At 51.9% G+C, this 64,752-nt stretch overlaps 2 protein-coding genes and 1 non-coding gene across 4 annotated transcripts; 2 read left to right on the top strand and 1 right to left on the bottom strand.

The window, feature by feature from the left end:
- Positions 1-7,500: 7,500 nt before the first annotated feature.
- DIPK1C (divergent protein kinase domain 1C) lies at positions 7,501-24,506 on the bottom strand. Its single transcript, XM_068994011.1, has 4 exons — positions 24,297-24,506; positions 14,233-14,904; positions 10,888-11,052; positions 7,501-7,803 (listed from the first exon to the last, which is right to left on the bottom strand). The coding sequence occupies exons 1-4, from the start codon at positions 24,504-24,506 to the stop codon at positions 7,501-7,503; spliced, it is 1,350 nt and encodes a 449-aa protein (XP_068850112.1).
- TRNAG-CCC (transfer RNA glycine (anticodon CCC)) lies at positions 23,021-23,093 on the top strand. Its single transcript has one exon. It is a non-coding gene; the product is annotated as a tRNA-Gly (tRNA).
- A 25,765-nt stretch (positions 24,507-50,271) lies between the features above and the next one.
- On the top strand, positions 50,272-64,517 carry CNDP2 (carnosine dipeptidase 2). 2 transcript variants are annotated; one of them, XM_068993625.1, is made up of 12 exons: positions 50,272-50,314; positions 53,448-53,538; positions 54,608-54,751; positions 56,802-56,964; positions 57,725-57,813; positions 59,326-59,526; positions 59,724-59,808; positions 60,474-60,634; positions 61,325-61,489; positions 63,174-63,315; positions 63,490-63,637; positions 63,996-64,517. In XM_068993625.1, exons 2-12 carry the CDS (start codon positions 53,479-53,481, stop codon positions 64,063-64,065), a joined length of 1,428 nt encoding a protein of 475 aa, XP_068849726.1. In that variant the 5' UTR covers positions 50,272-50,314; positions 53,448-53,478; the 3' UTR covers positions 64,066-64,517. The 2 variants fall into 2 exon arrangements, with proteins under 2 accessions (XP_068849726.1, XP_068849728.1); XM_068993627.1 differs by lacking the exon at positions 50,272-50,314 and adding an exon at positions 50,595-50,629.
- The last annotated feature ends 235 nt before the right edge of the window (positions 64,518-64,752 follow it).

Here is a 64,752-nt window from a genome sequence, read left to right as displayed (position 1 = left end):
TACGGCTGTGTGCTGTGTATGTGGCCGTGTGCTCTGTATGGGGCCGTGTGCTCTGTCCGGGGCCGTGTGCCCTGTATGGGGCCGTGTGCTCTGTATGGTGCTGTGTGCTGTGTATGGGGCCGTGTGCTCTGTCCGGGGCCGTGTGCCGTGTATGGTGCTGTGTGCTGTGTATGGGGCCGTGTGCTCTGTCCGGGGCCGTGTGCCGTGTATGGCGCTGTGTGCTGTGTACGGGGCCATGTGCCCTGTCCGGGGCCGTGTGCCCTGTATGGGGCCGTGTGCCCTGTATGGGGCCGTGTGCCCTGTATGGTGCCGTGTGCCATGTATGGGGCCGTGTGCCCTGTCCGGGGCCATGTGCTCTGTCCGGGGCCATGTGCTCTGTATGGGGCCGTGTGCTCTGTATGGGGCCGTGTGCTCTGTCCGGGGCTATGTGCTCTGTCCAGGGCCGTGTGCTCTGTATGGGGCCGTGTGCTCTGTATAGGGCCGTGTGCTCTGTCCGGGGCCGTGTGCTGTGTATGGCGCTGTGTGCTGTGTATGGGGCCGTGTGCTCTGTCCGGGGCCGTGTGCCCTGTATGGGGCCATGTGCCCTGTCCGGGGCCGTGTGCTCTGTCCGGGGCCGTGTGCCCTGTATGGTGCCGTGTGCCGTGCATGGGGCCGTGTGCCCTGTCCGGGGCTGTATGCTCTGTCCGGGGCTGTGTGCTGTGTATGGCGCTGTGTGCTCTGTATGGGGCCGTGTGCTCTGTATGGGGCCGTGTGCTCTGTATGGGGCCGTGTACTCTGTCTAGGACTGTGTGCTCTGTCCGGGGCTGTGTCCTCTGTATGGGGCCGTGTGCTCTGTATGGCGCTGTGTGCTGTGTATGGGGCTGTGTGCTGTGTATGGGGCCGTGTGCTGTGTATGGGGCTGTGTGCTCTGTCTGGGGCCATGTGCTCTGTCCAGGGCTGTGCGCTGTCCTGCAATCTGAGCTCCCAGGCTGCAGTCTTGTTGTCCTGACTTGGCATCTGGATCAGGGCACCCAACTGAGTCCTGTTCTTCCTGATCTCACTCTGGACCAGGTCGTAGGTTTGGAGGCAACTGGTCGGCGCTGGTGAGAGGGGCCGTGGCGGGCAGCAGCAACACGAGAACTCCAGCCTCCAAACAGCTCGGGGAGGCCCGAGACCCAGCCTTGGCGAGAGAGGACTCGAGCCCAAGTCTCGGGCTCCGTCAGTGCAACGTCCACTCCTCCTGGGTCCCTCCGGCCCCCTAACTCTGGGAGAGCAGGCCCCCCTCCTCAGGGAGTCCCCAGGCCTCACCCCTGCCTATCACACTCGGGCCTGTGATCCCTCCATTTTCCAATGAGAAGGCCAAACTCTGTTGTGAACTACAGCTGCTCAGTCTGAGAGCTTGGAGCTGAACAGCCCGGGGCCCAGGCACCACCCCCAGCGTGTATGAGCCGCGCTGAGTCTAGACAAGCAGTTGGCCTTTCTCTGCCCTGGGCTGCAGCTCTGCGTTACATGTGCGTTAGTCATCCCGCCCTGTTAGAATCGAGAGGATTACACGGCATAGGACTCGTGAGGTGTTCACTTAACGCCCAGACTTGCAGTTAGTGCTGAAACCATGGCAGGCACTGTCACTCCTATGACGGATCCTTCCTAAGAACCTGTGCTGCTGTGACTGAGATGCAGAAAACTTGGTAGACCAAATGGGATGAGAGGGCCGTGATTCGGCGAGGTCATACCTGGTCCTGCCTCCTACAGACACAGACTCCAGCCTCGTATGCACTGGGCTGTCCGCACAGGCCTGCTTCAAGGTCTTCACTCTTGGCCAGCCCCGCTCTCCTCACTCGAGCCTGCATCCTAGACCTCCTTGGAGATTGGGTTCATCAGCAGTCCTCCTCGCATCCTGCACCCCAAAGATCCTGGAGCTGCAGAGAGAGGTCCCCCTGTAGGAGAGGCCCCTGGAGAAGCATTGACTCACGGCCCAGATCAGGGGCACCCAGAGCTCTCTGAAGTCCTGGAATCATGGCCACCGTCAGCCCCACACAGGACGTGTGGGTGGATTCTGACGGAGCATTTTTATCTTGGTCCAGTGGAACTGAAGGTCAAGAGACCCGGGTGTTCTGCCTTGGGCAGCATTCAGATCTGACTGCACATGTTTTCTCATCTCTAACAGGAGCTCGTTCCAGCCTCAGCGTTGTGGTGAGAATTAAACAAACCCGTGTTCACAGAGCACCGGCCCTGTGCGGGAGCCTACTCTGGGGTGGCTGATCCAGAGGGTCCCAGAGTCCCCCCGGCCAGGGGCCCAGCGGCCTGGCAGCCCCAGAGCCGGCTCCAGTCTCAGTGTGCAGACCAGAAACGGGTAGCATGATGGTCATACAGCATAAAGCCCTGAACTATACACCGGAAAATGGTCAATTATTCATGTATTCTTTACCACAAGTGAAAAACGCCATGGGGTGCAAACTACATGTCCCTGCCTGCTCCACGCCTCTCTCTGTCTCGAGCATTGCTGGAGAAATCAGCCCCTTTGTAGGAAAACGCGCGGGTACAAGGCGAGGTCCCAGGTGTGCAGAACGCCACTGATCGTGTGTGAAAGAAACGCAATAAATCAGAACCGCTTATAAAAGCTTCGTAGTTTGCCTTCTTAGAACTGAAAGCCTTCAATGTTAACACCCTCAGAGCAAGATGCCGGCAAGAAAGAGGGATTGGAGGCCCCTCCGCTGCTCCCGGTGCCCTGATTCTGTGAAGCTGTGCTTGGGGGTGGGGTGCTGTCCCCCAGGGTACCTGGCCCCCATCGCCCGCAGAGAGGCCGCTCCTCACTGGGCAGTGCCCAGGTCAACCCTGGCTTATGCACAGCAGAGACATCACAGGGCCTGGGGTCCCAGTTTGCAGGTGCGTGCTCAGTCACTCAGCTGTGTCCAGCTCTTTGTTACCCACCCCACAGACTGTAACCTGCCAGGCTCCACCATCCATGGAATTTTTCAGGCAAGAAACTGAAGTGGGTGGCCATTTCCTCCTCCAAGGGACCTTCCCAACCCAGGGATCAAACCCACGTTCCCTGTGTCTCCTGCATTGGCGGATGGATTCTTTATCACTGAGCCACCTGGGAATCCCCCGGTTTGCAGAGGGTTCAGCCAAATAGTTTCAGAGGAAAGAGCAAAATTAAAGATGTGGCGGGAGAAGAGGTTAAGCAGGAAGCTTTTAACAGTAATTCAAAGTGCTGATTAGAAGCACTCGTTCATTTTGTAGCTTTCTCGGAGGGACACGACTCCTGGTGAGACCTCTCCAGTTTCATCTCCCTGCCTTCAAAGGCTGGTCAGATGCTGGATAGGAAAAGTGATTAGGGAGAAGGAACGTAGTGGCAAAGAATGAAGGTTTGAAGTGCTGAGAGTCTGGAGAAAAGAGGCTTGGGGATGATACACTGCCTCCGGCTTGGGGAAGCAGCGTGATGACGTGATAGGAAGCGGAACGAAATGACGGAGCGTCACCTGCTCTTTCCAGGCTCCAAAACGGAGCTCGGGGCCTAGAAGACACGGTGGGAAGGAAGGTGAGGATCCCAGCCAGTCAGGTCCCCCCCCAGCTAGGCAGACAGTTCTAGAAACCCCACAGGGGTGCCCTGCTCAGAAGAGAAACAGATGAGACGGGGTGGGGGTCCATTTCATCATCGCCACGGGGAAACCAGGTCCAGAGGCCTGCAGTCTTCAGGAATGCGAGGGAAGAAGCGCGCTCCTGCTGAGAAGGGGGGCAAGAGCCTCCAGGGAAGGCCTCCAGAGCTGCTGAAAATGGTCCTGCAGTTTCTTAAGACGTGTTTTCAAATGTGACGCCTGGTAAGTGGACTCTGAACTCTGCCCCAGACCAGAGATTTCTTTCAAGCTTTGGCAGTAAGCGAATTAGAACGTCCTGGTGGGGTCGGGTCACCTTCCTCACCAACAATCACACACTGCATGGGTGACTGCCTGTCTTCTGTTCTTGCCCTGGGCATTCTTGCAAAGGGCATTCTCTTAGGGCTGTGGGAAGGAGCAGCAAGGAGCCGTAGTGGGGTGGGGGGCAGTTCTCAGCGAAATGGGGACAGAGCAGCACTTTCTTTGCTAAGACAGGGGGCTGAAGGGTTGGGGCGGAGACATCCCTGGAGCACCAGTCGGAAGTTTGATAAATGGGCTGATGAGGGCTGACTCTGGCATCAGGGAACAGAAGTTGGGAGGACAGATGTCCCTCGGTTTTTACTATGCAGACGTGCTCCGTCAGCCATTCTTATGTCCTTGATGGACAAACCGACTCAGTGCCCTGCAGCTCAGAGGCGCTTGCCTGAGGAAAGACCAGCTGGAGGCCTCACACCCGCCGAGGCCCTCGGGAGCCATGTGGTAAGGGCCTTCTCTACTACAGACATAGATGCTGTCCTCCAGCTCTTGGAGTGCAGTCTCGGCCCCAGAGACTCTTGACTCCACATCCAGGAACTTCCCACTTTATAGATGCTTCCAGATGTTTCCAGGATGACCCACGGAGGAGCCCTGCTCCACCGTTTTCTGTCAACCAGTCTTCAGAGGGAGCTGCCACGATGGCAACGCTTCCAGCGTCTCTGCCAGCTCCGAGTTTGTGACTGAGACCCCTCTTTGTGCCGCACTGGGTCCGAGTAGCACTCTTCCCTCCAGGATTGTCTGGGCCCATTCTCCATATTAGCTACAGCTTTTTGTTGTTGTTTAGTTCCTTAGTCATCTTCAAATCTTTGGGATCCCATGGACTGTGGCCTTCCAGGCTCCTCTGTCCATGGGGATTCTCCAGGCAGGAATACTGGAGCGCACTGCCGTGCCCCCCTCCAGGGGACCTCCCCGCCCCGAGGACTGAACCTGTGTCTCCTGCTCTGCCGGTGGATTCTTTACCTCTGAGCCACCTGGGAAGCCCTGTTTGCTACAGTACGAGTGCCTTTTGTAGAAGTTGTAATAAAGATTGAATCGTACTTGGAAACACTACACTTTTCCGCATGTCTTCTATGAGGCAGGCCCTGACTTTGGGGAGTTTAAAAATTAGTGATAAGTAGAGCTGTTTTCATGGAATATTCATGAGCCTTTCCTAGCTCTGCTCCAGCCAGCCCCACCAAGAGCCATTCCAGAGACCCCACTGGCCCCCATCCTCTTCTGCTGTGTTCTTGATCTTTGGGGAGCCCCCTTCAATAGCATGGGCCAGAAGGGGATTGACTTAAATGGCTAAAGTGGATTAAAACACACGTATTTTAGAGAGGAATGTTTGCATCTGTGCATTCATTCTCTGGACTACTCTAGCTCATTCGATTCCCAAGGAACATTTACATCACAGATTGCAGGTGAGAAAACTGAGGCAAAGTTAATTGCCTCATCTAAAGTTACACAATTAGTTAGTGTGAGAACCAGACCCTTAGCCCCAGGCTTCTGGCTCCAAGTTTGGGAGCCTTCCATTAAGTGCATACTTACTATCGTTCAAACGCCAGGCCAATCTGTATGTCCTGACATAAAGGACAGTAAAATAAAACTGGGACCAAAGAGAGAAAATAATTTAAGTGGTTAAGAGAAAATTCACCCTTCTTGTGAAACGCTATCCAGATGACAAGCTGCTTTGGAACAACATAAAAATGAAGAGGGGAGTGTTTCTCAAGGTGCTTTTCTCCAGAAAGTTCTCTGAACATGCTGTGTCCTTGTTCTCCAGAAATGTGCTGACCAACCACCTGGCAGTCACCTAGGCAGTTGTAATTTCCAGTAAGTATATACCTTTCCATAAATGGGGGCTTCCGTGATAGCTCAGTTGGTAAAGAATCCGCCTGCAATGCAGGAGACCCTGGTTCAGTTCCTGGGTCAGGAAGATCCACTGGAGAAGGGATAGGCTACCCACTCCAGTACTCTTGGGCTTCCCTGGTGGCTCAGCTGGTAAAGAATCTGCCTGCAATGCGGGAGACCTGGGTTCAGTCCCTGAGTTGGGAAGGGTCCCTGGAGAAGGGGAAAGGCTACCCACTCCAGTATTCTGGCCTGGAGAAGTCCATGGGGGTCACAAAGAGTTGGACATGACTGAGCCACTTTCACTTTTCATAAATGACTCAGTAAATGCTTGACTTGTGTACTTTTTGTGTTAATACATTGGGAAAATTGGAACTGACCATTTGTCCTGACTCTTGCTTGGTAAGTATGGTGCATAACATTCTTCTCCTCTCTAGTCTCTGTTGGGGAAAATAAAGGACAAAGAAGTTGTGCGTGCTAAGTCGCTCAGTCATGTCAACTCTTGTGACCCATGGACTGCAGCCCACAATCCCTCTATCCATGGGATTCTCCAGGCAAGAATACTGGAGTGGGTTGCCATGCCCTCCCCCAGGGCATCTCCCCGACCCAGGAATCCAACCTGCATTACTTCTTCCTCCTGCATTAGCAGGCAGGTTCTTTATCTCAAGTGCCACTTGGGAAGCCCACAAAGAAGTCAGCCCAAAGATTCCAACTGAGTTTCTTTTTCAAAGAAAACTTTCATTGGAGTATGGGGCTTCCCTAGTGGCTCAGTGGTAAAGAATCCACCCACCAATGCAGGAGACGTGGGTTCGATCCCTGGGTCGGGAAGATCCCCTGGCAACCCACTCCAGTATTCTTGCCTGTTGAATCCCATGGACAGAGGATCCTGGCTGGCTACAGTCCATGGGGTTACAAAGAGTCGACGCGACTTAGCGACTGAACAACAGTGATCTTTTAAAACTTCAGATTAATTAGTCTTCTATTTGTAAACCTTCAACAGAATCCCTTGTCCTCTCGTGGCGTCTTTCTGGATTAATCTTGAGGGTGGCCAGTAGTTGCTTGCTGAGCTCTCATGGTCCCCATATGTGAACTAGAACTATGTCTCCCCAAGATGGACAGATGTCTGACCTGGCTTCAGCTGCCCGACTAGGGAGAGACCGGGACGTGGTTCCCTCCGTTTGGTCTCTGGCAGCAGAGCACAGTGGTCGGGAGCCCACCAGAAGCAATTCTGCGCATAGATGCCGGACGTTAGGTCTGCGGCCTGGTCTCCACTGGAGCGGGAGAGACAGCTGGCACCCACCACCTGGCCCTCCTGCCCCCGAGCACAGCGAGCCTGCAGGCCCTGCTCTGAGGGAGGACAGACTGAGATAAGAGGTGCTCCCAATTTTACAATCCAGGAAAGCCATGCATTCCTCAAAACGAAAAGTACAATAAACTGTTCCAAACGCTCAGAGTACAGAGTACAGCTCCCAGACTTGTGTATTTTATTGTTTTCAATTCCAAAACAAAGGTGACTCTGCTCAGGAGACCCAAGGCTCCAGAACCTGCCAGAGACGGCGCCTTCCACGCCCAGAGGAGCACATGCCCCAGACACTCATCTGCTCACACTCACCTACTCACACACATCCACACACCTGCACAACTCTCACGGCCATGCACCCACACACACTCGTGCACATGCATGCGCACACTCCTGTACACACTGTTGCACTGGGGGTCTGCAGGGCCTGGTGGACACTCCTGCTCCCGCACAGGGGAGACCCCGGCGCCAGACCCGTCCCTCCTGTCACTCGAAGGGGTGATTGCCGAAGATGGCTGGGGCCTTCCGAGCAGTGCCGGGGGTCCCACGGTGAGGGTCCCCGTGCAGACGGCTCCTCACCCCGGGGCGCGGCTCCTCGCCATCCCGCAGCTCCCGCAGCACAGCCTGGAGCAGGCTTCGCAGCCTCCCGAGCACGCGGGGCGCGCCCTGGGCGCCGGGGGCCGCGCACTCCTGCACTGCCGCCCGCAGCTGCCCCCGCAGTGGGCCCGACACCGCGGAGCTGCCGCGGGGCGAGGAGAACCAGTGGCGGAAGATCTTGTCGCAGACCACCTGGGGGGGGAAGGGGGGCTATCAGCGCAGGGCGTGGGGGGTCCCTCCCGCACCTGTCCCTCCCCGGGGGCCTCTCCCGGAACCCCAGCCGCGCAGCGCCACTGGAGACTAGAAGGCTATCCCGCAGGGGCGGAGATGTCGCGGGGGAAGCTGCAGGTGATGCTCAGAGACCACTGAGGAGCTTGCAGCAGGAAGTCAGAGCCGGGAACCGCTGCTTAAGGAGTAGGCCCTGGGCGGTCCTAGGCTGCCAGCCCTGCGGTCACAGGCCTCACTTTCTCATTCAAGGCTGATGACAGTGACGGTCATCACCACTTGGCAGGTGGTCCCCAAGGCCGCACGACACGCTGGTGACAAGGGGTATATGAATGCAATAGTACTTTCCGGCTCCCTGGGAAAAAGGTATATCGGAAGGGAGAGGCTAGTTCTTTAAAGGAGCCTTTGTGTGCTGTGCTGTGCTTAGTCACTCGGTCATGTCCAGACTCTTTTCCACCCCTTAGGCTGTAGCTTGTCAGGCTCCCCTGTCCATGGGGATTCTCCAGGCAAGAATACTGGAATGGGTTGCTATGCTCTCTTCCAGGGGATCTTCCCAGCCCAGGGATCAAACCCAGGTTTCCTGCATTTCAGGTGGATTCTTTACCATCTGAGCCACCAGGGAAGCCCATGAATACTGGAGTGGGTAGCCTATCCCTTCTCCAGGGGAAATTCCTGACCCAGGAAGCCCAAGAAGCCTTTAAGATGTTTTATTATAGGAGAAGTAAAAGTGAAGTCTCTCTCTCATAGTCTTTAATTCTCCTTGGGTATGAAATCTACTGAGGCTGAAGATCTCTTTAAATTCTCAATTTAAACATGCTGTTTTGCTGTTTCACAGCCTTCCTGGTTTTCTCCCTGTTGGATGGAGCACAATTCATGCATAATTAATATTCTGCTCTATTTTTCTACATCACACTTTATATTATACTCATTTAACAAATGCCTCAATTTTAGAATCTACTGTTTCATGGGAAACAAATAATTTTGACTCTCATTTACTAATCCCTGCAAGGATGAGGATTCTATTTAAAAACAAATGTTCTTATTTCTCTTTTGAATTGATAATGCATCTTCAGGTGCAAACACTGAAAATGTCCCACTAGTTAGGCTTTAATCTTAAGCTCCATCCAACTCCTAAAAACCAGACACTCAGCTCTCAGCTCTGAGAGGCACCCACTCCCTTGAATGTCCTTCTGGTGAGTTATTGTTTCATGCATTTCCTTTTTCTTTTACTTTACATGGATGGGAGTATATTACACACACTGTTCTATAGCTTCCATTTAACCAAATATCAGAGAGACCTTCCAAATCACTATAAGCGTATTCCATTTGTTTAATGACTGTACCTCAAATGCATATCATAAATTATTTAGCTTGTTCCCTACTGATGGAAATTTAGGTTGCTCACTAACTTTTGCTATTATGAAAAATGCTGTAATACATATCTTTCAGATGTCATTTTCATTTTGAATATGACTAAAACTTCTGGAAATGAAATTTATGGGCTAAGGGGCATGCACATTTTTGTTCTGACAGATATTACCAGATTGACCCCATAAAAAGTGTACCAAGTTATTACACTCTCACAGCAACATACACTAAGAACACCCTCAACAATGTGTGTTGTCTTTTATTTTTGTCAATTGAAATATTATTTGATTTGTATCACACGTCTTATCAGTCAGGTTGAAAGTATTTGTTCTTCCTTTCCAGTGACTGGTCAAGTTGATATACTTTGCCCACATTTCTGTTAGGTTGTTGGCTTCTTCCTATTGATTTGTAAATGCTCTTTATATATTAAGGACACTGGCCCCTTGCTTAGGTTGGTTTCCTTCGGAGCAGACTGTAGGATGGAGGTCTGCATGCAGGGATTTATTGAGGGGCGTTCTCAGGAACCATATTTCCATGAAACTGAGGGAGAAGGTGAACTTCTGATGCTGGGATGACCTATAGAGTTGTTCCTTATAGAGGCCAAAGGGGCTGGGTTTTGCATTTCCCCCCTCCCGCTCTGACCAGTCACTAGACTGATCCTGGGACGTGGGGTAACCACAGTGGAGAATGTCTGGTGGGCCAAGGATGATCCTGGGGGACACTGAATCTCTGCAGCTGGGGGTAAAGGCCACCTCTGTCCTCTAGGCTCATCTGTGAGAGCAGCTGCAGACAGTTTGCCAGTTTTCTCATTTAACTTTTAAATTTCTCAAATTTTTTGTAATTTTGTTTTGCTTTTGCCATGGGGATTTTTGTAAGATGGTTAAATGTGTCAGTTGTTCCTCTTAGAGCCTCTGAGCTTTGTTCTGTGCTTAGAAAGGCCTTCCAAACTCTAGGGTATCTTCAATTTTCCTAGTTTTTTCTGGAACAGTTAGGGTCTCATTTTTTAGGTGTAAGTATCTGAGCCATCTGGAGTTTAGTTTGATATAAGAAATGCTTATTGATTGTGTGTGTGTGTGTGTGTGTGTGTGTTGTGTGTGTGTGTGTATGTAGATGTAGAAATTAGACCCAGAGAGAACAGACACCCCCATGGTAGTGGGGGACCCAGTAATGGCCATGCTGGGAGTACCATCCACTAGCCCCCTGGGGTCACTTGGCCCACAGCCCCAGGTAGATGACAAAGAACAAACAATCCCCATCTCCCCCATCCCTGCCCTCACTGGACGCGCTGAGCCCAGGTGGTGGAGAGAGGGTGACGACCTCCAGGTACATCGGCAGGAGCCACGGAGTGGGGGGCAGAGGACCCGATGAGATGGGCCCCCCAAGAGGGACAGGGGCCATCAGAGAGAACACGGTCCCCTCCCCAAGAGAGGACAGGATCCCTCAGAGAGGATAGGGTCCCCCCCAGATGACAGGGCCCCCCAGAGGACAAGGTCCCCCCAGAGAGGACAGGGCCCCCTGAGAGGACAGGCCCTCCCGAGGGGATGGCCCCCCAGAGAGGACGGCCCCCTGAGAGGACAGGGTCCCCCCAGAGAGGACAGGCCCCCTCAGAGAGGACAAGGCCCCCCAAGAGGATGCCCCCCCCAGAGGACAGGACCTCCCCCTTGGAGAGGACGGCCCCCTCACCTGCAGGTTGCTGTTGGCTCTCTGGGCCCCGCACCTGTGCACTCGCAGATCACACTTTGAAAAACAATCAAAGAAATTGCAGTCTTCATCCCTCGTGCAGTTCTGCTCGAGAATTTCCCTCATTTTAGGTTCGAAAAAAGCCATGTCCACATCGATAGCCACCACCTGCGAGAGAAACAGCACACGGCTATCAGGAGGAATGGGGGCACGGGATTCTGGCCGCAGGGAGGAGGGCCGGGCTGGGGATGCACGGCCGCTGACCCAGGCTGGGCTGCAGACTTTAACTGCAGAAGGACCGCTGTGGTCACAAAGTCGGGAACATGGGACCAGGATCGCTCTGCAGCTTTGAAAGTTTTCTCAGATCTTAATGTTGAATCTCTGAAAGTTCTTACAAATGAATTGACTTCCCCCTCCACTGCTTTACCACTTTGGCTTCTGACATTCAAGGCTCAGGAATATAAAAGCTATGAGACACAGGTCATTTATTCCTATGAATATAAGCAACAAACGAAAACTACATTCAAGGGGCAAGTCGAGGGTGTGATGGGGAGAATGAGGTGGGCAATGCAGACCTCGTCTATTTATGACCTGTTATTGAGTTGACTGGTTTCCAGCTGACAGGGGCAAGTGGCAGGGCCAAAATGGTCGAATTAGGATCAATACCTATGGACCCAGATGCGACAGCATCAAAAACTAAGTCCCACTATCAGCATGAAAATGTGATGACCCCCTGGAATTTCAGATTTATCTGCCTGGCTTCAACCCAAAAGGCTTCAAAACCAGAAGAAAAAAAAAAGTCTAAATTATGCAGATTTTCCTCCACCACCTGAATTAGGAAAAAAAACAAAAAGATGAGCTCAAACCTGAGAAAACCTGGACTCTGCCCAAATCAGGCAATGTATAGCTTCAAGGCATTAAGGAGCTATTAGAAGACTGGATGAGTTTGATGGAGTCTGTGGCATTTCACAAGCCTTCACAGGTCAGCCTCAACATACCAGCTTTCTCCCTTTGGTAGCATCTCAAAAAAGGGTTCATTTTCTCCTCAAATCTATGAGAAGTCAGGAGGCACATTCCCAGCCTGTTTGCTTCTGTTCTTCCTTCAAGATTGATGCCAGAAGGCAGTAAAGTTTCGTGGGGATTATTCAGTAAAACAGAGGAGGGAAAATAATTTATTTCAAGATATGTGGAGAATCAGGGAAAAAATGAACAGGGAACTTTTCCCTATTTGAGAGATTTGCCTCATTACTAATTCAGGCACTGCAAACAGAAATTATCATTTTAATTGATTTTCTCTATCTCTTTATTTAGCCAAAAGAACAGTTCCTTTCATTATTTATCCTGGTTAATACACTAAAAATATGTCAGTGGTGGTTTAGTCACTAAGTTGTGTCCGACTCTTTGTGACCTCATGGACTGCATCCCTCTAGGCTCCTCTGTCCATGGAATTCTCCAGGCAAGAATCCTAGAGTGGGACGTCACTTCCTTCTCCAGGGGATCTGCCTGACCCAGGGACTGAACCCAGGTCTCCTGCGCTGCAGGCAGATTCTTTATCAATAATGAGTCTACTGTCTTTCATAATTTATTTTTGGAGCTGCAAGACCCTTCTCTTCTTTTGATAATCCCTGGTCATCTCCCCAGCTTCCTCTGGGACCCTGGTGGAATTTCCACTCTCTGATACTTCTCTCTTTCAGCTCTGATTCTGTCTCATCTCCCAACAAGAGCAGGATTTATTTTCTAATTTTTAGTGTAGTTGTAGAACGGATTACAGCTATTGGAAGCATAACTATGCACCTACAATAAGAACAGTAACAAAATGAGCAGAAAAACCTGTGTGAGGCTTCTTAGGTCACATCAGAATGAATCTTAAAGTTCTTCCTGCACAAAGTTACCTAACTTGCATCATCATCAAACTCCATCCTAGCATCAGACTGGAAAGGACTGGTGAGAATTATTTCCTTCTCTACTTAAGACTGTGCCTCTCGAGTAGGAAATCTGTTTGAGAAGCGTGCTTTCTGGCAGCAGTTTGAGAGCAAGAAGTAAAGAGGGGTTCCTAGTTCATTTGCAACCACTGGACAAATTCTCAAGACCCGCAAGGGAGGACCTGAAAAAAGTGAATGGCTGCGGGTCATCAGTTCTTACAGGTTACCTGGGAGACACACCCTCCATCCACCCGGGCAACACTGCAACATGGGCCAAAGGGGGGCCCATCTGCTGGTCCCCTAGCTCTCTAGTTCCCACACCGAGCACATCAGTAATCGCTTGGAGGGCTTGGCTTCCAAACTCAGATGGCTACATCCCACCCCCGGAGTCCGAGTCTTCCTGCTGCTTCCGCACCTTCGTTAATCCTTTGCACAGCTGCCCTGCCTGGAGTGGGGGCATCCCTGGAGGCTCAGTGATAAAGAATCCGCCTGCCAATGCAGGAGCTCGGGTTCGGTTCTGGCTTGGGAAGATGCCCTGGGGAAGAGCAGGCAACGCACTCCAGTATTTTTGCCTGGGAAACCCCATGGACAGAGGAGCCTGGAAGGTACAGTCCACGAGGTTGCAAGAGAGTCTGACACGACTTAGTGACTAAACTGCACAGCCTGGAGTGGGACATAAAATTCACCTGCCACTTGCAGAGCAGCACGGAGGCTGATGTGTCCACCGGGGGGACGAATCTTCTCTTGCGTAAAGCAGCATTCAGCTGTCCCTCTAGAAGAAGTTTACCCAGGGAAGGGGAACAGACTAGAACCTCTCCAGAAGAAAGAATTAGAGACCGTGCCCTGTGGAGACGGAGTGTGGGCGGCTGGAAACCGGTGTTTCTGCCCCCTGGACCTTCGTACCGAAGCCCCCAAAGGCCGGCCTTCCCTCATCTCCTCAAAGCGCAGTTGCTCAGTCGTGTCCGATTCTTTTGCGACCCCATGGACTGTAGCCCTCCAGGCTCCTCTGTCCATGGGATTTCCCAGCCGAGAACACTGGACTGGGTTGCTATTTCCTTGTCCCGGGGATTTTCCCGACCCAGGGATCGAACCTGGGTCTCCCGCATTGTAGGCGGATTCTTCACCGCCTGAAGCCGCATTAGCCCCACGAAGGAAGGGAGAAACCAGGGCGGCAGTGGAGGAAGGCGCACTGAGCCTCTGCTGTGGCGGCTTGCCCTACCATTCCCTTCCCAGGTGCCAGGCGCCTTCCTCCTTTAAATGCGCTCATTCCCACCCTCAACGGTCCGGCAGGTCGGAGCTGTCCAGGCCAGAAGGTGGCATCACGCCGCAGGGTTTCCCGGGGGCTTCAGATCCCTCTGGCCTAGGACCCCCAGGACAGAAGTCCGCCCCCCGCGGACCCCACAGCCGCCCCCCGGCCGCCCCTCACCGTGAAGTCGCTCCGGATGGCGAAGTTCTCGGGCTTGACGTCGCAGAGGTGCAGGCGGTGGGCGAAGTCGTGGTCGAAGTGGCGGACCATGTCCAGGAAGCTGAGCGCCACGCCGCTGACCGCGCGCGCCTGGCCGCGGCGCCCGCCGTCCGGGCCGAGCGGGAAGAGGGCGCGGTGGCCGGGGCTGCCGGCCGCCAGGTGCTCCACGGCGTAGAAGTGGCCGCAGGAGCCCAGCACGGGCGGGGCGTGCGGGCTGCGGCCGCGGAGCAGGCTGAGCAGCACGAACTCCTCCTGCCGCAGCAGCGCCCACAGGCTGGCCAGCTGGCCCCGCCGCCGGGGGCCCCGCCGCGCCAGCCCCAGCCGGCCCAGGCCGCCCTCGGCCGGCTCCAGGCCCAGCGCGCTCCGGGCCTCCCCGGCCGCCAGCACCAGCAGCTCAGCCTCCGGCAAGTCCTGGCCGCCGGCCTCGGGCTGCCCGTCCAGGAGGCCGAGCGGCGGGAAGCTGGAGAAGGCCTCCTCCTTGGACTTGAGGACCACGGGCCGGCCGCGCCAGTCGGCTTGCAGCACCTTCTTGCCGCGCTCGTAGTACAGGCAGCGCCGGTACCGCAGCTGCCCCGCCTCGCACAGGTCCTCGCACAGGTCTCCGCCCAGCGCGCCGCCCCGGTAGTCCTGGCACTGGAAGGAAGGGACACGGGTCAGCCCGCGGAGGCTGGGCCTCGCGCCAGGATGCTCCCGACAGTCCCGGAGAGACCCCTTGGGCATGCGGACCACAGGGCTACTCGGGGCAGAGAGGAATTATGAAGTGAAAGGTTTGTGATAGAATCTCACGTTTGTTATTTTCTCCATCAGGCCCAGGACCAGGTCTTAGGAAGCAGGTGCCCACCCCGCCCCCCACCCTCCACTGACCCGCCCCTGCCCCATCCTTCCTGCTGAGCTGGGTGATGCTGGCGAAGGCAGTTGGCCTCTCTGCTGGGTGTCCTGGACTGTCCGTGGAAGGACGGAGCCAGGCCAGTGGTTCCCTGTTCTTGGGCTCACGTAGGGGTCACCTGGAGAGCTTTTAATAGCCGCCTGCCACAAACAGCACAGCCAGCCCTGGAGAGGGACCCCAGGAACGACCCTTCAGGTGGGTCCGCTCAACAGTGCCTGCTGCAGGAAGCAGGACTTAGAACAGGCCTGGAGGCTGGCAGCATCCGCAGGCCTGCGGGGAAGGCGGCGGCGCCTTCAGAAGATGAGTCCGCAGGGTGAGTTCTGCAAGCAGAAGGTGTTGGATTCCTGGTGGTGGTGAGGAAGGCATTCAGGGGCCCTCAGGAGGGGAGTTTCTCCTAAGCTTTGGGGCTCGCAGGCCCTCCTGCCCCATGGGGGGAAGTGGTGACCCCCAATCCCACCACACTGCAAACACCTCTCCTAAGAAGATGGTCCATCCAGGCCCCGCCCTTCAGACCTAGTAGGGGAGCCGGAGACACTTCTGTGAGACTGATTCAAAGGGGGACGTGTGACTCTGTTCTCTTTCTTATCTTTTTCAGGAAACCTAAACCTCTGGACCCACTTTTATGAGGGACTGAGCATACTTTCTGAGCCCATCTGTTCCCCACAACGCATCTTCCTTCCACATGGGCAAAGGCGGGTCAGACTTTCTGGTTGTTCTGTGCTGCTTGGCTTTATTAACCCAAGTGGATTATAAATAGATCTTTCAAGTCAGATAATGCACCTCCAATAATGCCTGGATATGTAAACAATCCCAAAGTCCAAAAGACCCTGAAAACAAGTTGTTCATGACTCATTCACTCTCATGGAGTGTCAAACCCAACCCAGAAGATGAGGCTATCTATAGTCTGAATGTATTTGACATGTGACTTTGCATACACTTTGCTACAGAATTATTAATTAGTTGGATCTGTTTGATTCCTGGCATATCCTCATGTTCACCAGAAGGTATAAATATATATTGTGCATATTATCTAACACCCAAAACAGTGTGAATTCCAAAACAGGCCTGGCTGCAGAGCATTGGCCAAGGGATGGTGGATCTTTATAACTGCTCTAAGAGAACTGTTCACATGACCAAAATGTTTATTAAAAAGCTATACTCCTGGTTCTTAAAACAAGTATCTGGATTTTAGGGACCCTTTCAGGCAGTAACTGGACAACAGTCCAAAAGGCCCAAGCCACGCTATCTGACAGCTTCCTGCTGAGGGTTCTCCTGCAAGCCGGTGCTCCTTTGCCCGGCATTAGACCTCCAAACACTGTATCAGGTGGTGGGGGTGTCACACTTGCCGAACTCAAAGGTGCAAGTGATGGAGTCCTGATCCTGGAGCTTGGGAACAACGCCACCCTGTTTGCCGGCTTTTTGTCTTTGGAACACCAACAGCCGTAATGCAGCTGTATTCATAAACACCCACAAAACTGTTCTAAATATGCTTAATGCAGTGTTCGTCTTGCAATTTAATGTAACACAACTTTGGTCAAATGCCTTCCTTTTACTCTTCATCCTGGTCCCTCTTTCCAGGTTTGGGGTCCTGAGAGGAGCAGCTGAGGATCAGGACCCTATGAGTGGTGGACTCTCTCTGCTCGGAATCACTTCCATGTTGTGGTGCCCTGCAGGAAAGCACCCGCCCATTCCAGCTCCTCTGAGTCCTTTCAGGATAATCTTAGAGGGAAGGTGGGGATGGAGCTGCCCTGGTGGCTCAGCAGTAAAGAATCTGCCTGGGATACCAAAGATGCAGGAGACACGGGTCAATCTCTGGGTCAGGAAGACCCCCTGGAGAAGGGCATGGCAACCCACTCCAGTATTCTTGCCTGGAAAGGCCCATGGACAGAGGAGCCTTACAGGCTACAGTCCATGGGGTCACAAAGCATCAGACACGACTGAAGTGACTGAGAATGCATGCAAAGTGGGGGTGAAAGGTTTAAACGATGGAAGGTCTCAGGAGTAGAAAGACAGAAATAATATGGGGTGTTCATGTTACTCGTTGCAGCTTCTTCCTACTTTATCTGGTGTTTACGGTTTCGTACCTCTGTAATAAGCCTGATAAGAAAAGGCATTATTTTTTTTTCTCAATTGCCTTATAAGGCCCCCATCCCCTTCGAGTAGCTCCAAAATGGTTTAATGCAATCCCATAGTCATCTTTAGGGTGTCATCAAAGTTGTAGTGTCATCAAAGGTGCTTTTCTACGAGGGACAGAGCAGAACTGTGAAAAAGAAAGAAAAGTGGGTGATAGAAGCGAGTTGGGCAGGAGGTGGGTCCTGACTGTCAGAACCCTGCAGGGGGTGGGACCTGGGGGAGGAGACACACGTTTCCTGGCCCAGCCACAGCGCGGCGAGTGGAAGCCCGGAAGGTCAGGTGTGACCACTGGGGCCTTCACTCTGCATCTGGAACCACGAACAAAATTGTCACTGCCTGCAAGAGATACCCATGGCAGGGAGTGGGCGTGGGCAAGCTGCTTTGGCTGCCCCTGGCCACCCTCCCGTTAGCAGTGCTGTGTATGAGCTGGGCCACGATCCGGTGACAGACCTGGGCTCAGGAGTCACAGCGAGGTGACTGCCTCCAGGACTCCCGAATGACAGCAGGGTGGAGCGCAAAAGGAAGGAGGCCAGGCTCAGCTCTGGGGCAGACCAGGTTTGCCTCCAGGCTGTACCTGGGGCTGGCGTGTGGCTCATTTCCAAGTCTGTAATGTTGGGAGGATAACGCTGTGTCACGGGAGACCTGTGAAGGTCAACCAAGGTCACGGGTGCAGAGGCCCTGGCAGTTAGAGTGAAAGACTCGCTCTTGCCCTTTCTGGCCCTGGTCATTAGAAGGCAGAAGCCCGGGGATGCATCTTTCTTGGGGGGACGCACCTGAGCCCAGTGTTGAAAGGTGAGCTGCAAGTCTGCCTAGCGCACGAGGAGGGAGAGCTCTGGGAACCACCAGCACAGGGACCCAGATGTGCAAAGTTGCTCGTGTGTTCGGAGGACCAGATGGTTGGGCAAGGTTAGAGCAAGTGCCAGTGTGTGTCCTGCCAAAAGTCCACAGCTGACAAAAGGCCTCCCCCTGCAAGGGTCAACTCCGCCTTCCCCAGGCGGCCACCCCACCTGCCGCTGGGAGTCCTTCCCCACCTCCACCCCGGGTTCCATCCAGTAAGTCCCCCACCCCCTGAGTCTCTATGCCATCCTCCCCGCACTGGCTCCCCACAGCACTGTGTTTTCTACAAAACTGTACCGCGTCCATGAAACTGAATTCAAATGGAATCTGTATGAGACTCACCCCTGCACATTTAGAAGGCAATTCCACACAAGCGTTGCAGGAAATGTGGCATGTCGTCTGCCGGTCATGATGGCATCACTGACTCAAAGGGCAAGAGTTTGAGTAAACTCCGGGGGATGGTGAAGGACAGAGAGGCCTGGCATGCTGCAGTCCATGGGGTGGCAATGAGTCGCATGCAACTGAGCGACTGAACAATGATAACAGCTACTGATTTTGGGAGGGGAACATTAATTTTGGCTGGTTTTCTGAACATCAGCACGTTGAGGTATAAGCCTGCCTCCCAGATGCCTGGGGGATGCTTTGAATCAGGAAGGGAAGAGGCTGGGCTGGGTGCCTAGAACCCTGCCAGGTCCACCGGCTACTAGCGGTGATGAACTGGGTTTCCACCTCATTTGTCGTAGGAGAGAGTCTACACTGAAGCAAAGTGTACACACAAGGTGGTTAGCACAGAGCAGCTCTGTGTCTTCCTCCTTAATGATGAAGCACTTTGGGCACATCAGTCCCTGCTCTTCAGAAACAGAATGTAAGATTCATCTCTTCTGTGGCCCATGTGGTTACCAGTGTTCAGTGAGTCTGTAGCATCAGGATGCATGCCTGTGCCTACTAAACCCAGAGAAAGACTGCGCTCAGCACTTAAGAAGCAGTAAACTTACAGATTACAAGTTTATAGGCTAACTAAAAGTGGTCATCGTGTTAGAGACAAGAGAAATTACTTTCTTAGCAGCATGCCTTACTGAGATAGCTAATTTTTTAACTCAATAGATGTATTTTATATACTTTGACTCCATTAAAAAAAAAAATCACTTTCCTCTGAATAGATGGAGGCCCTAAGAACCAGCTTGAACAGGTACACTTCTGTACCCAAATGTGTGTGCACACAAAATCTGCAGGTATCAGATTTTAAGATAAGCTAGGGAAAAAACAAGTTAATAAAGTCTCATTGTAGTTAACTGGCATTTTTTTAAAAAAATTAATGAAACAGTGAATTCATATTTCTTATAGTGTTAGTCACTCAGTCATGTCCAACTCTTTGTGGCCCCATGGACTGTAGCCTGCCAGGCTCCTCTGTTCATGGAATTCTCCAGGTAAGAATACTGGAGAGGGTAGCCATTCCCTTCTCCAGGGGATATTCCTGACCCAGGGATCAAACGTGGGTGTCCTAGGTTGCAGGCAGATTCTTTACTATCTGAACCGCCAGGGAAGCCCACATTTCTTATAGACTGTGTGCAACTGTGAGAACGCACACTCCTAACAGCCCCGGTTGTAGGAAGCGTTGTTTTGGTGGTGGATGGTAATGTCTACCCACTCCAGTGTTCTTGCCTGGAGAATCCCAGGGATGGGGGAGTCTGGTGGGCTGCAGTCAAAAGGGGTCGCACAGAGTCGGACACGACTGAAGCAACTTAGCAGCAGCAGCAGCAGTAGAATCTCTCCAGCTTGTATCACGGCTCTCAGGCAAAAACAAACCCTTTCCTCTCTAGTCTGAGAAACCGGTGACAGGGTATCAGAAGTCACGCCTAAGGGCTGGGTTTTCTTTTGTGTGTTTGCTTTTTCGTTTTTCAGCAGCATTAAGTTCCTATGTGGTTAGCAGCATTCATATCTCACAGTGGATTTCCCCAATGGAACAGTTACACTGTGCGATTAGCCAGACCACTCTGCAACCCTTCTTGACCCCTGGACAGCTTAGAAGACAGACGTCACAGACATGGCCAGGGTGCTCAGGGAAGCAGGCTCAGTCCCTGCGATACAATCTTTCTCGGCGAGTGCCCTGGATGCCGCAGTCCCGCTGGGCCAGGGTTTCTCTCAGAGCAAAGACAGATAAGCCAGTCCTGTTGAAAAGAAATCCCATGCAGGCAACTAAATGAAAGCACATCAAGACCTAACTAGCCGAAAGGGGCATAAAACCTTCTGAATAGCAGAGTCTGTGGGAAACTTTCTGAGATGCTTTGAAAGTGACGTGCTGTGGGAGGGTTGTTGTTGCTGCTTGGCCGCTATGTAGCGTCCATCTCTTCTGCGACCCCATGGACTATAACCTGCCAGGCTCCTCTGTGCATGGGATTCTCCAGGCAAGAATACTGGAGTGGGTTGCCCTTCCCTTCTCCAGGGGATCTTCCCAACCCAGGGATCAAACCCAGCTCTCCTGCATTGACAGGCAGACTCTTTACCACTGAGCTGCTGGGGAAGCTCAGGCCCAGCTGTTCGTTAGGGTTTTCAGTGCTGGAGAAGCCAATGGTGTCACTGTGTCTCTACTATCAGCGTCATGTACTGGCTCCACGGCACAGTCACTGTGTGACTCAGGACAAGTTAGTTCACCTCTCTGGGGCTTGATTTCACCATCTGTGAAATGGGGAAATAAAAGCACTTGCTCCCAGGGGTTGAGATTAGACGAAATATTACGTGAGAGGACTGAGCACAAAGCCCGGCCCCTGTGAGCATCCGTGGCTCCCACACCTCCCATCCCCACCTCCCCAGGGAGTGCTCCACCCGCAGAACCGGAAGCCAGGCCTATCAGTGGTCAGACCCAACGCTCTGGCACAGCCTCCTGACACAGTTCCCTGGGAAAGCAGGGCTCTAGAAACCTCACAGAAATGTTTTGATTATGCGATGTGCTGAAAAGCCACAGTAAAAAGAAGGGCTGCCCTCTGCCTAGAAAATTCCAAAGCTGGAGGACCCAAGATCAGCTCTGGAAGCACTCCAGTTGGCTCTTCCAAAACTCCCTCTTGAGAGTGGTGTGTGGGGGCCCCCCCTCCAGAGATGGGGTGCGGCTCAGGGGCACAAGCACCTCAGCTTCATCCACAGCCTCCAACCTGCCACAGGCCAGCAGTGTCACCTGCCTGGCCAGGGGGCCCAGGAACTGCTCAGGGGTTCACAAGGCCCTTGGCTCCACCCCAGAAAAGGGGGCTCCCACTGGCTCAGCTGCAGCCATTCCTTTGGTGTCCTGGGACTCAGAGTGAAAGCTAATGAGAGTCTGGAGGGCCGTGAGAAAAATAACAGCCAGTTTATTATGAAGGATAAAAGGCAGGCAGGGTGAATTGAAAGGGCTGGGGGAACCGAGAGACAGAGGCTCAATTCAGTCCTGGAAGAGCTCGGTGCCACAATGCCTGCCTCTGCATGGCAGCCAGGGCCTGGCGTAGTCTACAACGTGGAGAGCGGGGTCCTGTCCAAACCTCAGCATCCTGGGCCAAAGGGAGCCCCGGTGCTCCGCTCAGCAAACCCAGGATGGAGAGGGGAGAGGGCAAGTTGGATCCTGAGAACAGCAGCCTCAAAGGGGGCCTCCCGGTGAGGGGGCCCTCAAATCAGGCCCCTGATTTGAGAGCAGGGTGGGTGAACTTTAATCAGACAGCCAGACACACTACTTCAATTTGTTTTTTTGGCAGCTGGAAAGATTGCCAGCCTTCAGAGGCAGAGATGAGAGTTTGCTACTGCAAGCCATGTGTTCATGACCTCAGGAGGAGAGGATTTCCATCCAGGGTCAGAGGTGAGGCTTGAATACTTGGAACTTTTTGTGTAGCCAAGTTTTATGGAAGTACAATAGAGTTAGGGAAAGCTTCCACCGTAGACATCAGAAGTGGACAGAAAGAGTACCCTCCTGCTAGTTTTTAGCAAGGCATTTTATCTCTGTCAGTGAGCTTTTAATCAGATAAAAGAAACACCTCAAGGCTGAAGGAGTTTCACCAGGCCCCTCTCCCACAATGTGCGTTTTTGAGATAGAATGGCACAACGTGTGTCATCCCTGGCCTTAAAACAATTGACATGATGTTTGTTGAGCCATTATCAGCCCAAAGTTTGCGAAAATAAAATAAAAGGTTAGTGTTAGGTAGAATGGGTTTCTCAACAGAGAAGGGAAAAAAACGTCTGCCACTTGCAGTTATTTCTTCCTACTGCTTAGGACCCTCTGGCCTTCCTACCTGCTCCCCTCTCCTTACCCATCTCTTGGGAATAAAAAAGACCCATCTGGCTGCCACGGGAGATATACTGGTTCAGTGTCCAAACAGAACTGGTTTTAATTTATGAGCTGAAATGCTGGGAAAGTTATGATCAGTGATTACTAAAGTTATAGTAGGCTATTTAATTTCCATTAGGCCTTCTCTCACTTACCCAAACATAAAGAAATGAAAAGACTGTTTGCTTTTTATTTTAACCTGAAAAGACTGTTGTGAATGAAGTCGCTCAGTCGTGTTCGACTCTTTGAGATCCCATGGACTGTAGCCCACCAGGCTCCTCCATCCATGGAATTTTCTCAGCAAGAGTACTGGAGTGGGTTGCCATTTCCTTCTGCAGGGGATCTTCTTGAGCTGGTGATCAAACCTGGGTCTCCCGCACCTGGGTCTCCCGCATTGCAGGCAGACGCTTTATGGTCTGAGCTACCAGGGAATCCCATTGATAGGATGGAGGGAATCAGTGAGTATCTCACCTCTCACCAACGTGAGATGATCCATTCATGACGACACGTCAGACTCAATCAGGGAAAATGATTCGGTGCAGCCTGCCCATTTCACCTCATTTCTTTAGTTTTTACAATTTCACTTTTAAAACGTCATTTACTTCAGGACTTCCCTGGTGGTCCAGTGGCTAAGACGCTGCACTCCCGATGCAGGGGACCTGGGTTTGATCCCTGGTCAGGGAACTATATCCCACAAGCCTCAACTAGGAGTTCACCTGCCAAGCAACTAAAGATCCTGCATAGCAGGTGATTATTTCCTGAAATAAAGCTGCTGCTGTTTTCTAAAAGAAAGAAAAACAATCCTGCATGCCCCAACTAAGACCTGGCAAAACCATAAATAAAATAAATTTTAAAAATTATTTCAAAGCCTTTATGCTATCACGTTCTGAAATCCTACGGTCCCCAAAAGCTCACCCATACTACACAACTGGGCTGGAAGCTTCCCATGCGTTTCTTGAAATTTTCTTAGAAAATAGCTCCCCTTTCCCACCAGATACTTAGATGGTCACTGTTCTGGGAAGTGAATAATCAATCAAGACAACCATAGTTGCCCGCTACCTTCACCTTTTTTGGCTTTCCGTCTAGGGATTCGTAGTTTTATCCAAGTCTCCTAATGCGCTTAATCTTCCCAACCAGAGACCATTGAGGAGCCAACGTTTGGAATCAACCAAGAGGGCAACCCGGGCCGGGTGAGCGCTGGGGCCCGCCAGCGGGGGTGTTTCTTTCTCTCTAATTGCGAGTCTCATCTAAAGGGCGCCCCCGCCCTCACCTCTTAGTAGACGGCAGGCAGGACCCCAGCACCGAGGTCTACCGGGGTCCGAGCCGCCTCCCTCGCGCTCCCGATCGCCGGACCGCTCTCTGCCTTGGGTCCCGCAGATCGCACCGGGGAGAGCCTTGGCTCTGGGGCGCGCGGAGGAAGGGGCCCCACTGGCCGTCTGCAGGGGGCTCGGCGAGGTGCAGCCCAGGTCAGAATCACAGAACGGCAGCTGAGCGAGAGAACCGGGACCCCAGGGGCCGAGGCGTGGTCCCCGCCCGACCCAAGCGCCGCGGTCCGAGTCGGAAGGCTGGGAACGGACCCGTAAACTTCGCTTAGGAGCGGGGTCTCGGGGCCGGCGGGAGAACAGTCGGGCAGGAAGAGCATCTTTGGACAAAGGACCAGTTGGGCGACATCGGGGAAGACGTCCCCCCAGGCGCTCAGAGGACTCCCGGACGGAGTCCCGGGCTGGAGACCGGGTGGGGCGCTTCGGGCATTCCACGCCCGATGTCCGGACCCCCTCCCAGTGGATCCACGGCCGCGCCCGAGTCCCCGGCTCCCAGGACCCTCAGAGGGCGTCCCACCCCGGCCCCGGGGCGCGCGGCGCGGGGCAGTGCGGCCGCGGCACCTACCAGCGCGGCCAGGATGCGCCGGCTCTTCTCGTCGGTGCAGCGCTCGGAGGGGACGCCCGGGTGCGCGCGGAGCAGCAGCGCGGCCGCCAGCACCCAGCCCGCGGTCCACGCGGCGCAGGCCAGCAGCGCGCGGCGCCCGCAGCGCCCGCCCAGCCCGCAGCGCCCGGGCCGGCCCCGCGCGCCCGTCGCCCGCGCCCGCGCCCGCGCCATGGCCCGCCCGCCGCGCCCGCCCCGCGCCGCCTGCGCCCCGCGCCGCCTGCGCCCCGCGCCGCCTGCGCCCCGCGCCGCCTGCGCCCCGCGCCGCCTGCGCCCCGCGCTCGCGTCCCGGCTCCGCGGCTCCACCGCCCGGCGAGGGAGGGGGCGCGGGGGAGAGGCAGCGCGAGGGGAGGGAGGGGAGGCCGCCGGGTGGCCGGCGCCCGGCCCGTCAGGGGGTGGGTGGGGTGGGGAGCCCCGCCAGCACAAGCCGCGCTGCCCGGAGCGCCAGGGGGCCACAGGGTGTCCGCGCGCCCTGCGCCGCACCCCGCCACCATTTCCACTTTTTCTTTCTTTGCACCTTTTCCCCAAGAAGACCAGTCCCTTCTTGAGCAGAACTCAGGCTCTCCCGGGTTCAGACTCCCGGCTCCTCTTGTCCACACGCGCGACTGTTCTTTTCACGGATTCCCCCACCGCTTCGACCCCGGTTGCTGGGGCTGCACCCACTTTTACCTCTCTCTAGACTCCTCCGTCCCCTCTACTTGGGTCTCCTCCGAGCACCCCAGGGGCGAGGTTCCGAATCGGGAGTCCAGGACAGTCGGGGAACGTCGTGGAGACCCCCGCCCACCCTTTCCAGGCAGGTCCTGAACTCCAGGACCGCCTTTCCTGGGGTGAAAAAGCACCGCACTCTCTAAACGATTCCCTTACCCCGTCGAGAAGTGTTCCCTGAATGTGTATCTACGTCTGTGTGTATGTGTATTTGCGGCGGCCTTTGGGGAGCGAGCTTCGACGTCCAGCGGCAGTGGTTTAGAGTGGGCAGGAGCCCCGGTCTGCAGAACTGTCCTTGGTTCTTGCCAGCCCGCCCCTACCCCTCCCCAGCGGCTCTGCGCTCCCTGAAAGCGTTTCTCCCCTAAAGAGACAGAGTCCTGGGCGGGTCAGCTGTCACAGCTGAAAGCCCGTGAAAGCCGCCCCGCCCCAGAAGTTCAACAAAAGCTTATGCACCGCCTGTTCTACAGGCAACGCCTCCTGGTAGGTCAGACCCCACCTGACGGTGCTGCGCCTGAATTTCATCTGTTCCCCACCCCACCCGTAGCGAGGAGCTGAGAATTGCTTTCACCCTTTTGAAAGCATCCTGTAATTACCCCTGAGAAACTGGCTTCTTAACGTAGTCTGTTCTGCAACTCTCTGGTTTCGCTCCGAGTTTCGTGGCTCACTGGTGGAGTCTCCAGGAATCATGAAACATCCAATTAAATGTTCGGCCCTAAGGAACACTTTGGGTATGCAGCAAGTATTCCCCAATGCAACAGGCACTTGGCATTTGGGTTCACTCCCCTGGTCACAGTAGTGCCTGTTCGAGTTCCTTCTTGGTTTTGTCCAGCTGTTTGTGACCCCATGGACTGTAGCCTGTCAGGCTCCTCTGTCCATGGAATTTCCGAGGCAAAAATACTGGAGTAAGTTACCATTCCCTTCTCGAGGGGATCTTCCTGACCCAGGGGTCGAACCCACATCTCCTGCATGGGCAGGCAGATTCTTCACCGTTGAGCCACCTGGGAAGCCCACCCACCAGAAGAACCCCATGGCCATATTTCTCTAGGCTGCTGGGTCAGAACTTGGTCTCTTCTTTCAAAACAGTCATGGAGCAAAGGAGGCATCCTTTAAAATCTCTTCGATGATGTAAAGCTGATTCTCTTTCCCAGGAATTTTATGGGATGCGGCAAGGATAGGAAAAAGATTCAGATAAAGAAGTGTTGACACTTATCCTTAAAAATCTAGGAATGAAAACCACGGGGAAGAGCAAAGCATGAAATCAAAACTAACATTAGGATTTTCAAGGTAAGTTCTACTTTGGTAAGTTTTTAAGATACATTTTTAATAATACTTCTTTGGGCATTTTATAAAGAAAAGTATGCCGAAAAAAGAAAAAGATAATCCCACAGTAAAGAGAGCATTTAAACATTCAGCATTCTTTAAACTGAAATATAGTTGATGTATATGAGTGTTGTTTCAATACAGAAGTGATGGTTCTCTCTAGAGCCTACAGTATAGAACCGAAGCTGGCTGCCTCTCTATTGTTCAGTCTGTGCACTGTACAAAGCCAAGGAGGGCTGGATGGGGCTGGGGTCACGAGAGCTCAGGCCACCGGGCCTGGGGGCGCCATCTGCCCAGAGTGGGTCCCTTTTTAAATGACCTGTGCAAAGAGGGATTTTCTGGGGACTCACATGACGGTGCCTTACAGGCCAGCTGTACCCTTGGCACTAGATATTCCGCTAGAACAGCAGACAACTGAAATAATTACACTAACAGCAGAACATGAAGCTTTGGCTTAACCAACAAGGAAAAGATGAGTCTGGTCTCCTCTCCCTGAGTCCTGCCTGCTGGGCGCACCAGCAGGAATTCCCAGCGCCCGGCAGCCTGGGTGGGGCCGGGCGGGGGCCCTGCAGGTCAGGATTAGATGCAGGCAGAGCCACGTTGGGAGTGGCTTGGCCCAGTGCGGGCTTCACTTCCAGTTGATCTGTATAGCGTTTGACTCCTTAAAAAAAAAAAAGAAACGATGAAATCCAAGAGCCGCTTTCCCCCACTCCCTAACCCAAACTATGAAAACTGAAGTCATAGCATTAGAACAGGCTTGAAGGCAATGGTCCCGCCAGTCACGCTCTGTTCACGGAGAAATGCACAAGGTGGTTTTCCTTTGTGAAGCATGGCTCTTTATAACCAGATGAGGCAAGAACTCCTTTGAGCCAAAGAAAGGGACCTGGGTCGCAGGGCCCTGTGCCCACACTCAGGCAGCACTAAAGCAAGCTGACAGGGTGGCACATGTAACCAGGGTGTGTCTGTTTCACCTCTGCAGTTAGACGGCACTGTATGTATTCATTTAATTTCCATTACACCAGAGGCTACTTGAGGCTAAGGACTGTGTCTCCCAGCATCTAATCGGGTACCTTAGTCACAGGAGGTGCTTAAAGAACTGCTAAAAAGTGAGTGGAATATGCATCCAAGCTTTTCCTCTGAAATATCAGAAAACTTTGAGCTCCCCATGGAATTTTTCTTGAGAAAGTGCTTTTAACACAGAAGTATATCTTTCTGATTTCCCTAGGCTAAATGGAGAGATCCAGACATGTCATGGGGTTAGGAATATGTTTGAACATATCCTCTGGGTTCTGAACTCATCTACTGACAGTTGAACTTGTCACTGAGAACAGAGTATGAATATTTTGCTTATAGGCCTTTCCTGGAAGAAAGTAAAATTCTATAGTTTTGGCTATAATTGTACTAGATACATAGGTTTATTAGTGCTCAATTCTGGAAGTTGGTGATGGACAGGGAAACCTGGCGTCCATGGGGTCGCAGAATCGGACACAACTGAGCAACAGAACTGAACTGAGCTGAGTGCTCACTTCTACTACATTTTGAGGCTTCCTTTGTGGCTCAGCTGGTAAAGAATCCTCCTGCAATACAGGAGACCTGGGTTCGATCCCTGAGTTGGGAAGATCCCCTGGAGAAGGGAAAGGCTACCCACTCCAGTATTCTGGCCTGGAGAATTCCATGGACTGTATAGTCCATGGGGCTGCAAAGAGTCAGACACGACTGAGCGACTTTCACTTTTCATAAATGACTCTGCTGAGGGCTTTCCCTACTACATTTTTATGAGTTTATTAAAGTTTTTTTTTTTTTTCCCTAAGAGGACTTTGACAACAACAAATAGACCTCAGTGTGTATAATACTTGATATGTTCCCACACATTAACTCATACAATTCTCCCAGCAACCTGGCAGTGTGTGAATGTTGTTATCTAATAGTTTACAGAAGAGAGTAATACACTTAAAAAAGACAAACAAACAACTATGATCTGTTAGTGGGAGTACCAGGGTTGGAGGCCAACTTACCTGCTTCTAGGTGTGATATTCTTTTTTTAAACAATTATTCATATTTGGCTGTTCGCTGCTGCGCGAGGCTTCCTCTAGTTGTGGCGAGCAGGCCCGCCCTGCCTTGCAGTGCACGGGCTTCTCGTGGGGGTGGCTTCTCTTATCGTGACCACGGGCTCTAGACGCGTGGGCTTCAGAGGTGGCAGCATGCAGGCTCAGTATTTGTGACGCATGGGCTTAGTTGCCCCGTGGCATGTGGAATCTGCCCAGACCAGGGACTGAACTCTGTCCCCTGCATTCGCAGGTAGATTCTTGTCCACTGTACCACTAGGTTAGTCCCTACATGTGAATTTCTAATTCCTGGTTCCATGTTGGAATTGCCCGCTTCGGGAGTAAGCAGGTGGAGTGTTCGAACTTCTCACAATCATTTATTGACGTATCCTGCCTCAGGCCAAGAACATTTCAGATATTTATCTGCTTTACCAGCCCTTTGCAAAACTATAGGAATAAGATTTTAGCTCATGCCTAGCTTGGCCTGAAATGCAGTTCTATCATTAAAAAGACCAAACTGCAGGACAGGAAAGAATTACTACAGAAACTGTGGGGCTACTTCTGGCCTTTGGAAGTGAAATGACAGCTCTTCATGAGGAAAATGCACTTTCAGGGCCCTGAGTGCGGCTCCCTGCCCTGCGGTCTGGGGCACCGGTGATGCTGGTTAAGGTCTGTGAGCTGGAGACCTTCATGCTCGCAGCACGATTTCCTGTGCGGTACTGGGCAGGGGACTCTGCAGCCACTCTCTGCAGCCACTCTCTGCAGCCTTCGCTGCGCTGGTCTCCCGATGCCTTTGCTCTGTGTTGAGTTTGGCCTGAAATCTTTGCACAGAACGCATCACCATGTTCCTTGCAGGGTTTGCCTTGGTGTATAAAGCCCCTGGGGTCTCCTGACCACCCACACACTTGCACTGCATTGTTTGAGACAAGCTTGAGGAGCTCTCCAACCATTTTTGGTCTCCTTTCTTGCATTTTCATTTTGGTTGGGGACACAGCTGCTGGTGGGGATTTCCTGCCAGTAGGAGAGGAGAGATGGGGGTGATCACAGCTCCTCCCTCTTGGCAGGCACCCCTCCTCCAGCCGGAGCCCCAGGTATGGGGCAGTCATCACGGAGCTCGGAGGAAAGAGGGGATCAAGCCCATTCCATTCCTGTGAGAGCTCTTCTCGGGGAAAGGATGCATCCTGAGATTTGGCCTTGGACTCCTACCCCAGGGCTCTTAGGAAAGGGTGATGTGCCAGAATACTTCCTTTTTGGCACATGATGAGCTGCGCTGCGTAGAGCGTGCTGAGAGAGTAAGCCGTGCCTGGAGTCGTCTGCAGCTCCAGCTGCTCAGCCAGCGTGGAGCTGCATCCTGTTGGTGGGTCTCGGTCACCAGCAGGTGAAAGGAGAAGGCCGTTGGCTCTGGGGGACCCGAGTCCCTGAAGTCAGGAGAGCTCAAAGCCTCAGCTGCTGCTGCTATGCCAAATACACGTCCTGAAAATACCGATGGTTCTGGAATCAGGGTCTTCTCAGCAGGTTATTGGGTGTCAGCCTATGAGAAACCGTGGTGTCGTCCATCACCCCGTTCCCCTCCCGCGCCGTGAACCTTGGCTCTCCAAGAGTCGATGACAGACAGGGGTGGCCTCGTGAGAGAAAAGACCGCGTGATTGCATCCAGGCGGATGTACGCCCCGAGCCCGCGGCCCAGACAGCGTCTCCCAGCCTTAACCCCCTCAGACAGCTTTCAGCTCCTTGGCGCAGCGGGCTAGATGCCGGAGGAATTCAAGAGGAGGAGACACTGCTCTTCCCAGTCAGAGAGAAGCAGGTCTGTGAGACGCGCATGTACTGCGCTCAGACACTGGCAGGTGGAGCCAGGGGAGGGGCGTCGGGTGAGACCCTGAGGGGCTGTCCTGGAGGGCAGTCTAGACGGCTGGGCAGGTGCCACCAGCAGTGAGGGGGTCTCGGGGCTCCAGGGGGAGGACTCGGAGGTGCAGACGAGGGGAGCAGGGGCCCTGTGTCAGAGGGCACAGGGCGGCCCAGCACAGAGCCATCCGGGGGCCCGGGACCCAGAGCGTGGCAGTCGGCTTCCTTGTCCAAAAAGACAGCTCTCAGCTCCGGGCGGTGGGGCTGGATGCAGCTGTGGGGGCGGATGGGCCATCGTGCTGGAAGCCTGGCTGAGGGGTCTGAAGGGCCCACTGAGGCCTGAGTGAGCGGAGACTGGAAGCAAGGTGCCCTCCCCCAGCTAAGGGAGCGTGAAGATAACCCTCAGCCCAAATTAACTGCATGGAAGCCTGAGAGATTTAGCTTTCCCAGTGATGAGTATTCCCCTGCTTCTCATGAACTAGCCAAAAGAAAATTAAATCACATTCGACAAATATCTTGAGTTTTCGTGCCATTCAAGTATGTGCTCACAAACCTCACTAAAAACTAATTCACTCAGCACCACATGTCCTCAGGGGACTGCAAGCTAAAACAACAGTGAGATACCACTGCACACCTATGAGAATGGCCAAAATCCGAACCAGACAAAGCCCAGTGCCAGTGAGGATGCGGGGCAATGGGAGCGCTCATGCCTTGCTGGCAGGGACACAAAGCGGCTCCATCCACTCGCATGGCAGTTCGGCAGTTCAGCTTCTTACAAGAGTAAACATATTCTGACCATATGACCCAGCAGTCGCACTTCTTGGTATCTACCCAAAGGATTTGTTTCCACACAGAAATCTGCACGTGGATGTTTATGGCAGCTTTATTCTTGGTGGCCAACACTTAGAAGCAACCAGTATATGAAAGGATAAATAAACTGAAACGTACATAATTCCCAATTGGAAACAAAATTTTGTGTGGTAAAATATATGTAACATTAAAATTTACCATCTTAATGGTTTAAAGGTTTTTGAGTGTTTAGTTCAGTGGCCTTAACGACATTCATTTTCTTGTGCAAATAATACCACTATCCATCTCCAGAACTTTTTATTTTCCTTAACTGAAGCTCTGTCCCCATTAAACAACAAAATACCATCCCTCCCTGTCCCCAGCCCCTGGCAACCACTGTTCTGCATTCTGTCTCTAAGAGTTTGACTACTCCAGGTGCCCTATAGATGGACTGCTGGAGCATCTTTCCTTTGGTGCCTGGCGAATTTCGCCGAGTGTAATGTCTTCAGGGATCATCCAAGCTGCGGCAGGTGTAACGACTGAGTCATGTTCTATTGGATGGCTAGACCACATTTTGCTTGTCCATTCATCTCTCCACAGACACCTGGACTGATTCCACGAATCAGCGGCTGTCTCAAATAATACTGCTGTGAACACGGGTGGACGAACGTCTGTGTGAGTCCCCGCTAAAATGCATGATTGCTAATAATGGAAAACATCAAATGACAGTGAAAGTGAGCCTGCTGATGAAGCACGGTGGCTTCTGTGAAACCAGAAAACGGATTCTCTCCAAAGCACAGTTTAGGGCTGTTCTGATTGCAGCTAACAGATACCAGCAATGTTTTTTCTTAAGTTACAAAAACTATGTTTCACATGCTTGCCAAGGTACAGGATTACTCAGAAAGAAAATCTCATACACCAAATGCCGGTTGATGCAAACAGTTGAGTGACTCCAGCCAGAGGGGGAGGAAAGCTGTCTTTCATCACACAGACCAGTCAGCTCACCTTGTTCCCTCACCAGCGGCTTCCACAGCATCCTGGCTCCCTGTTCAGTCCCACGTCAAGGTCATCTCGCTCTCTCAGGTCATTTTCTTCCCTTATTCACTCGCTCCTTCCGCCAAGGGCACTTACCCTTTTGCTTTTCCAGGTCTCGGTTTCAATGGGGAAGATCTAGGCTCTGAGACTCGCCCGCCCCTCACATCACAGTGGCCTCAGATTGTAAATTCCAAGAAGGAAGGGGAGGCACTGGTCTTCTTTACTGTGAGCTGGGAAGTTCCTGTCTCTGTCTTGGCCGGTGGACGGTGGACGTAGTGAAGGCGTCCAGGGTGGGGCGGTCTCAAGTCCTGGCCCCACGCTTTTGTTGCTTCCGCATCCCCTCACCATCTCCTCACCATAATGAATGGGCTTGTCCTGTTCAGAGCAATCAGCAAGCTGATTTCCTGGTCTTTTTTTCCCCATAACATGGTGTTTTCAATGCTTCTGGCTCCTGACGGTTGTCTGGCAGTTCTCAGAGCTTAGTCAGTTTCGGTGCTAAAACAATAACCTGTTTTCTAAGTAGTAAAGAGTCTTTCATCCTGTTCAACATGGCAGTCCAGAGGTCATCCACAGATGCCCTCCTTTCTTGGCTCAGGTCAGCCTTGGTCCAGAACATCTGCGCTGAGAAGGGGGTGCAATCCCTTTACTGTGTATTTCTTAGCCTCCCTCTCCCCACAACTTGCAAATAAAGATGATTTGCTTTCTTCCCTTCCAATCCTGTCTTCTATTTTTTGATCTTCCTGTCGATGTTGTTGAGAAGTAGTAGTAATAAGCATCCGTGTCTTGGGTTCACTCCGTTGTGTCCAATTCTTTGTCACCCACCGACTAGACCCCCAGGCTCCTCTGTCCACGGGATTCTCTAGGCAACAATTCTGGAGTTAGTAGCCATTTCCTATTCCAATCCATGTCTGACTCCTACATTATTTCTTTCCCTGTGAATAAATCAAATTTGTATAACTGAAGAAAATGGATAACTGGTCTTGGGCACTTTAAGGAATTCTGCTATAATGAGGACTTGGAAAATACTTATCATTGAAAGTACATGGGAATAATCATCGGTGCACGTTCCAACTGATCTTAGCTTCTACTGTTCGATTTTTAAACCAACATACAGTGGAACTGACTTTTACGTGGGTGTGTGTAACAGTCTGGGAACTTTCACACGTGTGTGGAGTCATGTAACTTGGTATGTGGAATAGTTCCACCACCCAACAACCCCCTCATGGCACACATCCCCTCCCTCCTCCCCTGGGAATTGCTGAACTTTATCCTTTCGCTCCAAAATCACTGCAGATAGCGATTGCAGCCATGAAATTAAAAGATGCTTGCTCCTTGGAAGGAAAGTTATGACCAATCTAGACAGCATATTAAAAAGCAGAGACATTACTTTGCCAACAAAGGTCCATCTAGTCAAGGCTATGGTTTTTCCAGTGATCATGTATGGATGTGAGAGTTGGACTGTGAAGAAAGCTGAGTGCCGAAGAATTGATGCTTTCGAACTGTGGTGTTGGAGAAGACTCTTGAGAGTCCCTTGGACTGCAAGGAGATCCAACCAGTCCATCCTAAAGTAGATCAGTCCTGGGTGTTCATTGGAGGGACTGATGTTGAAGCTGAAACTCCAATCCTTTGGCCACCTGATACGAAGAGCTGACTCATTTGAAAAGACCCTGATACTGGGAAAGATTGAGGGCAGGAAGAGAAGGGGACGACAGAGGAGGGGATGGTTGGATGGCATCACGGGCTCAATGGACATGGGTTTGGGTAAACTCTGGGAGTTGGTGATGGACAGGGAGGCCTGGCGTGCTGCCATTCATGGGGTCACAAAGAGTCGGACACGACTGAGCGACTGAACTGAACTGAACTGATCTTTTGAGACAGTCTTAGAGGTGGAACCGTGGGTTTATGAGACTAGCTTCTCCCATGCAGCATAATGCTTTCGAGGTTCATACAAGGAGTTGCTTGTATCAGTAATTTGTTCTTTTTGTTGTTGTTGTTCAACCTCATGGGGACTGAATGGATGAGCCATCTTGGCTCATCTTTCATGCTGGTGTTTATTTTATATTAAGTTTTTTATTACTTATTTATTTTTGGCTGTGCTGGGTCTTCACTGCCGTGTGGGCTCATCTCTCGTTTTGGCCATTGGGGGCTATGTCTAGTGGCTGTGCGTCGACTTCTCAGTGACGGTGAGAAGCGATGGCTTCTCTTGCTGTGGAGCACGGGCTCCAGCGTGCTCAGACTTGGGCTCAGCAGTTGCAGTTCCTGGGAATCCCAGGCGGATTCCTCACCCCTGAGTCACCAGGAAGCCCAGTAAGTTACTCCTGTATATTATATTATTAAGTCCTATTCTAGTGTGTGGATATAGCAGTGCTTATCTGTCCACCTGTGGAAGAAGATCTGAGTTGTTTCCCAGTTTGGGGTGAATATGAATAGACCTGCTGTAAATAGTCATGTCCAGGATTTTGTGTGAATGTGCATTTTATTTCTCCAGGAAAGTCATACCTAGGATTGGGATTGCTTAACTTTATAAAGTGAAGTGAAAGTCACTCAGTGGTGTCCAACTCTTTGCGACTCCATGGACTGTACGGACCATGGAATTCTCCAGGCCAGAGTACTGGAGTGGGTAGCCTTTTCCTTCTCCAGTAACTTTATAAGAAACTGTCCAAATCGTCTCCTGAGGTGGCTGCACCATTTCGCATCTCCGCCAGCAGTGCCGAGAGTTCTAGGGGCTCTGCATCCCCGCTCAGACCTGCTGTGGTAAGGATTCCCGTATTCCAGCCATTGTAGAGGGAACAAGTCCCCTGGCCTCTGGGAGTTTACAGTCTGAGATGACCTTGCTGTGAAGAGGCCTGCAAGGCTTGTAGACAACGCACAAGGCCTTGGTTTGCATGTCCCTACTATCTCGCGATGTCAAGCATGTTTTTCTGTGCTTATTTGCTGTCTGTAGATCCTCTTTAGGAACGTGTCTGCTCAGAGTCTTTTCCTAATTTTTAGAATTTTCTGACTATTGAAGTTGAGGGTTCCTTATGTATTCTGGATAAAAGTTCTTTAACAGATATGTGGCAGGTATTTTCCCGCAGTGAGGAGCTGGTCTCTCCTTCTCCTAACAGCCGATTTCAGTCTTGCAGTTAATTTTTTAATAAAGCCTTGGGATAAGGTCCCTTTTCTGCATGTGGACGTCCGATTGTTCTAACACTGGTTTTTGGAAAAGACTATCTTTGTTCCATTGATAAACTGCAGTTTTGCCATTGTCAGAAATTAACGTGACTGTATTTATGTGGGTCTAATTCTAGACTCATGCGAAGAGTTGACTCATTGGAAAAGACTCTGATGCTGGGAGGGATTGGGGGCAGGAGGAGAAGGGGACGACAGAGGATGAGATGGCTGGATGGCATCACGGACTTGATGGACGTGAGTCTGAGTGAACTCTGGGAGTTGGTGATGGACAGGGAGGCCTGCTGTGCTGCGATTCATGGGGTTGCAAAGAGTCGGACACGACTCAGCGACTGAACTGAACTGAACTCTAGACTCTGTTCTCTTCCATTGATTTATGTGCTTTTCCCTGTGCTGATATACACCAATATGATTTATTACTGTTGTCTTTACGGTAAGTCATAAAGTTGAGAAATGTGATTCCTCCAATTTTCTTCTTTTTCAAAACTGACTTTTCTAATTCTTTTGTCTGTCTATATAAATTTTGAAATTAGATTGTCTATATCCACAAAATAATCCTTCTGGGGTCTTGCTTGGAATTGCATTAAATCTGAAGACGGTTTTGGGAAGATCTGACACCTATACTATTTTCAGTCTTCCAATCCATGTACATAATGCATTTCATCGTTTATTTGGTATTCTATGATTTCTTTCATCACATGTTCAGTTTGCAGCCTACAGATTCTGTATTTTCAGCACACACATCCTGTTGTTTCTGACTTTGTTGTTTCTGCCTTTAAAAGGAATAATTCCATTAGTTTCCCGTTTATAATGACTTATGTTGTAAGGGTTTTTTTCAAGATTATGTTTTGTCTGGTGGGTGTTCGTTGCTGCACGGGGCGGCTTCTCCAGTTGTGGCGAGCGCGGGCTTCTCTCTGCAGCAGCTCCTCTTGCTGTGGAGCACAGGCTCCAGGCTCATGGGCTCAGGAGCTGTGAGGCACCGGTTTAGTTGCTCCACAGCACGTGGGATCTTCCTGGACCACGGATCGAACCGGTGTCCCTTGCTTTGCAAGACAGGTTCTTAACCACTGGACCACCATGGAAGCCCCTGTTGTATGTTTTTATACATATTCTTTATCAGGTTAAGGTGCCTTTTTATCATGAATGGATGTTGAATTTTATCATGCTCTTTTTCTGCATCTGTTGATATGATCATATATGGTTTTATATATATGTATATATAGCTATATATATATAACCACTTATGATCTGATCATTTGATCTCTTGTAATAAACCAAATGTATAGATATGAAAATATTAAAGAGCCTTTGAATTCATTTGACTCCAACTTGATCATAGCATGTTATCTTTTTTCCTGTGCAGTTAGATTCAGTTAATATTTTATTAGAACTCATCCATATTAATGAGTAAAATAAGGCTCTAATTTCTCTTTTGCATGCTATTTTTATCTGGTGTTGGTAACAAAATTATACTGGCCTCCTAGAATGATTTGGAGAGCACTTCTTCTGGGAGAGCGTCTATAAGATTGGAATGATCTGTTTCTTGAAAATTTGGCAGAATTTTTTGGATCTGCCAAAAAATTTTTGTATTCTCTTGGGGAAATTTTTTAATTACTCCTACTTTTCTATAATGGCTTTAGCATTATTTGAGCTTTCTATTTTTCTTGCCACATGTTGTAAATTTCTTTAGTTTCTAATAGCTCCTCAGTTCAGTCTTGTCCTCTTCTTCATTTACAATATATTTATTCACTATTACTTTTCTTTTTCTTTAAGGAATCCACCAGAAGTTTTAAATGACCAATGTTTGGCTTGATCTCCCTTCTTATTGCTTATGGTGATATATGGTTTTTCTTTTTTTCGCTTCCTTTTTAGATTTTTGGGGGTTCTCTTGTTCTTTTCTTGATGTCTATCTTTTTTTCAATTGATCTATAGATAATTTTTCCTAATGTCTTAAGTCTGAAACTTAGTTCACTGATTTTCTACTTTCTTCTTTTTGAAAGATGCAAGTGTTTCAGGCAATAAATATTTGTATAAATTCATATTATAACATACGTATAAAGGCTCTGAAGTATCTTGTTCATTCTACCCACAACCTTGCTTGGATAAATCCCACTCAGTCATGTTATGTAATTCTTTTTACATATTGCTAGATTTAGCTGGCTAGCATTTCGAGGGTTCTTGTGTTAAGATGCCTTATGGTATCATAAGGTATATTGGTCTGTAGTTTCCTTTTCTTGTGATCTTTGGTTTTGGTGTCAAGATAATACCGGCTTATGATACTGGAAGTACTTCCTCCTCTTCTGTTTTTTTGCAAGAGCTATGAAGTGTTGGTATTCATTTGTCTTTTAACACATGGTTGAAATCACCAGTGAAACCAACTTGGGCTTGTCTTTGTGGGAAGTTTTTAAATCACTAATTCAATCTCTTTACTTTTTATCGGCATATTCAGATCTTCTGTTTCTTCTAGGGTCATTTGCAGCGGCTTCTAGCAGCCTACCTAGGAGTTTGTCCATTTAATTTAGGGAGTCTGATCTGTTTGCGTATGGTTGTTCATAGCATCCTCTGCAGTCCTTTTTATTTCTGTAGAGTTGGCAGCGGTGTCCCCTCTTTCATTCCCAACGTTAATCGTCTACGTCATCTCTTTCTATCTTGGTCAGTCTAACTAAAGGTTGTTGATTCTACTGGTCTTTCCAAAGAACCAGCTTTTGGTTTCGTTGATTTTCTCTGTTGTTATCCTATTCTTTATTTCATTTATTATACTCTAACCTCTAATTAGGGGCTTCCCTGGTGGCTCAGATGGTAAAGCATCTGAACGCAATGCGGGAGACCCGGAGTTCGATCCCTAGGTTGGGAAGATACCCTGGAGAAGGAAATGGCAACCCACTCCAGTATTCTTGCCTGGAAAATCCCATGGACAGAGGACCCTGGTATGCTGCAGTTCATGGAGTCGCAAAGAGTTAGACACGACTGAGCAACTTCATTCATTCATTCAACCTCTAATTGCTTTCTTTCTTCTGCTTGATTTGGATTTTGTTTGCTTTTCTTATTCTTATTTCTTAACGTAGAAGATTAGGTTATTCATTAGAGATCTTTTTTCTTTTTTAATATAGACATTTGCATCTATACATTTCACTCCTTCTATTGCTTTATTTCAGTGCTTAAGTTGCAGCCTGTAAGTCTTGGCATGTTGTGGTTTTGTTCCAATTCATCTCAGAGTGTTTTATAACTCTCTTCTGACTCCTTCTTTGATTAATAAGAAGTGCGTTGTTTAGTTTCCACATATTTGTGACTTCCCCAAATTGTCTTCTCTTCTTGATTTCTCATTTCACCCCATTGTGGAAGAAAGGTGAGAACCGTGGCTCAGGTTGTGCACTGCACGACCCCTTGGGGTGGCTTTCACACATACATGGCAGCCATGGGAGGAAGAGGGCTCCCTGGATGAGGGCAGGTGTCATCTGACATTGGGGCCATCTCCGGGGGCTGGTCTCTGACCCACGATTTCCTCCGTTGTCTGAGACTCCATCTGGCACTCACACTCCATCCTCTGCCCTCACCTGGAAGCTCTTCCTTCTCTCCTGCCCATGGAGAAGCAAGTCTACCTGGCCTGGTTCTTGGCCTGCTCCCCATCGGTGCTCAGAACACATCCACACTCAGCACCCTCCGTCCCCTGCCCTGTGCCCCCACCTGCTCCAAATCCTCCTGGATCCACAGCTCCCAAGGAAGAAGAGCCTTCCCTAGGGATCTCAGCAAGGAGGAGGAGGATGAGACCATCTCGGCTACCTCCCCGCCATCACCCTCCCCAAGAGGACAGAACCCCCACTCCCTCCCAACATCCTCTCCTGACGACACAGCCACACCAGGTAAGCTAGCCTCGATCCTATCAGTGGCCCTCAAGCTGGGAGCCTGGGGGCTTTGGGAGTCTTGGGGCTCCCATCCCAGCCCCTACCTGCTGTGTGAGGACTGCCCTCCCGGGAGCCCGTAAGGAGACAGCTGTGTTTTCTAAGGTTTCCCAGGGGATGTTCCATAGGCTGAGATAGTTCTTAAGGATAATCAAGAGGCCAAGCTAAACACAGTAGTGGAACTGTGGGTATATGTGGCTTCTTCCTTTTTATTTTCTGTAAAATTAAGTAGAGTGAGAAGAAAATGAGTTTTTTTAAAAACAGACAGGACAATTTGAGTCAGGAGGAGCTGGCAGATGCCTCCGGAATGAAGCCCACGTGTCGTCCAAGTGGGGATTCAAGGCAGCAGCTGGGATCCAGGCTGGGGGCCCGAACATGTTGGCTGGTGGGTCTGGGCAGCTCTGTTGTCAGTCCTTCGCCCAGCCTGGACCCAGTTTTGTCTTAGAATTTAGGCGATCTCTTTAGGAAAAGGAACACAAAACTGTGAATAAAAACTTAGCACACAGTGGATACTTATTTATTTAGCAGGGGCCTGTGGGAGAGGAGCCCTGGGCTTTGCATGTCATTAACTCCAAGGGGATTATCTTCTCTGGTTTGGCCTGGACGTCCCATCACGGCTCTGCTGGTGGCAGCCAGCCAGGCATGGGCACGGGGTCCAGCCTGGGCTGCCTCCTCACAGTGATACCTGCGGGGTGGCCTTAGCCCTCTGGGGAGGGACTGAGGTGTTCTGTGTTCACTGGGTTCTAGAAAGCGGGCAGCAAGAGGCTTATCTTCCAGGAGCTCCTGGGGCTGCTCCCAGTACAGGTGAGGGATGTGAGGAGGAGCTGAGGGCCCCGCTGGACAGATGCCCCCATCTGAGACAAAGCTCTGCCCTGGGCATCATTCATCCTGCAAGTCTGGGCTCCAGCAGTGCGTGCAGGCCCAGGGGGTGGGTGGGTGTCCTGCCTGGACACCGCAGCCACTGCAAGCTCTGCTCTGTGCTTTTCTGCCTCCATGCCTCCTCTCCACTAGACTGTCCCTTTCCGCCTGCTTTCTTCTGCTTTCTATTTCTCTTCTTCCTTCTGGAGGTGCCAGTGGGGGTCAGAGACTGCTCGAGACCAGGACTGTCCGGGTGTCTGTGGGATGACTTGGTGCATGGAGGCCTGGTAGGGTGGTGTTGGGGGGCCACGGGTCACGGGAGCAGCGGCGGCTTCCTGGAGAAGGGGACCTGCCAGTGGGGGTGTCCAGCCTGCGCGCAGCCCGTGATGATGAAATGTACGCTCACTGGCTGGAGTCTTGTCCCCCCAAACTCACGTCCGCCTGGACCCTCTGAGCAGGGCCTTCCTTGGGAACATGGCTTTTGCAGGTATAATTAATGAAGATGAGGTCTTAACTTGGGGGGGGGGGCCCTAAATCGGTGACTGGGGTCCAGATGAGGAGAGGAGAGGCCATGGTGGGGGCCGGCAGAGGTAGACCCTGGAGTCTGCAGCTCCAAGCCAGGGCCCCCAGGGGCTACCATAGCGGCAGGGGCAGGAGGGGTCCTCCCCACGGCCTTCAAAGAGATCACGTCCCTGCCAAGTCCTTGATGCCTTGGTCCTCCACTTCTCGCCTCCAGAACTGGGAGAGGACCCATTTCTGCTGTCTGTTAAGTGCCCTATTTGCTGCAGCAGCCCCAGAACCTAACAGGCGTGTATGTATAAGCCACTTTGAGAAACAGTCTCGGGGTGGCCGAGTACCTATGCAGCAGTGTGAGAGGAAAAGCCCCACCTGTGTCGGTGCCTGAAGCTCAGTGACACGGCGTGTGTCCCCGTCAGAGGTAAGACCTGAGAGCCCGTGAGCCCAGGAGACGCGTGCATGACTTACTCCAGCTAAAACCCTGTTCTGCCCAAGCAGCCGTCTGACATCTGCCTGCTGGCACCGGAGGAAGCAAATGTCTGAACGTGAGCAGAAATGTCTGTCACGTAGCTGGAAGTTTCTCCGTACATTTGGTTATTTTGCTTTTCCCAAGAAAGAAACAGAATTTCAGTCTGTGTTTGCAGAGTTTGTGCAGTAGATACAGAGAACTGTTTAGCAGGCTTCACCTCTCCCCCATCATCTATTCTTCCAGCTTTGGACAAACTGCAGTTGTCCAAAACACGCAGAATTCTTGGTATTTGCTAGAACATTAGATCAGAGTTCTTGATATTTACTGGAACATTCAACTTCCCTTTGCTTGTCTAGGGGCTTTAAAACTGCTTATATTCTGAAACAGGATAGGTTTTGTTGCTTTGGTTCCCTTCTCACTTAAAAAATAAGCTGGGAAAATAGCCTCAAACTGCCAATGGTAAATGGAGAATCAGTCTAATAAAACAAAAAAAAAAAGGGAAAATGGAAACCCTTATCACCTCACTGCACTTACTTAGAAACAGGTGAAAATGTAACAGATCATGGACCGCAAGATAGAACCTGTATTTAGAGAACTGTTTCAGCAGAAATCTACTGTGAATTATTGATAAATGGGTATACTTTCTGGTGAGCAAACATGTTTCTATCATGCTTAATACTCTTTATTTTAAATCTGAAGTTACAACAAGTGTTGTATGCTTTTAATTAGACTCAGCATCTGGATCCTTTCTAGGTAATCAGTGCAAGATGGGGAGTGCTGGAGCAGGCTTAAACATTAAAAAGTTTTTTCTTGATTAATTAGTAAATGTAACCCTTAAATATTTGGGTTCTTTAAAACTATGATTCAGAAGTCCATACTAGTCTTCTTTCAGCCAAGAGAGATGATATAAACCCAGAAGACTCATCACCAGTTCACAGGTGAGTCCTGACAATTTGTCATCGTATCAGTGACGACAAATCTCAATTAGCATTATTAGTGGCAACTCTCTGAAGTCAGTTTGAAATTGCCACAGTGGTGTGGAAATTGACACACCTGGAGTGGGATAGAGGCAAAAGACTAAAACGAGAAATATACCGTCTTTACTGAGGTTAGTGTCGTAATAAAGGTAGAGGTGTAAATAGAGCCCAGGCAGGTAAATTTGATGAGCAGTCCTCCCCATTCCTTTTCCAGACCTTTACACCCTGACCTGCTGTGGCCCGGAGACCCCGAGTCTCTAAGCTCATCCCTGTGCTGGCGTGTGGGGCTGGCAGGTGGGGCTGGCGGGTGGGGCTGGCGGGTGCTGCTTATGTGTACGTATCAGTCTCTCAGTCGTGTCCGACTCTTTGCAACCATGGACTATATCCCGCCAGGCTCCTCTGTCCATGGAATTCTTAAGGCAAGAATACTGGAGTGGGTTACCATTCCCTTTTCCAGGAGACCTTCCTGACCCAGGGATGGAACCCCGGGTCTCTTGCAGGCAGATTGTTTACCAGTTGTGCCACCAGGGAGGCCTGGTGCTGCTTAGAGTTCCCCTTTTGGACCTCCAAGTGTTTTCAAGAATTTCCTTCCATGTGGTGGACCACAATGACTTCAATTTTCTTTTTTCTTCTCCAGATATCTACTTACAAATGCTGGGCCATTGTTTCTCTCTACTGGATAAGAAGTTAATGTTTTTCTCTGAAGTATAAAAAAGTGAACGACTTTGTGAAGTTTGTACTTAAAAAGTGCCAAATGGAAACTGAAATGCTTTTTGAATTGTTTCCACGTCTAGGCTGTTGGGATTAATGCCGCAGCGAACATGTGAGTACAAATATCTTTGCAAGATCCTGATTTCAGTTCTTTTGAATAAAATACCCAGTAGTGAGCTTGCTGGATCATATGGTAACTCTACTTTTAATTTTGAAACAAGCTAAATGTTCAGTGACAGATGAACATATAAAGAAAAAAATATATATATATATATATACACCACATATTTGTACTCACATGTTCGCTATATATGAATATTTAGTCACTAAGTCATGTCTGACTCTTTGCAACTGTGTGGACTGTAGCCCACCAGGCTTCTCTGTCCATGGAATTCTCCAGGCAAGAATACTGGAGTGGGTTGCCATGCTCTCTTCCAGGAGATTTTCCCAACTGAGGGATTGGACCCACATGTCCTGCATTAGCAGGCAGGTTCTTTACCACTGAGCCACCAGGGAAACCCATAAGGGAATATTATGCAGCCATTAAAAAGCAAGGAATGTTTTTTATGTACACAACAAAGGATGAACCTTGAGGACATTATGCTAAGTGAAAGAAGCCAGACGCAGGACAAATGCTACGTGATTCCACTTACCTGCGGCATCTAAAATAGTCAGACCCATAGAGAGCAGATGGGTGTCAGGCAGGGGCTGGGGAGGGGGAAGTATGGCGCTATAATTCAGGGGGTGTGAGATTTCAGTTGTGCAAGATTAATCAGCCCTAGACGTCAACGTGGTACCTATTTGTGTTCTTACAAATCTGTCCAGAGATTAGACTTCGTGTTAAATGTTCTTACAAGTGAAAAAGGAACTTTTTGGAAATTCTGGCAGTTAACTTTTTTGTATATTAAGAGTCATACTTTAAAAAAAAACAAAGGTGAAGTCCTGGATTCCATTGTCTTTCAGGGTTTCAATAAGAATCAAGGTGATACTATCATTACTGTAGACAGAAAAATCCCTTCTCTTTGTCAAGCTAAGCAACCCCCCACCCCCACCAGTGTAGTCATTATAAAGGCTGAATGAAAATAAGCAGAAAGGCAGCAGGACACAGAGGGGAAAAAAACGCCTCCATGTCTACTCTGAGGAGCAGACATCCAATCAAGAATGGAACTGTGCTTTGTGAGTGTGTATTACATGCTTTGGAAATAGCGCTTCTAAATGAATGCTTATGTACTTTTCCTAGATTTAATTAATGCAAGACCTGAAGGGATATTACTACCATTGAGGTTTAGACTAAACCTGGAGATTTCATTCAAGGATTCCTGATAATGTAAAACCATTTGGAGACTCTTTAAATAGACGTCACATACCAAGCTGGTAACAATTCATAGCATCTGAAAATCTGTAAAAGAATTGAGGAGGAGGCTTTTTTCCCCTTCTGTCCAAGGACCATGTGTATGGCAGAAATTTTGGTTTGTGTTGAAATTTTGTTGGAGGGTGAAGCGGGGGTGGAGGGAGTCATACTTTTTAATTTTTTTTACTTTGGATGCAGTTTCCAAGGCATTCGATTGCCTGTGGAGATTTGTAACTTTTAAAAGTAGGATTTTATACATTTACTCAGAGGCCTAGCCTCAGATGATGAGTAAGACTGAGTATTCAGTGCTCTGCATGTATAATTTAGTGTGTGTATAATTTTGCTGCTGATGCAGGGTATCTGAGGGGAGGGACAGCATTGTGACTTTCCTTCCAGGTCACTCCACCTGTAAGATACACCTGTTCAAGAGGACCATCCGAGGCAGGGAAGGACAGATCCAAAGGAAGAATAGCTTTACTCGTCCATCCCTCTGTCCACTCACTCTCCTTGTTTAGTGAGCACCTGCTGCGTGCCAGGCACTAGACTAATTCGGGACTTGCGGCCCACGTTCAGTGTTCTCGGTTATAGCTTTGTGTGCTTATGACACAACTGTGATTTTCAGAACACTCCTTCCAAAAGTGTTACAACATGAAGATCTGTGTGGCAATTGAGATCATCAACAAAACCATCTCTCTGAAAAGACAAGCGTTAAAAAAGAAAACTCAGGGCTTCCCTGGTGGCTCAGTGGTAAAGAATCTGCCTGCCAATGCAGGAGACACAGGTATGATCCCTGATCTGGAGAGATCCCACATGCCAAGGAACAACTAAGCCCATGGGCCGCAACTACTGAGCCTGTGCTCTGAAGCCCGCGAGCTGGAACTTCTGAAGCCCATGTGCCCTAGAGCCTGCACTCTGCAGCAGGAGAAGCCACCATGATGAGGAGCCTGCGCGTCTCCACTAGAGAGCAGCCTTTACTCACCTCAGCTGGAGGAAAGGCCACGCACCGAGGAAGACCCGGCACAGCCAGAAAGTAAGTTAGATCATTTAAAAGAAAACAGAAGATTCAGCCCTAAACTGACACACCGACAGCCGAACTCGGTCTCCAGTGAGAACCACGTGGCTCAGAAAACCTTCCAGAAAGCAGAGGAGACTGCCCTGAATATCTCTGTACATGACAGCAAGAGGCAGGAGCCAGAACCTTGGCGTCTAAATGTAAACGTGGCACATGGGCACGCATTCCAGTTCCCCACAGTGATTTTATTGTAGAAAGCTCATAAATACTAGTGGCAACAGCAGAGCCTTACATCTTGAAGCTCTTTCAAGCTCTTTGACCTTGAAAATCTTTGGCATAGTCAACGTAGATTTCATTGGGTTAGAAGAGCAAATGGCAGGGGTTTTATGAATTCATTAAAATGACATTCTTAAATATACTTGTAGTTAAGGTGTCATATCCTTGCAGACCAGAGAGCCGGAAACGCTGATTTTAAAAGTGAAGACCAGGCCTAGCCACTGCTGCTGCTGTTGTAGTCGTTGTTTATTTTGGCCTGGAGTCACCAGAGAAATTGGAGTTTCCTTCAAAGCAGTGACTTAAAAGCTCTCGTTTCCACCTCTGCTCACACCTCTCTACCCAGGTTGGCACCTCTAGATTCTTGGATGAAAGTGCCTTCCTGAAAACCATTAAGTCAGGAAGTTGGTGCTAAGTCAGGGAGAGCTTTTTTCTTGAAGGGAAGGGCAGTTCTGTGTCTTCAGATGCAGAGATGGCATCCTGACCTGACCGCACATGGGATGGAAACTGCTGCCACTTCTGATGGCATCACCAGAGAGCTGGAGCAAACTGCCCCAGAGTTCCACCGGCTGAAAGGTTCTCCTGTTCCGTGCCTGTGCACTGGGAGCAGGACGGGCTGGCTGGGCCCGTGGTCATGCCCCGTCCACGGTCCGGGGCAGATCTCAGGCCCCTGAGGCACAGAGCGCCCCGCTGAGCTGTGACGTCATCCCCTTGGCCAGGGTGGGGTTGCACCCGGTGGGGTGCACCTCCCGGAAGCAGCCATTAGCACGCGGGCTGCTGGCCTGGAGAAAACCTGGCTGGGCCTTCTTCCTGGCAGAAGAATTGACTCCTCGTGGTGGCTTGCTAAACCGATCAAATGCTGTCTTTTGAGAAATTTTAACTTGAGACAAAGGAAGTGAATTCTCAGAGTCCAAGTAGAAAGTGGAAGCAGACTCACCCAGAGCAGGAACCAAAGGCGCGAGTGCTGTGGCTCTGGGGTAACCGCTGGGCCCTCAGGGTGGATACCAGCATCCAGGGGCCGTGGCTGTGCGAGGCACCAAGCTGACTGTGGGCAGCCCCCTCTACAAAGCCCCTTCCATCTTAGCATCTGCTTGTTCTCCCTCCCCCTCGAGCTAAAGGCCTAACCCGGGGCTCAGAAGACACACCAGGCATGGCCCTTACCCAGGAGTGACATGTCACTGGTGAGTCAACAGAAAATCGCGGTGATTGGAAGCAGGATCTAATGTTTTATCAATGGACCTGTAATCGACAGTAACTTTCATAGTGCTTGTACTCCCTAAGCTCTCAGAAGTCACATCATTTCTCTTCATGAAGTATCCCTCCACATACCTCATTCTTTGTCTTCTCTTAGTGTCCCTGTTCCCCAAAAAAATCCAACAGAGAAGAAGAGAAACCTGCCTACTTAGCTCCTCAAAGGAAGATCAGAGTTGTCCAGACCAAGCAGGCCGCAAAACATCCTTTACCAAGGGCGGGATTGCAGCGCCACCTGCTGGATATTCCCAGCTGTGCCCCCTTAGATTTAAATACTAGCTCATAGCAGAGTAAGTCAGCGGTCTTTAGACTGAGACCCCCACGGGCACAAAAAGGCTTTGAAAGGAGGGTTCAGAAAGATTTAAGGGCACTAATTCCCAGCCGCCCCAATTCCACGTGTTGTCTCTCCTAGAGCAGGTAAACCTGGGACCCTGCTGGCAGTGGAGCCCTCTGCTGGCCTTCCTTCATGTCTTCCTGCTCTGTTTTACAAGACGCACGGAGGGACCCAGACCGAAGGTTTGTGTGCCCCCCAAATCCATGAGTTGAGACCTAACACCCCAAGGTATGGTATTTGGAGGTATTTGGGCCTTTTGTAAAGTGATAAGGTCGTCATGAATGGGTTTAGTGTCCTTAATAAAAGACCCAGTGAGCTTTCTGCCATGTGAGGTTATATCGAAAATATGGCATCTATGAACTGGGATAGGCTTCCCAGGCGGCGCAAGTGGTAAAGAACCTGCCTGCCAATGAGGGAGACATAAGAGACGAGGTCAGGAAGATCCCCTGGAGGAGGGCATGGCAACCCACTCCAGTATTCTTGCCTGGAGAAGCCACGGACAGAGGACCCCGGTGGGCTACTCTGGGGTTGCAAAGAATCGGACACGACTGAAGAGACTTAGCACACACATGAACCAGGAAGTGGGCTGTCACCAGACAAAGAACCTGGTGACACCTAGAGCTGGGACTGCCAGCCTCCAGAACTATGAGAAATAAAGTCCTCTTGTTTATAAGCCGCCCAGCCTGTGGCATTCTGTTACAGCAGCCAGAACCGACCCAGACACTCAACACCACGCACTGTTCTAAGTGCTAAACTGCTCCAAACAAAGGGACAGCTTGAAATACAGTTTGAAAGTATGTTATTGGAGAAGGCCTCCTCACTCAAGACCACCTGTCTATTGCATATTTTGGTTTATTTCTAGGGGCAAGAGGTAGAAAGTTCCACCTCCGACAATTAACATTGTATTTCCCAGTGAAAGAGTTCAATATCAAGAGTAAAATTTGCGTTTTCTTAACTTTTATTCAGATTTTCAGGATAAACATTTTCATTAACTCTTGCCAAATGACTATTAGGTACTGTAAAGGCATATTCATTTTTACTTCCTCTTGACCTTATTAATTTTCACCACATGCCCATAAAATTTTAGTAAACAGGTAATGTGTTATGGATTCTACTCTAAATCACCTTTTTGCTGTACCTAATCCTGTCTCATTCTCGCAATGATCTCATTTATAGATACCTGAATTAATTAAAAAAAACTCAATAGATATGAGTAAAGGATTCATTTCCAATAAATTACTTTAAGTTGCCAAAAATTCTTTACCAAAGCATATGTATAGGAGTTTTATCAATCGTGTATTACTAATAATTGTAATGATAATTTGTTGTTGTTGTTCAGTCGCTAAGTCACGTCTGACTCTGCGAGCCCGTGGACTACAGCACACCAGCAGGCTTCCCTGTGCTTCACTGTCTCCTGGAGTTTGCTTAGATTCATGTCCATTGAAGTCGGTGATGCCAACCAGCCATCTCATCCTCTGCTGCCCTCTCCTTTTGCCTTCAGTCTTTCCCAGCATCAGGTCTTTTCCAGTAAGTCAGCTCTTTGCATCAGGTGGCCACAGTGTTGGAGCTTCGGCTTCAGCATCAGTCCTTCCAGTGAATATTCATTCTTGATTTCCTTTAGGATGGACTGGTTGGATCTCCTTGCAGTCCAAGGGACTCTTAAGAGTCTTCTCCAGCACCTCAATTCAAAGGCATCAATTCTTTGGAGCTCAGCCTTCTTTATGGTCCAACTCTCACATCCATACATGACTACTGGAAAAACCATAGCTTTGACTAGAGGGACCTTTGTGGACAAAGTATTGTCTTTGCTTTTAAACACACTGCCTAGATTGGTCATAGCTTTCCTTCTAAGGAGCAACCGTCTTTTTATTTCATGGCTGTAGTCACTGTCTGGACTGATTTAACCCAGAAGAAAAAGTTTAACAGAACTTTCTAGTTATAGGGAAGTAAATACTAATTTAAATTTTATACATATTCTGTTGCAAAGTATGATAGGATTATCAATAAAAGACTCAAGTAGAAACATGTTACAACTTGACAAAATTCTGCGACAGATATGGATGGAAACAGGATTTTGAAGGAAAAACAAATCATGTTAAAATTTAGGTAAAATTTCTAATAAAATTTGATAACATATTTACAGGATGTGGGAAACTACATCTCTTGCAACTATTAAACTTATTACAACAACAATACAGAATGTAGGGGCAGTAAAAGTTTTGTCAAGTATTGGAGGGGGTAACTCTAACAGAAGGAAAAGAAGGCGTCAGAGGATAAGATGGTTGAATGGCATCACCGATGCAATGGACATGAACTTAGGCAAACTCTGGGAGGTCGTGAAGGACAGGGAGGCCTGGCATGCTCAGTTCATGGGGTCGCAAAGAGTCGGACACGACTGGACGACTGAACAAACACCACCACTCTAACAGATAATCGATAACCAAGGATCCTTGGAAGGGTTAAAAAGATGATAGCAGACGCTCAATAAGTAAAAGTGGCTCTACTTCCTTCATTGAAGTGAAGTCGCTCAGTCGTGTCCGACTCTTTGTGACCCCATGGACTGTAGCCTATTACGCTCCTCCGTCCATGGGATCTTACAGGCAAGAGTACTGGAATGGGTTGCCATTGCCTTCTCCAGAAAATCTTCCTGACCCAGGGATCGAACTGCTTTACTGTCTGAGCCACCAGGGAAGTCAGTCCCTGTGATTACTGAATTTAAATACTAAAATATTTCCTCTCTCAGTCATGGTGCTGGTGAAGGACTGGCGAACCAAGAGGCAAAGCGTGAAACCGCTGCACACCCCGCATGCCCCGTAGGAGCTGGGCCGCGGGGATGAGACTGTCGGCGGGAGGTCTGGCTTTTTTCTTCCTCCCCCAAAGCCTGAGGGTTCGGGTGTGTGTGGGCGCCCCAACTTCAGACTCCTCCCCCCCCCCCCCCCCCCCCGCACCAAAGACCACATCTCAGACCTCATAGAGAGGGAGGTAGAGGGAGGTCATTATCTGGGCAGGTGCTCTGGAGCCCCGCCTCCCCGGCTTCAGCCCCGCCTCCCCGGCTTCAGCCCCGCCTCCCTAGTTTCAGCCCCGCCCCCCGGTTTCAGCCCCGCCCCCCGGTTTCAGCCCCGCCCCCCGGTTTCAGCCGCGCCCATCCCTGCCCCGCCTCCCCTGCTTCAGCCCCGCCTCCCCGGCTTCAGCCCCGCCCCGCCGCACTCACGTACCGCGCGGTGAAGCGAGGGGAGACGGTGGGGCGGGGCGACGCTATCCGCAGAAAGGCCCCGGATTGGTGGACGGCTCGGGGGCGGGGGCGGGGCGACGCCGGCTCTTCCGGAAGGATCCGTGATTGGTGGGCGGGGCGGGGGCGGGGCTGGCCCGTCCCGGGGGCGTGGCCGGGACACGTGGTGCGGAACCGGCGCTGCAGCTGCTGGCGGGTGAGCGGCCTTCCCCGGGTGGAGAGCCCCCTGAGGACGGCGGGAGCGGGAGGCGAGGCCAGGAATGTGGGGCCGTGGGCCGCCTCCGGAGGAGCAAGAGAGGCCGGGCGCGGTTGGGGAGCCGCTGATGCCGGCCCGCCCCGTGGCCGTCCCAGATGGCAGGAGAGGGTGTTGGGTCAAAATGCAGCCCTTTCCGCTCGGAGGTTGGGGCTCTGGGGTTGCAGGGGGCGCGCCGGTCTGTCGACCCTCCCGCGGCGAGGCCCGCAGAGAAAGAAAGCCTGGCTCTTCCCGCGGAGCCCTTGGCGGAGGCCGAAGGTTGGTGCTGCGCCCGCGGGGCAGAGGCCCGGGGTCGGGGGTCTCTAGCCCCCTGCCCGCACTTGAGGCTGGGAGGTTGCTCTGAGGCAGCGTCCGCCTTCCCACCCGTCAGGTGCGGTGATGCTTGGTCCCCGGTCGGCCTGCACTGAGTCCTTGAGACCCTGGGCCTCGCGGGCAGGGCCTTCGACCCGCCCCCGCCGCACGCACGGGATCCTGGTGCTGACTCAGCGATCTGGTGGAGGTTTCTTCATGCCTTTGTCGTCCCTGGTGTTGGCAGGGAGGAGTGGCCGAGAGTCATTCTGTAGACCTGTATGTTTGCTATTGGACAAACTAGAGGGTCCCGCCCCTGTTTTAGTGGTTTTTACGCAGACTTGCAGCCACGATTATGGTGTGGGTTTAGTCCCTTCCTGTGTCTTGAGTTAATGCGGGACAGGATGGAGCGCTCATAACTGGAGGAACCTTTTGTAGGCGTCACTGGATGGTCCTGGGTGCTACCCTGTCACTCCTTCCTCTCACACTAATTCACTGCCGAGGCTGTTACTCCCTAGAACCTTAGATTTCAGGAGTGCAGTGTGCCTAGCACTCTTGGATTTGGTAATACTTGCTTTTATTCCCTCCAGCTCAGCACTTTTACCCTCGTTAGTGGGGTTCACAGGGGCATATAAAAGTGGTCCCATTTAATGGATTTGGTGCTGGCAGTAGTGAAACAGGAAAAACCCGAACTGTGAGTCGGAGGGAGAAATGGACCCGGCCCCACCTCTCTGCGTGAGCAGTTCAGAACAGCAGTAGCTTTTCACCGGCCCTGGTGAGGTGGCAGGCCCTGCCGAACAATCTGGTCTCTGTTTACTCTTCTTTGGTTAAAAAAAAAAAATGCAGCTTTGATAGTTCCATCTTTGACTTTTGCTGGAAGCCCATTGCTTAATCGGGACACAAAGAACATGGTATTAATGAGAATTTATCACAATGAACGTGGGATCTGTGCTATTTAATGACCAGAAACTCAAATGAAAAGTACCTGACTTAGCGTATTTTCCTGCTAAATAGAATTTCTTTTGTGATTGAAAACTTTGACTTATGTGCAATGCCTCTGCATTTACAACCCTGTCATTGAGATAAAGGAGAAGGCAATGGCACCCCACTCCAGTACTCTTGCCTGGAAAATCCCATGGATGGAGGAGCCTGCTAGGCTGCAGTCCATGGAGTCGCTAGGAGTCGGACACAACTGAGTGACTTCACTTTCACTTTTCACTTTCATGTATTGGAGAAGGAAATGGCAACCAACTCCAGTATTCTTGCCTGGAGAATCCCAGGGACCCTGGAGCCTGGTAAGCTGCCGACTATGGGGTCACACAGAGTCGGACACAACTGAAGCAACTTAGCAGCAGCAGCATTAAGATAAGACCCTCAGCTGAAACAACCTGAATTGGCTGGGAGGTCTGTGTGCTCTGTCACTGATGCTGGAAGAGGATTTTCCTTACCGAACTCTCACTGCACATCCACAGTCTGCTGCCAGGCTTCATGACTCTGAATTAAGTCCCTCGTCTGTTTAGAGCTCCTCGTGGCTCTGACGGTAAAGAATCTGCCTACAGTGCAGTAGACCAGGGTTCAATTTCTGGGCCAGGAAGATCCCCTAGAGAAGGGCCACCTGCCCTTGGATAGAATCCCACGGACAGAGGAGCCTGGTGGGCTACAGTCCATGGAGTCGCAAAGAGTCAGACAGGACTGAGCAGCTAATACTTTCACTTCTTTCTGTTTAGATGTGACTTCAAAGTCCTAAACCGAGAAAAAGATACTCTTTAACTGCAGTGTGTCCATACACGGGTACTTGACTGGTGTCTTGCTCCAGAGATCAGTTAGCAGGGTCTTGTGACTCTGAGCCGCAGGTCTAAAATACTTCCCTTCGCTGTGGTGCTGAGTTTGCTCCCGGTCCCTGAGCTCTTCTCAGTCACTGCTGAGGCTTGAATCTTGCCACGTGATGGAAGCCAAGTTGTCACTTGGAAGAAGCGGGGTGAACCCCTTTGGAAAGTCCCAGTTCTGGGATTTTCTTTATCTCGTGTGAGTTCCAGTTTTTAAAGATGCCGACTCACATGGCACCTTCTCCCCTGTGTCGGTAAGGTGGAGCAGGATGAGTTTGGTCTCCAGCAGGAGAAACTGGACATTGGAAAATGCACCTGGGGAGGTGGACGCTTGTGTTCCCTCACCAGGGAACAGGTTTGTGTGTCCTCATCCCAGTGGACTTTCACGCGCTGTCCTGGCCATTTCTGGACCTGTGTTGTCAGTTTCCTTAACCTAAACCCACTTTCCTCTCCTTGGATCTTGGGTGCTGTGCTGTCGGTTTGCGGTGTAGGGACACATGACATTTTGGCTGAGAGCCTTGGAGTGATTATTTCCTCTGTGGTAATAGTAAGTGGGAAGTTCTCTGTGTGCTTTGAGAGTAAAATTGAATTTTTTAAAAAAAGTGTTAAGAACAGTGGTACATCAGTACTCCTGGAAGGTACCTGCTTTTAATTATATCAGATTGTCTTCAACTCAGGCCCTTGCTTCAGTTACCTGCCATTCTGTCACACAATTCCTGGGTACGTTTCCTTCTGAAAAAAAAGAAAAAAGGAAAGAAAGAAAGAATGGCGATCAGCCTGAGCCTCTGACTGCTTTCCCAAGCCGTTGTCTCTGAGGACACTTCCTGGAGCCCTCGTGACAGCCGTGTCCTGTGCTGTCAGGGGCGGGGTGCAATTTATGATCCTGAACAAGTGCCTTCCGGGCCTGGGGATCAGTCGGGCCCTGTCTCGAGGCAGCACTAACAGGTTCTTCTTCTTTCCAGGAGTCTCCAGGGTCTGTGGTCTGGTTGAAAGATGTCGGCCCTCGCCGCCCTGTTTAAGTACGTGGATGAAAATCAGGATCGGTATGTTAAGGTAAGGGAACGTTTAGTGACTGTTCTTGTTCAGTTTAATCCCGTAGGACCCAGAGAAACTTCCAAGGAGCTAATATGATTGATACTGTTCTAATCAAGTATTAAAAATGCTGTCTAGGCAGAGAAAGACAGATGCTAGTGTGATCTCACTTATATGTGGAATCTGAAAAAGGTGAACTCAGAGAAGCGGAGAGTCGAACCCTGGTTGCCAGGGACCGAGGGGTGGGGAGATGGGGGTTTGGCCTAAGGGTACCTACCTGTTACGAGATGAATAAGTTCTGGGGATCCAGGGCACTGCGTGATGAATATAGTTACCAGTACTCTGTTGTGTGTTTGAATAGATGTTAACTCTTGTCTCCCCAAGCAAAAAAAGGTAACTTAAATTGTGTATTGTCGAGAGGTCTTTTCCTCGGCTTTCTCATTACAGTATGTAAGTTACTCTTTCGGCTTTTGATAGAAACTCTTAATACATGTTTCTAGAAACAGCAAAACTAATTCAGGATTTTTGTCTGTTCTTGTGGTAGATATAAAGAACTATCTTCCATTGCATGTTTCAAATGATTCAGTAATCTTGTATGTTAATCTGTTTCTTGATGTTAACGTAAAGAGCCATGCTTTAAAATCACCTTTGGTAGACATATTTCAGGTGAAATCTTTCCAGTTCTCATTTGAAATATTCTGTTTCAGAGAACATGGCCATTCTCAGGATAATAAATAAGGCAACTTGGACTGTGAAGATATTGGGTATTTTCTGTATCTTTCAGTTTTGTCAGAATCAGATATAAATGTGTTTATGAAACACATTTCATAAAAATGTGTTGCAACCACATCATGCTTGGTGGTTAATGGGTCTCCTGTCATTTTGTATGGTTCTTGGTATGGGGTCAGTGCAAACCGTCCTTATATCTTAAACAGAAAGCAGACGTCACAGATCTCTTCCCCCATGTCTGGGCAGCAGGATCCAGATGGAGCAGACAGCTCTGTGGGCCTGAAAATGGCCCACCCTTGAGCGCCTTCATCCCTCCTGGAGCAACTTTTCCAAATCCCTTTTGCTTGTTCCCCACCCACAGAAGCTCGCGGAATGGGTGGCCATCCAGAGCGTGTCAGCATGGCCTGAGAAGAGAGACGAGATCCGCAGGATGATGGAAGTGGCGGCCGCCGACATCAAACAGCTGGGCGGCTCTGTGGAGCTGGTGGACATCGGGACCCAGAAGGTGGGCAGGATGGGGGCTTTCCTGGGCGGCTCCGTGGAGCTTGTGGGCATCAGGACCTAGAAGGTGGGCCGTGGGGCTGGACGGGAGCTTTATTGAGGGGTTGGCAGGTCCTCACAAGTTCTGAAGGCTTTGCTGCAGATAAATCACTAGTCTTTATTGTGTCTTAATAATGTACGTGTTTGTTTATTTTCGATTGCGCTGGGCCTTGGTTGCTGCGCAGGCTCTTCTCTCGTTGTTGCACAGGCTTCTTACCGCGATAGCTTCTCTGGCTGCAGAGCACGGGCTTTAGGGCACACAGGCTTCAGTGGTTTCAGTTCCCAGACTCTGGGCACAGGCTCGGTAGTTGTGGCACACGGGCTTGGTTGTTCCACAGCATGTGGGATCTTGCAGGACCAGGGATTAAACTCGTGTCTCCCGCATTAGCAGGGAGGTTCTTTTACCACTGAGCCACCAGGGAAGCCCAACTCGCTGGTCTTTCAAACAAGCACAGGTGGCCTGATTTGGATGGTAAACTGGGTGGCTTCTTGAGTCTGAGTGCACCAAGATTCACAGTACCCATCGTGTTCCTCCAGGGAGGGGAACGGTTGAGGGTTAGCCAAGAGGAAGCAAACAGAATGGCCCTTCCTACATGAGTTGAGGTTCCTCCCCCGAAGCCAGGCGGCCTTCAGACCAAGGTACACTCTGCCCATTAGATGCAAAGCTAATGAAGACGCCCACTCACTCACACCCACTGTGTCCCCAGTGTCACGACTGATGAAACAGTGCTTTCTTCTTGAGTCGGTTCCTGAGAAAGAGAGACTACGTGTGGGGCACAGGGCTCAGCTGCGTTCTGATGCAGGACTAACAGATTCCAACTCGAATGAGTGATCTCGCTGTGCGGTACCTTATTCTGCTGGTTTCGTTTCAGATGATGTCAGCCCCGTGTTAATTACCTGTTTCGTGCCATGCATTGTCAGCGTTTGTAATACTCCTTTATGTTGCAGGGCTGACTGGGTTTGGTTTATCTTGGTTCTCTTGTCTGATGATTTACGTGTCGGTTGAAATCACAGTCCTGGGATTTTAGGAGTGGGCGTTCAGCCTGGTCTGCTCTTCTCATAAATGGAAGGACCCAGAGGCTCGGACAGGCTCTGTCTCCCTGGGAAGAGAGCCTCCCATAGTAGGTCCATGGCAAAGGAGGTTACAGTCTGGGCCTTCCGATTCCAGTCCAGTTTGCGTGTGAGACTTCTGCTCACCACAGACCGAATAGTTAATTTAAGGTTACTTAGGATTTATGTTGCAAATTCCTGGCACTTTCCCGACTCCTCACTGTGAGAGGACAGACCAGTATTCCTGGAGTTGTTTTCTGTTAGGAGCAAACTTGTCTTACTTCCTCTCCCTTTTTCCTAATACGCTAAAAAAAAAAAATCTAGGTGGCAAATAATTTTTAAGAGTTGTTACTTTAAAATAGGTGAAACTATTCCGACTGAGCACTCACACCTTAGCAATGTATTTTTCCTGGAGAAGGAAATGGCAGCCTACTCCAGTGTCCTTGCCTGGAGAATCCCATGGACAGAGAAGCCTGGCGGGCTATGGTCCGTGGGGTTGCAAAGAGTCGGACACAACTGAGCATTTTTAAAGATCATCTTTTAGAAATTGAGCAAGCTGCCTGCAGTTATAAACATGATTGTCTCTGTGCTCTGGATTATGGGAACATATATTCTTGTTAATTATTGACTCAGTGGAACCAACTGATACTGAGCTCTGCAATAGAGGGTGATTGATGAGAACAGATACGCTTGCCCGGGGCATGCTGATAGCACCTGCTGTAAACACCACTCTTTTTTCTTTTTAATTGGTCTGAAGTTGCTTTCCAATGTTGTGTTGGTTTCTCCTGTACAGCAAAGTGAATCAGCTGTACGTACACATATATCCCTTCCAGTCACCACAGAGCCCTGAGTTCCCTGCACTGTGCAGTGGGTTCTCATGCATTGCCTTGTCTGTGTATGGGAGACTGGGGTTAGCACCGCACTCGACCGAGGACCATCCTCCATGGCCTCCCCTCCTCCCCCAGCTCCCTAATGGCTCCGAGATCCCACTTCCGCCCATTTTACTTGGCAAGCTGGGCTCTGACCCGCAGAAGAAGACGGTGTGCATCTACGGCCACCTGGATGTGCAGCCGGCAGCCCTGGAGGACGGCTGGGACAGCGAGCCCTTCACCCTGGTGGAGCGAGACGGTAGGCTGCTCCCTGAAGGAGGGGGACCTGTACCACACTGGCTTTGGGAAGTGCAGCCCAGCCTCTCAGTTGCCATCTTTCCAGAACCAGCTGTTTTCACAGAACCTAGAAATCGGGTTCTGGAAGCTTCACATCTGTGCTCCATCCTTGAAACCCCAGGAAGTCTTCCTTTCCCAACAGAGCCTGGTCTCCGTGGCCTTGGGCACACTGGGCTTCCTGCGCCTGCCACTGCTTTCCCAAGAAGCCTGGCCTGAGCCAGCATGGCCCCAACCTGGGACCTGAATCCAGCCCGACTCTAGGGGAAGCGTCAGCGTTTCCCCGACCCCTGACCCCGCCCCACCTTCATCTCTGAACATTGACTTTTCCGCATGGGACGTGGCCTTTGGCCCTGTGGAGCAGCCCCCTCGTGTGTACCTTGTCCCCTTGGGCTGACTCCAGGCTGTCTTTAATTGAAGCCTTTCCTCGGGACATGTTGCGTTCCTACTGAAGCCTCTCCAGCGGCACAGGGGCAGTCAGGTCATCACGGCTCATGTAGTCCCCGCGGTGCACTTGCCGTCTTGTCCCAAATTGAGGGCCTGGACCCGCCCGCACTCTGCCCACCCCTCCTCTCATCCCCTCCCAGCCACTCCCAGTGGTACCCTGCTCCACACCCTGCCCTGGGCACCCAGAGGTCACTCTCATCTCACCCTGCTCATCTGCCTTCCCCCACCCAGCCCCACCTGTGACCATCACCCAGTGAACATGCTGATTGGTATTCCAGGCAAACTGTACGGGAGGGGAGCCACCGATGACAAGGGGCCGGTGGCCGGCTGGATCAACGCCCTGGAAGCCTTCCAGAAAACCAAGCAGGTATGCAGCCTGCGCCCTGCCACCCCCATTCACCTGTTCCATCTGGTGGTGCCCAGTGGGGCTTTCTGTTCCCAGAAAAGCGTAAAGATCAAAGATCACACTCCCCGCCCCCCATCCCGGAGCGGGATCAGCGCAGTGGGGCCACGTTCCGCTTCATAGCCTATTTTCTAGTTTTAGGAAACACTGAAGATGCAGTGGTTTATGGTTGTTCTAAGGTCACCCCATTGGTGACTCAGCAGGGACCCAGCCAGCAGGGGAGGCGAGAGCTCCGGGCACGGACCGTGCCTGGGAAGGGGGTGCTCACCAGCAGGGGACCCAGGCTGTGATGGGACCGAGGCTGTGATAGCGGGCAGACCCCTTACTTCCTGTTATTCTCTTAATCTAGTACTCTTGCCTGGAGAATCCCATGGATGGAGGAGCCTGGTAGGCTGCAGTCCATGGGGTCGCTAAGAGTCGGACATGATTGGGCAACTTCACTTGCAGTTTTCACTTTCATGCATTGGAGAAGGAAATGGCAACCCACTCCAGTGTTCTTGCCTGGAGAATCCCCGGGGTGGGGAAGCCTGCTGGGCTGCCGTCTATGGGGTCGCACAGAGTCGGACACGACTGAAGCGACTGAGCAGCAGCAGCAGCAGTTGTGATCATAACATATAGACAGTTTCTGCATCTTGCTCTTATCTTGCGATGAGATAAGACAAGCGTTTTTGTCAGGACGTGGAGGGGTAGATCTGAAAAGGGTCCAAGTGTGCTGTGCTCAGGGGCCCTGGGGTCTGTGTTGGCGGAGAGGAGGGGCATCTGTTCAAAGACCCAGCCCCCAGCGCATCTCTATTCCCCTGGAGAGGTGGAGGGGCGGGGCGTGCGGTGAGCGGCGCTTCCGGGGGCGGCTCTGAACTGGGACCCCACAGACGTGAGTGCACGTGGGCTGGCTAGCCATGGCCTTTGGCCTCAGATCACTCAGGTGCAGCTCCATGGTCTCACCTGTGGAAGGGGGCCGCCCGCCTCAGGGCACAGCACTGGGGAGACCCAGAAACCCCCGAGCAGGAGGCAGCTGCCTCTCAAAGTCGCTGTCGGCTCTGGAGGAGGAGGGCCCGTGGTGGGTGGAAGGCACCCGCTCACTCCTTCCAGGGGTGCACGGCGTGGCCATCACGGTGCGAACGGAGGCTCCTGCCGGGTTTGTGTCCCGGCCTCTGTCTTCAAGCAGCTCCGCTTTGCCAGAGACGCCTGATCTGTGCTGGGTAATCACAGAAACCCTGCAAGTGGGCCGTGCGATCGGGCTGGGGGCCCCTGGGAGCAGTCCTTCCAGGTGACTGGCTGGGGCCAGGCCATGTCCCGGCAGCCCAGCGCTGGGGCGGAGGGTCTCTGCCAGCCCCCACTGCCCACCCCACGGTCATCGCAGGGAAAGTCAGTCGGTATTTGAAATGGACGATCTCACAACACTGGTGGCTTCCTGTCCACTGTTCTAAGAAATAAAATTCGTGCGCGCTGATTGCCTCCTTCACCGCCCCCTCCCAGGAAGTCCCCGTCAATGTGCGCTTCTGCCTGGAGGGCATGGAGGAGTCGGGCTCCGAGGGCCTGGACGCGCTGATCTTCGCCCAGAAGGACGCGTTCTTCAAGGACGTGGACTACGTGTGCATCTCCGACAACTACTGGCTGGGCAAGAACAAGCCCTGCATCACCTACGGACTGCGGGGCATCTGCTACTTCTTCATCGAGGTGCGCGGGCCGCGCCCCCCCCCCGGGAGGGGCTCTGGTTGCTGCAGCCTTGTGATTTAGGGAGTGCCTGGCCAGGCCTCTGGGGCAGCAAACTTTGATTTCGGAGCGTGCCCTGTGAGCGTCCTCTGCCAGCTGTCCCACAGCGGGGTGAGGGCGAGGTCCCGAGAGCAGCCCACAGAGTGGCTGTGTGTCCGCAGGTGGAATGCAGTGACAAGGACCTGCACTCGGGCGTGTATGGCGGCTCGGTGCACGAGGCCATGACTGACCTCATCATGCTGATGGGTGAGCTCGGGTGGGCCCCTACAGCGACTCGGGGGTCTTCTCTCCCTCCCTCTCTGGCTGCTCCCTCTAACAGGCCCACGTGGTTTATGTCTGCCCCCCTTTCCCTCCCCACCCCCTTCCCCCGGTCACCAGACCCCGCCTTGGGTCCCTAGAATCACAGCCATCTTTGCCCTGGCTGCGGTGGTGTCTCACCTTTCTGCAGGGGGTTGCTCCGGTCCAGTTGGCTGTCACTGGCCACGGCGGGTCTCCTGTGAGTCTCTCTCACGGCCCCACCTGGCACCCCCCCACCCACCGTGTGCTGAGTCCCGTTTTCCTCCCGGGTGGGCAGTGTGTGCTGTACATGAAGCCAACTTTCCTGGGCCTGGAGTCAGCTCTGTATGACTGGGTTTTCCCTCCTAGGCATGGGAGTAGGTGGCTTCTTACGGAACATGCATTAGAAAGGAAACACAGGCCTGACGGTGGGTGGGCCACAGGAGCCACTTTGCTCTGTGTCTCCTGCCCTGTGACCGTGGGTGGTTCCCCTGCCCTCCCGGTGGTGATTAAACAGGAGGCGGCCCCACGCCCTCCTGGGTTGTCACAGTAACAGATGACAGGCGGCCCAGGTGCTCAGCCGGGCCTGGGGGCTGCTGCTGGCTCCCACTCACCCCTGCTTGCACACTGCCCAGGCTCCCTGATGGACAAGAAGGGGAAGATCCTCATCCCAGGCATCAGTGAGGCCGTGGCCCCCGTGACTGAGGAGGAGCTGGAGCTCTACGACAAGATCGACTTTGACCTGGAGGAGTATGCCAGGGACGTGGGCGCCGGGACCCTCCTGCACGGCTGCAAGGTGCCCCCCACCTGCCAGGCTCGCAGTGCGTGTGGCCCTGGGGGAGGCGGCTGCAGGCTGGACAGACCCAGGCATACCCTGAGCACGTGAGCGCCAGATGCTGCCAACATCAGCGGGCAACATGTGCCAGGCAGGGAGCTCTGTGAGGTGTCAGACCGCTGTGCCACCCCGGGGACCAGGGCACCTGCAGTGGGGGAGCTTCTCCTGGCTTGCATATGCTGGGAAACAGCCCATCTGCCCAGGGGTGTCTCACTGTTCCTTGGAGAGCTGGGTGCCAAGGTGGAGGCTGATTGCACAGAACATTTACTTATCTGTTGGGAGAATCAGGTCTGGATATAAATTCCAGCTCTAAGTACCTGCAGCCACAGGCCCTGCGGAAGCAAGAGGAGCTCGCCAGGTGCCTTGTGGGCCAGCTCACCCAGCGGCCCTGCTAGGTCGGTGCTGCCTCTCTCTGGGCGTGCGGTCCCCCAGCCGCCTGGTCTCCCCTGCGAGCAGCTGGTGCTGACTCCCGACCCACAGTGCTGACTGCTGTTGGCAGTGCTGTCCCTTGACAGGCTGGTGCTGACCCCCAAGCCACAGTGGGGAATCCCCCAACCCACAGTGGGGACCCCCGACCCACAGTGGGGACGCCTGGCCAGCCAGTGGGGATGCCTTGCCAGCCAGTGCTTACCCCTGACCGTCTCTCTGCAGAAGGACATCCTGATGCACAGATGGCGCTACCCGTCCCTGTCTCTCCACGGCATCGAAGGTGCCTTCTCCGGGTCAGGGGCCAAGACCGTGATTCCACGCAAGGTGGTCGGCAAGTTCTCCATCCGACTCGTCCCGAACATGACTCCGGAAGTGGTCAGCGAGCAGGCATGTGGATGCGGGGGTGCGAGGAGTGCTGCTGTGCCCTAGGAGATGGTCACTGAGGGCCTCAGGGGCCCCCCGACAGGGAAGGGTGCTCGCCTCCCCGACACAGCCCTGCCCTTGGTGCTCCCCAGCTCAGACATCACTAGAATAAGCAGGTCAGATCCTAATCGGAGATAACGGCCGGATAAAACAGCATCCCCTGTGCACAACCTTTGTCCCTGCTGAGGTGTGCTAGAATCTGACCTGTGACCTCATTCTAAGGCTTTGAAGCAAAGGCTGACTTTGGGCTGAGTGTGTTGTGGTGAGAGTCCAGGGTCTGGTCTCTGGTGAGCAACAGAGGGGGCTGGGGGTCCAGAGGGGAGAGGACTTGGGGAGGAGATGAGACCCAGTGTTCACCTGTAGACTCACTGTAGACCCCGTGTAGACCCTCACAGACCCCTTGTAGATCCTCATAGACCCAGTGTAGACCCTCATAGACCCCGTGTAGACCCTCACAGACCCAGTGTAGACCCTCATAGACCCCGTGTAGATCCTCACAGACCCAGTGTAGACCCTCATAGACCCCGTGTAGACCCTCATAGACCCCGTGTAGACCCTCACAGACCCCGTGTAGACCCTCACAGACCCCGTGTAGACCCTCACAGACCCAGTGTAGACCCTCATAGACCCAGTGTAGACCCTCACAGACCCAGTGTAGACCCTCACAGACCCAGTGTAGACCCTCACAGACCCAGTGTAGACCCTCACAGACCCAGTGTAGACCCTCACAGACCCAGTGTAGACCCTCATAGACCCCGTGTAGACCCTCATAGACCCCGTGTAGACCCTCACAGACCCAGTGTAGACCCTCACAGACCCAGTGTAGACCCTCACAGACCCAGTGTAGACCCTCATAGACCCCGTGTAGACCCTCACAGACCCAGTGTAGACCCTCATAGACCCCGTGTAGACCCTCACAGACCCAGTGTAGACCCTCATAGACCCCGTGTAGACCCTCACAGACCCCGTGTAGACCCTCACAGACCCCGTGTAGACCCTCACAGACCCCGTGTAGACCCTCACAGACCCAGTGTAGACCCTCACAGACCCAGTGTAGACCCTCACAGACCCAGTGTAGACCCTCACAGACCCAGTGTAGACCCTCACAGACCCAGTGTAGACCCTCATAGACCCCGTGTAGATCCTCACAGACCCAGTGTAGACCCTCATAGACCCCGTGTAGATCCTCATAGACCCCGTGTAGACCCTCACAGACCCAGTGTAGACCCTCATAGACCCTGTGTAGACCCTCATAGACCCCGTGTAGATCCTCATAGACCCAGTGTAGACCCTCATAGACCCCGTGTAGACCCTCATACACCCTGTGTAGACCCTCATAGACTCCGTGTAGATCCTCACAGACCCAGTGTAGACCCTCATAGACCCCGTGTAGATCCTCACAGACCCAGTGTAGACCCTCATAGACCCCGTGTAGACCCTCACAGACCTCGGGTAGACCCCTCACAGACCCAGTGTAGACCCTCATAGACCCCGTGGAGACCCCTCATAGACCCTGTGGAGACCCCGTGGAGACCCCTCATAGACCCCGTGGAGATCTGCCCCCTGGAGATTTGTCTCTGGAATGAACCCCCAGCCCTGGACCAGAGTCCAGGTTTGTGAGACGTTGTCCCTCCTGTCTGTGGTTCAGGTTACAAGCTACTTGACCAAGAAGTTTGCTGAGCTTCACAGTCCCAACAAGTTCAAGGTGTACATGGGCCACGGCGGGAAGCCCTGGGTATCCGACTTCAACCACCCTCACTACCTGGCTGGGAGGAGGGCCCTGAAGACAGGTGGGATGCGCCCCTGGGGGCGGGCGGGTGCTGAGGTTCCCTGTGCGGGCTGGGCCATGCTGCCTCCCACCCTGGGAGCGGAGCCGCTTGCAGAGGGCCTGGGCTCAGGGTTGCTGGGCAGTGGATATGTGGTGGGCCCCTAAAGCTCGGTTTCTTTTGTTCCACCCTCCTCAGTGTTTGGCGTCGAGCCGGACTTGACCAGGGAAGGCGGCAGCATCCCGGTGACACTGACGTTCCAAGAGGCCACGGGCAAGAACGTCATGCTGCTGCCCGTGGGCTCCGCGGACGATGGAGCGCACTCCCAGAATGAGAAGCTCAACCGGTGAGCACGGAAGAGGGGCTGACTGCAGGGGGCGGGCTGCTGAGAGCAGAGACAGACCCTGCCCGAGGGCTGGGGGCGAGGCCAGAGCCCTGGGTGTTAGGACGCAAGGTGGAGACCTCGGCCCAGACATGGGGGCCTGTGGCCGAAGAGAGGGGCTGCACTGAGTCCTGGTGGGAGCCCGCACATCCAGGAGGCCAGGATCAGGGCTGGTCCCGATGGGGTGCTGGGCTGGGCTTGAGAACCAGCCGGGACTGGAGCATTTGGGGCCAGCAAGCCAGGGCGCCGGGCATGCGCTCCCAGAAGGAATGCGTGGGCCCAGAGCTCGGGCATGTCACTGACCCCCGTTCCTCTCGGCCAGGCGCAACTACATCGAGGGGACCAAGATGCTGGCCGCGTACCTGTACGAAGTCTCCCAGCTGAAGGACTGAGCGCCGCCCCGCCATCCCCACGCGCTCCCCCGCCTCTCTCGGGACCGCCCGCCGCTCCTCCCCTCTGTCAGATTCTGCAGACTTCCAGTGAGGATGTGAGAGCCCCCGCCCCGTCTCAGGATGGAGTAGCCTCCACTGGCCGCGATAAGCGGTCAGGCCCAGGGCCTATCAGCGACCCTGGATGAGCTGACTGTGCCCCGGTGGTCAGCGTGCCATGGTCTCCAGAAGGTAGCACACGTTCCTCCATAGAAAGTGCTGGATGGCGTCCACCAGGGCTGAAGAGGGGATTCAGGGTCTCCTGGCCCTGCCTCTGTCCCCAAGTCATGGTCGTGCCCGCTCGGAGCGTCCTGTTCCAGAGCCTGGGGCCTCGAGGGCAGCCGTCCTGATCTGAGCTGTCTCGGGCACATCCTGTCCTGTTCTCAAAATCTTACCCGTTATGATGTTCCATCTCTGTATTAAAATCCTTCAAAACCTAAACCTGAGCCGGAGGGTTATTTGGTCTCAGTCTGTGTTGCCAGAATTAACAATAAAAGTGGAGCCTCCAGAGGAATGACTGCCTGCGCAGCTCACTCCACGCAGCCCGGTGTCTATGGGAACTGGCCGCAGGGGCGGAGACACGGCGGGGCGGGGGCGGGGCGGGGGCGGGGCGGGGACCCACCCACCCCGCCTGCCTCTGCCGCCCCTGGC

Source organism: Capricornis sumatraensis, chromosome 21 (genome assembly GCF_032405125.1).
Source record: "Capricornis sumatraensis isolate serow.1 chromosome 21, serow.2, whole genome shotgun sequence".
Lineage (NCBI taxonomy): Eukaryota > Metazoa > Chordata > Mammalia > Artiodactyla > Bovidae > Capricornis > Capricornis sumatraensis.
Note: the sequence above shows the minus strand (reverse complement) of the source record. Positions and strands in the feature narration are given on the sequence as shown.

Coding starts and splice junctions, on each gene's coding strand:
- DIPK1C (XM_068994011.1), bottom strand. CDS start 24,506: ATGGCGCGGGCGCGGGCGCGGGCGACGGGCGCGCGGGGCCGGCCCGGG. Junction 14,905..24,296: donor GGCGCATCCTGGCCGCGCTG/GTAGGTGCCGCG, acceptor CCTTCCTTCCAG/TGCCAGGACTACCGGGGCGG. Junction 11,053..14,232: donor CCATCCGGAGCGACTTCACG/GTGAGGGGCGGC, acceptor TTTCTCTCGCAG/GTGGTGGCTATCGATGTGGA.
- CNDP2 (XM_068993625.1), top strand. CDS start 53,479: ATGTCGGCCCTCGCCGCCCTGTTTAAGTACGTGGATGAAAATCAGGAT. Junction 56,965..57,724: donor CACCCTGGTGGAGCGAGACG/GTAGGCTGCTCC, acceptor TTGGTATTCCAG/GCAAACTGTACGGGAGGGGA. Junction 57,814..59,325: donor CCTTCCAGAAAACCAAGCAG/GTATGCAGCCTG, acceptor GCCCCCTCCCAG/GAAGTCCCCGTCAATGTGCG.